Genomic DNA, 72,089 nt, shown 5'->3' with positions numbered 1-72,089 from the left:
ACAAAGCCTATGTTCTCTGTACTAAACGTTTAAAGGAAATTTATATATGTAAAACAAATTATGAAAAGTTCAAGTTAAAATATTTAAAGAAAAAAGTTTTTAAATTTCCATTTATGTTTGAAAGTATGTTGAAAGTACACAAACTTGTCTTCTACTGTCATTTCTGATTTTGAATAACCTGAATTTTAAACTATATTCTTTTGTCCTTAAATTTTAAAAAATTATGCGTGAGCATAAGAAGAGTTATACTGGAAAGCAGCTGTTTCAGTAATGCCCATATATCAATTCAGGCTTGCACTCAACTTCTATGGGTATGTAAGAATGAAACTTTACAAACTTGGTTGCTGGGCAGTTACTCTTAATAAATAATGTAAGTTTCCTGGTATCCTGAAACTAAACAGCTTTAGTTAAAATCATTTAAGGGTGTGTCTCGGTGCTATTACTGAGTAATAGTTGCTCTTCACACCTCTACTTCCTTCTCACTGCCAAAAGCATTGATGAGTAAATGTATTTATATCTATATTTACATATATTAATATGGATAAAATATTAGAATCTATTAGGTTAAATTTTTAAAGTAGAAACATCCAAATCTCACATCCAATGAAACCAACTTTTCCTTTCCCCAAACACCATACATTGAGTAGGTTGTTGAAGTTCTATCTTCAAAAGAGACTCTTGGTGATCATTGGAGCATAAATCTGTTAAGGTCTTGAGTTCAGAAGGATAGATATTAAAAAACCTCAATATTAAAATAATTATCTTTAAACATAAGTTTGTTGGAATGCCATCACCCTATTTGACCTGTAACTGATCAAACATAACTTAGTGGATGAGGGTAATCCTTGGAGAACGAGAAGCTCACTCTACACAAGATAAATCAGAATCTCTGCAGAAATGAACTGCAGATAGAAAAGAGCATTCATTGTCAAGTGTGTAATTTATTATTGTTATTATTATTATTAATGTTTTAAAAACTGGGTAAAGAAAAATTTATATTAGTGAACCAAAGGAAATTGAGCTCAGTATTTAATAAAGCTTGCTACATTAAGTAATGCCAGTAAAGGAAGGGAAGGATGAACTAAAAATGAAAATCCCCTACACTTTCAAAAGTGTCTGCCCTTTGACTGAGGTTATATAGGTGTGAGATCATCTACTCAACTTCCTTGTTTCTCCCTAGAGGAAATGGAGAGATGCAGTGAATTGCCCAAGGAAACATAGTGTTGAGATGCTGCTTCTCTTCTTTTTCACCAGGGCAAGACTCTGAAAGTGAAGAATTTTTTTTACTTGAGGTTTTTGAAAGATTTTTATTGCTGTACTATGTTAAATGCAGAGGCTCTTCTTTACATGCTTCAGGAACTCTCTCCTCCCTCTCTCACTTCCTTACAGAATGATTCTGGCAAAAGGAGATGGATTACAAGTGGGAAAACTTAGTGTACTTCCCACAGAGGTTGACTGAAGAATTTGGCACTCTGTGCTATGGGCTCAAGGTTCTCAGCTGGACTTAATGTAAAAATGTAAATATAATGTAAACTTCAAGGAGTTTGTAGTTTAGCACAAGAATCCTCAAACTTAACAGTGCTTAAGAATCGCTGAGCACCTTGCTAAAAATGTTGATTTGGGGCCTCTTTAGAGATTTGGATTCTGAGGTGGGACCTAGGAATATGCATTTTTAATAAGCACCCACCAAACCTCCTACCCCCTTACAAACACACCAAGTGATTCTGATTCAGAAACCCCACTGAAGCAGATACAACTGGATAGGTAGAATGGAATCTAATTCAGAAAATCTTTAACAACCTTAAGATTTTAAACTAGGGCAGTCCTGAGGAAGCTTGCAATGAATTCAGTTTCGTTTCATTTCACCTCATTTTCCTCCTTTCCCAATTGGTACACACTAAGACTTAATTTTTAATTTTTTTTTCTTTTGGTTTAAGCACAGATTCTTTTTCTTTCTTTCTATATCAGCAAGCTTCTAGGAAGAAAACTCCTTGAGAGATCACTTTTTAATTTTTCTCAGCCCAGTGTAAAGAGTCTCTGCCCAAACTGTGCCCTAGATCAATCCTAGGTGTTAACTCCCCAATATTCTTCTTTCATCTTGTGCTAACCATGACTTGTGATAAAAATCTAGCAAGTCAGCTTAGCAGGCCAGGGCTACCAGTGTAAGAAGATGCCATGTTGTGCTTTTAATTACTTGTCTCCCCTGTGTTCACATTTGGTTTCTCAGAGTCAAAGGTTTCCATATTTTGGGTTTGACTTTGCTTGTAAGAACTGAAGTGGTTGGCAAGTACATGGGGGATTATGGTAAAGTGGAAGTATTCAGAAGGAGGTACTTGGCAGGGTGAATGAGGCACCTAGACCTTGATCTTCCTATTTATGAGGGTGCACCCAGAAGTTCTTCTTCCTCAGAGCTCAGTATTTGTAGGGCATGGTTCTTCATGAAGCACCACTAGTGAGAATATCTTCCTAGGACTGAACCAGACCCCTGGCTGCTCCATATTTAACCTGACTTGAGCCAGCAGAGCTTCAGAGGAAATTTACTTTTGCACCCAGCAAAGGTAGATAAAACACCCCAGTGTAGACAGCCTTAGATTACCCCAGTCTCCTGAGGAATCACTAGAGATGTGGGCCAAAATGTAGGCTCCACAAAAGCAGTGATCTTATCCATCTTATACTTTAATGTGCTCCTATTCCATATGTGTGGACAAACATCATAGTTTGTAAATCTTGTTGGATGAATGAATGAGTACGACTTGCTCTACTGTTTCCCAACTTCAGTAATTTGTGTATTACCTTTATGATTTTTACTACTGCCATGAAATATGTGCTGTAATTTGCTTAATAATTTTTGATTCACTAAATTTTTAATTTTAGTTTCATGTAAGACAACAATATGTGTGAAATTCTGGGTTGTAGCTAATACACATTAAAACAAAAACAAATAACTAATAAAAAGAAAATATTTTCATCTTGTACCACCTGAAGCTATTTTGCATATCAGCAATGGTATGTGTCTCTCACTTTAGAAGGTGTAGTCATACTCTATCTGCTGTTATCATGACAATATTAAACTAGAAATCCCTGGAAGTTATTTTGCTTTGCTTCATTTCCTCTTTGGCTTTGGAATGACTATTAGAGTGCAAGTTTAGCTAATCCCACATGCAGAATGATGCATGAATTAAATACCACTGCACAAAGAGGAATCATCCTATTCAACTACAATTAGAACCCTACCTACTCTAAATTTTTTTTCAATTGCTACATCTGGGAAATCTGTAATTATGGTTTTCCGCTACTCTGACCTTGACCAGCACAGGGACTTTTCAAAATCTATCTTAAGAATCTATCCATTTCCATGTACTCAGTCCTATGTGACACTTCACATTATTCCTTCTTGGCTAATTATACTGTCTGCAACTAGACCAGAGGTGACAATTTCATTTCAACACTTACATATTTCAAACAATAAAAAGTTTACTAAACAGGTGTGTTTCCATTAAGATGAAGAAAAAGGAAAAATAAAGCACATATGTGCACTTAAATATGTCATTAGATACTTGGTAATAGTCAGCAAAAGAATAGGCACCAAAGGCTAATTGAATAAATCTCAGGGACTACGTTTTTTTCTGCTGAAGAATTTCCCGTACCTATTAACTTAATGAAGCATGCCTCTGAGTTTTCTAAAGAGGAATGCTGTCTCCTTTTTCACTTATTGAAGTGGAGCCACACTACTTCAATAACTATGTTCCAGAAGAGCTATGCTTCTCTGAAGACTTAATAATTGCTGAATTACCAACTCTTGATGGGTTTAAGTGACACCCTCTTAATTTTGAAGCATTCATCCTTAAAACTCTGTTTGAAGTAGGATTTGAATATACTGTGTCTTGATCTCCATATAGAAACCTCAGTATGTAGTTCCTCCCAAACATGAAATCCCTGTGATTCTTTCAATGAGGGTTGTGTCTTACTCCTCAGGGGCAAATCTCATCAAGCCTGTGACACTGGAGTTTTTGATTGCTCAAAGTAGAAAATGTGTAACATCTTCATTCCTTTCCAGACTAGAACCAAGGAAAACCCATATATAACCACACTGTTAAATTCTAAAGAGTAAGAATAATTTCAAGTAAATATTTAAATTAAAAATGGCTGCAGGTTAATTCTACTTCAAGTCACCCAGAAGAAAGTAATGAACAATATTCTTCAAATGTTTCATTGGAAATGTTACTATCAGCTACTTATGAAGAGCCAACTTTTTATTTTTAGCAATATTTAGGGTACTTTGGGCAATGTTAAACCTCATTACCAGTTTAGAATTTATAATTCAAGATAACTTGAATTACCTTGGAAATACTTGTGTTACCTCTAAAAAATAATTTGATAAGAATATCACTCTAAATAAGATATAAGGACTTCAAAGAGGTTTTATTCAAAATATATAGAGGATATACCTTCTCCAATAATTTTAGAATCAACATTTAAAAATATTTTCTATGCTCACTTTATTTATTCACTAAAGTAAATACATTTCTGTAGCTTAATCCAAACTAATGCAAGTTTTTGAAAGCAGTAAAAAGGCATTTATTTTATTTTATTTTTTAAAAATTTATTTTATTTACTTATTTTGGCTGCATTGGGTCTTTGTTGCTGTGCACGGGCTTTCTCTAGTAGTGGCGAGCTGGGGCTACTCTTCCTTGCGGTGCATGGGCTTCTCATTGCGGTGGCTTCTCTTGTTGCGGAGCACAGGCTCTAGGCGCGCGGGCTTCAGTAGTTGTGGCACGCAGGCTCCGTAGTTGTGGCTCACGGGCTCTAGAGCGCAGGCTCAATAGTTGTGGTGCCTGGGCCTTGCTGCTCCGTGGCATGTGGGATCTTCCCTGACCAGGGCTCGAACCCGTATCCCCTGCATTGGCAGGTGGATTCTTAACCACTGAGCCACCAGGGGAGTCCCTATTTTTTTAAATTAATTAATTTATTTTTGGCTGTGTTGGGTCTTCGTTGCTGTGTGCGGAACTTTCTCTAGTTGTGGCGAGTGGGGGCTACTCTTCGTTGTGGTGCGTGGGCTTCCCATTGCGGTGGCTTCTCTTGTTGCAGAGCACAGGCTCTGGTCCCGCAAACTTCAGTAATTGTGGCTCGTGGCCTCCAGAGTGCAGGCTCAGTAGTTGTGGCGCACGGGCTTAGTTGCTCCTTCCCGGACCAGGGCTCAAACCCGTGTCCCCTGTATTGGCAGGCGGATTCTCAACCACTTCGCCACCAGGGAAGTCCCAAGGCATTTATTTTAAAATGTTCTATGCTTGATATTTTTTTGCTGACCTTCCTTTTACATAGTTTGATCTACTGACTAAGCTGTAGTTTTGTCCACTGTCATTAAAAAGTGTGTAAATTGCAGTCTGGCCAATGATGAAGGAATGAGAAATTATGTTTAGAATTAATCTGCCAAGTTAATTTAATCACGTTATGATTGGGTTTATATTGGGCAGATAATCAGTGCTAACATTCCATCCCATCTCTCAAATTCACTGAGGTCTGGGCAGTCTCATGAGGTAAGAGTAACATATCAGTGCATTTTGTGTAGTAAGTTTTTATCTTCCCAAGTCCGATCACATTCAGAATTTTTATTCTGCTTTTTTCAAAAATAATCAGGAACAGTCTATGAAAGAGGCATCATAGGTGATGAGAGAGTTGAGAATTTGACCCATCACAGTTAAAATTCCTGGTGTGTCATTTTAATGACTTATTTGAAAACTTTGTTATTGGATGATATTCTCCCTGAAGAGAAGACACCAAGACTATTTTATGAACATCCTGACTGTAATTTTATCACATGGTTACTACAGATTTCTTTGAAAAGTTAAATGACTTCACATAACACTTAAGAAAAAACATGAATTGCTAGCAACTCAGGGAATCCAGTATCTTTTTTAAAAAAGTAGACAACAGAGATTTATTTTTTAGTTTACTTTCCAAATAAATATTTTTAGGACACTTAGTCAACATTATGGTAATCTGACACTAGAATGAAAGAACTAATGTTTAAATTCTGGGAGAAGAAAAAGAGATGAAAAACTAATACTTAAATTCTGAGCGAGAGTAAGGAAGGTAAGAAGGACTGGCTGACTTTTTGATCCACGGAGGAATCTTTGATTGTAAATATACATTGCCATCAAAATCTTGGAACATATTATTTAAAGATCAACTGACAGTGAAGTTGCAAATACATTATTTTGCAAAGTTTGATTTGGGATTATTTACACAAAAGATATCAGCCAGAATATTTTGCCTATGAAACTGGTCAAAATCTAAGAGTAGATGCAGTTGTTGTTACAGAACAAATTTTAATCCTTAATGTCTCCTTTCTTGAGATTAGATCACAATGTTTTGGGTAATCAATATATTTTAAAACATTAAATATAAACATTTATACAATAGAAAATTTAAGTATAAAATTAATTAAAATTCTTCTAACCAAACCAGAGGAGAAAATCATTTTGGTGATTAGTAAATTTAATGCTGTAGATGAAACAAAGCAGAATATAGGAATTCAAAACAAAGACTGCTACTTTAAAGTGAAACTGACCCTCAGTGAATTCAGAATGAATTTCAATTATGTTTAGCAGCCTAGCTTCTCAGTAACATTTTCCTTGCTTTCCAAATGTATAATTTATCTCAAATAACCAAATTAGGATATGCATGGTGACTATTCAAATGTGCACATGATGTCTTTCTTACCATGAATCAAAGAGGCCTAAGCATACTGACTATTTAGAATTTTTTTCAGGGGGGCGGGTGTATCCATCCTATTTGGTAACAAAGCAAGTTACAAACAGCTGTTAGATTTTTTATGACTGGAAAGAAATATGTTGTTAAATTATCTTCATATATAACATTCAAATAATTTTCCCTTTGCTAAGCTACTAATTTAGTATAGCAAGAATTAACATAGGGAATACTTCGTGCAAAATGGCAAAAAAAGTAAAAAGTACAAGGAACATATAATTAGCTCACCTGGGTAAAGCCTTCATAAGTTCTTCAGCTCTAAAGAAGACATGGATAAAATGCAAATATGTATTTTGAAAGGCAAGCAAATGAAGTAAAGGTTTGAGTACCTTGTCCTGTTCTACTTGGGATTTATCGGGTTTTCTAAATCCAAAATCTGATTAGCATACTTAATCTTATGCAGTGTCAGGAATGAGCTACCATCCTTTAATCATTCTATTATTATCTGTATTAACCATTCCTGACAGTCTGCTTATTTTCAGATACACATTTAGTGAACAGTGCTGCACTGTGTGCTTTTGTGGCTTAAGTGCTTGAATGGGGCATAGAAGAAACACAGCTATCATGTTCATGTGGTGCAAATGAAGTGGAAGAAACCCAGACAAAAATGAAAACTTAAATGCTCTAGTTGGGCTCTCTACATGGATGGGGTTAATTATAAAGTCATTCATTTATCTTTGTATGGTAGATTCAGGGGCAGAAGCAGTATGGTGTATGGTATGGTAGAGGTTGTAGACTTTGATTAAGAAGATTTAAATGTGAGTCCCATTTTCATATCCTATGTTGACCTTGGGGAAGTCACCTGACTTCTCCTAGACTCATTTGTAAAACTGTATTCTTTTGTAAAACTGGGATAAATAATACAAGCCCTGATTTAGAATTTTTGAAGTCCTATGAATATATCAATGAAAACATAGTTTAGAATCTTTAAGTAAATGAAACGTTTCTATTTAAACTAGTAGCACATGATATTGATCATAATTATTCAGGTGATCCTTAATGAATGTTATTAATGCATAATAAAAATTTAGAAGGTTTGTCTTGTGCCTTTTTGCAAGAACATCAATTATGGTACATAAGGGGCTAGAAGAAAGGGAAGTGATGAGCGTTGAAACTGCAGAGGTAAATTGCTCTGCTAAGAAAATAGGACTTTATCCTTTGTCCAAAGAGGAGTCTTTTTTCAAGAATTTTAAGTAAGGGAAAGCCTAGAAAAGATTGCCCCTTAAGATTTCCTTTGGCTGTAGTGTGAAGAATAGATTGGGAATAAAATCTGAAGTAGGAAGAGAAGAAAAAGGGATAGGGTTTGGAGATTGTTTGGCTGTGGGGTAGGGTAGGGTGAGAGATAAATTAGATAAATTAAGGATAACAATATCCAAAGTTCCATGCTGAGTAATTGCAAGACTATTAAAATAGGGATACAGAAGCAGGGATATGCTTGGAAGAAAAGATAATTTTATACATGTAGTATTTGGAAGGCTCTGAGATATCCAAGTAGGCATGTCTGATAGGCAGTTGGAGATACAATTTGGGAACCAAGTAAGCAGTGAAGATCCTGCAGAAATGTGCAGAGTAACAAGAGTAGAAGACCCAACCTGAATTTGACCAAATTTTAAAGGATTGAAGGAGGAAATTAAGACTAGATGTGCTTTTGTCAATGCAGCATTATTAAGAAAATTCTGTAAGATAGCTCTGGTAAGTGGAAAAATGAAAGGTTTGGAGTGAAATACTTGGATTCAAACTTGGGCTCTTCTACTTGGGCTCCTCTAATTATTCTCAATGTGACTTTGAGAAATTTAATCCCTTTTAGCCAACTGTAAAATGAGGATAATGATATTAATATGCATTTCATAGGATTAAGGATAAAATGAAATAATAATTGCTAATATTCTATATATAAAGTCCTGTGTAAACATTATTAGTATTATGAGAATAAGCTAACTAGAGTTGTTTTCTTAGGAACTTGTTGTAAATAGGGATCCATAGTTATTAGAAATACATTGGAAAGAACAGGCAAAAAATAACTTTTACAAAGTCCAGAAAACTTAATTTAAATTGAATTTATAATTTATTAGTATTGATGTTAGATATACTGAACAAGGAGAATTATGTGCCCTTTTCATGGTGTAAAACAAAACAAAGCATTTATAAGGTAAATATATCATCAGAATGAAAAAATATGCTTATTACTCATGAAGATGTGTAAAATGGCTGGGAAATAAAGAAAAATGTCAGTATGAGAAACCTAGTAATTTGTATAATATGAGTATTCTCCAAAAATAATCATTATTAGATAGCTCTACGGCCATGAAAACTTTGAGGTTCACACAGATATGTCTGTATTTTCTCCTGTCATCCCAGAACACACGGAGTTCCTACTGGCTTCCCGCTCATGGCTAGATTCCCACTGAAGCCCTCACTATGACAGTGCAGAGCAGATGATGGTCAGCACCAACACAGCCCCGGAGATTTGAATTTGCACACATTGTTGGGGCATCTTTTCTTTGGAGTTCCAAATCCTCCAAACTATTTGGCACTAGAGTATTCAAACTTGTTTCATAAACACAAGTAAACCCAGCAAAAAAGCAAAGTAACTCTTAGCAGCAAAGCTGTTGGATAAATGGCATTTTAAAACATTTTTACCCCCACTGATGGAGATGACTTCAGCTTACTGCTGTCTGAAAGCAGTAATAAATATTTATAAGGTACTTGTACTGAGGTGTTCAAAACATCACACTCCTCCAAACAGTACAATTTCGGTCTAGAGTAAAATGGGCAGGATAAAAAGTAAACAAAAATAAACTTCAGACTAGATCACTTGTCCACTTACTCTGTTCTAAAATAGATATGAGTACCATTTTCAATTTCTACTGCTGGGTGAAACTTCCACATTACTAAAAATGAAACTACCTCACAAGTTAAGTGGTTAGAAGAATGTTCTTAATCCATCAGGGGTGAGACAAGGAGTTGGTCTGGTATAGTTCCCATGAGCCCAGGAATGGAAAGCCAGGATATTTTTTCATTCTTTATACTGCAGTTTGTCTCTTATCAGACTTCTAGTTAGGAAGAAAAATGTATCCATTAGGAAATACTTAAGGTCTGTTTTAAAATTCCAAAGCCACGCCACTATTCTGTAGAGCATCATTATAATGGGAATTGTGAAAAGGAGAAATATCTGTTGTCCAGTGTATGATGCTGTCTGCTTAGCAATAAAAGAAATGTATCCTTGAAGGAATAAAGGTAAGTTAAAAGTGCTACTTCCACCAATTAGTACAATTATATGTGGATATCCTTCAGTGAAAATAGTATTTGCCTGTTAGCCCAATCAACATTACCAAGTGTTTATTTTACAGTTGAAAAGATTTTCCCATATAAAAGAATTCAGGCTGCTGACTACCCATTTTTCTCATGCCATCTTATTACTCAAATAACTTTCCTTTTGACCATTTCTACTTTGGGCAAATAAATGGAATTATTTGAAAAATCTATTGTATATAATAATAAACTGCACACCCCCTTTCAGAAGCTGTTTTGAATTCTAACTAAGTGTCCTGGGAAGAAAAAGGACAAGGTATAGTGTAGGAAAAAAAATCATTTTCAGTACTAAGTTTATTTTCACGAGCAAGTCCTTTCCAGTTCTCTCCTGACCGATGAGATTCTTTTTGAAGATGCAGGCTCTTGGCAACAGTATTATTCCTGTCTCCTCAAAATACACCGTCTCTGTCCCTCTCCTCCGTCCCTGTGGTGTCAAAGCTCCCAAGCATTTGGCCCCCTTATCAAGCACCCCTCTCATCTGCACTGAAGTCAACATCTTCTGCCTTCCCTTTCTAACCCCTTTGCAAGTGCTTCTGGTTTGCCCCAAGACCCAGATCTTTTACATTTGGAGACAGACATTCCTAATTTTGCACTTTGGATTACTTTGTCGTAGACATTCTTCTGCTAAGAGAAAATTGGCCCTTTTAAGTGCAGCACATAAATTTTACTCATCACCCATCACTCCCAGTTCACGAGCTCGCACATGCGTGTACACACACACACACACTCAGAACCTAGTAACTGGTTCTCATCCCTAGTAAAATTTGCATTGTAGACATTTTATTGTAAATAATTAATAGATTTGTTTTATAGAACAGTCTCACCTAGTATTTTGCTATATTCACATTAGTAACACAGTTCTAGGACTAGATGTCTACTGTTGTTTACGAGATTTAATCAAGTTTATTTGGCTTATTAACAAACTTATCTTTTCTCCTTCTATCTCATGGTCTCACCCTCTGTTGCTCCATTCTTTTCTGTCTTCATCTATGTCCCTAACCTTATCTATGAAAAAGTTACTTAATCATTTTTCCAACAAAATGAAAAATTAAAAATGCAAAGACTGGTAATATTAGACAAGTAATAAAAATAGATGTTAGGCTAGATATATAACTTTAAATCTGAAGATAAAAAATTATTGAACTATATCATATATGTTTGTGTATATATTAAGTCTGTGTGTGTATTTATATAAAACATGTGTGTGTATGTATGTACACAAATATATGTGACCCCAAACTATAAGATTAGAAAGATTTAAAAGATTTAAATAAAAAATTTAAGGCTTCCAAATATGGCAACTTTTAAATAGGTTTTTGTATTTTTTGTTTACACATCTTTAATTCTAAACAGGAGGATGACTGAAATTTGGCTTTTTCCATTTTTCAGAAAACATTTTTTAAACATATGGTTACACATAACACACAAAGCAGAAAATAAATAAATATTTTAATGTATTGTTACCTTCATTTTCACTAGAATACAATCATTGCACTTAAACCTCTAACATTTCTTGGCTATTCCTTCTATCTGCAAGTGGTTATCCACCTCTCAGAGGTTAGCAGTTTAATAATTATTAAAACAATAATTTACTTAGATGCTGATTTTCCCTGAGTACAGGATTAAATATCCAAAACTAAATTTATAATCACTTTCTGTTGATACTTTATGTTTTACTTGGCTATCCTAACACTATGAAAACCTGGAATTTTATGATGTAATCTTAGAATCTGTAAGTATTAAAAGTACATTTGGGGGCTTCCCTGGTGGCGCAGTGGTTGAGAGTCCGCCTGCCAATGCAGGGGACACGGGTTCGTGCCCTGGTCTGGGAAGATCCCACATGCCGCGGAGCGGCTAGGCCCGTGAGCCATGGCCGCTGAGCCTGTGCGTCCGGAGCCTGTGCTCCGCAATGGGAGAGGCCACAATGAGAGGCCCGCGTACTGAAAAAAAAAAAAAAAAAAAAGTACATTTGGTGTAAAACTGAACCTTGAGTCATTATACTTTGTAATAATCAAGGCACATCATTTTCTGTATACTTATGTAGTTCAAATTTTTTTTTAACTGTTGCATAGTTACTTTATGTTTTAAACTTTTTTTATATAGGAGTATAGTTGGTTAACAATGTTGTATAGTTTCAGGTGTACAGCAAAGTGATTCAGTTATACATACACATGTATCTATTTTTCAAATTCTTTTCCCATTTAGGTTGTTATATGATATTGAGCAGAGTTCCCTGTGCTATGCAGTAGGTCCTTGTGTCATAGTACAAATTACATAGAAAATTCAGGTGCAAAGAAATTTAGCTGTCACATGTTAATATACCATATGTCTAAGATTGTTCCTATCACAGGCTGTCTTTGAGCTATAAAAGATCAGACCCCGTTCAGTATAACCACCAGTTGTAGTTCAGAAACCTTTGAAGGGCATTAGACTATTTCCTTTCCGTTAATGGTTCCATATATCCAAGAAATGTGTATTAACTCTTCCCTAAAATTTCAGTGTAAGGAACTTTCGGATTACCTATATCTGGGATAATGCTCCCTGAATTAAAACTAAGGCTTTATATTCTTCATGTTAAATATTTTCTGGCGTTTCAGTACTTTAGTCTCAAAAATGCACTCAGAAGATATTTAAATAATACAACCAAAAGATGAATATGGCGAAATTCTAGATCTAAATTGGAATGCCAAAAATTCTTCTATTTGCAGCAATCCTATTTACTGTCTGATATGTGTTTTTCTGGTTTACATACCTAACGATCTGAACTTCAGTCAGTTTCTCCCAGAAGCCTTTCTGTTTTCCTCCTTAAGGCCTTTTGTCCCTTCAGATCTTCTTCTTTTTTTTTTTTTTAATTTTTGGCTGCGTTGGGTCTTCATTGTTGTGCATGGGCTTTCTCTAGTTGCGGCGAGCGGGAGCTACCCTTTGTTGCGCTGCACAGGCTTCTCATTGTGGTGGCTCCTCTTGTTGCAGAGCATGGGCTCTAGGCACGTGGGCTTCAGTAGTTGTGGCATGTGGGCTCAATAGTTGTGGCTCGCGGGCTCTAGAGTTCAGGCTCAGTAGTTGTGGCGCACAGGCTTAGTTACTCCGCAAATTTTATTATGTACCTAAATGTCTTATGTAAGTCTTAATTTTGTCTAAAGTCCTGATATCAATATTTTCATAAATTACTAAGAAAATCATTGTTCATTAGTAAAATAAAGTTTTGTTTAAGAAAGGTATTATTTAAATGAATTTTAGTACCTAAATTTTAATTAACAGGATTTGGTAAATTAAATTTATTCTTCTTATCACCCCACATATACTTTGAGTAATAGTTTTTACTTCCTATTAGAGGGAGAATCCTGCACTGGGTTATACAGTACAGACTGTTGTAATTAAGTTAATTATAATTAATTGTATTAATAATTGTAAGTGGTTGTAATTGTGTGACTTTCACCAATTAATTAATCGATTCACCTTTAAAGGATATATTAATTAAATTCACCTTTCAGGATTTCCTTTTCCTTATCTATAAAAAAAGGCAGTGAGCTACAAATATTGTCTTTAAGTTCTTTTCCAGTTCCAACATAGAATAGTAAAGAGCCAAATTATATAAATTTATACATTTATAAAGTACCTTTTAAAACAATTTCAAAACATCCTTATAAAATATGAGTTTTATGTTGCAAAATTGTGAAATGCTACAGTTCACTTTCTCTAAAATCTTATTGATTCAGTTCTAAGATATGCTTATTAAATAAACGTTTCTTAGAATGTGTTGAAATAAGGCCAAAACCAAGATGTTGTATTTGAGTTTAATAAATGTTATTAGTAATGATTATATAATTTTCCCCTAATGAAGATACATTCCCTTATCACAAAATGACATAAGCCAGTGTTTTTATTAAATATGTAAATCTATCTGGGATTTTATTTAATATTTGACCTTGAAAAGAATTCCTTGCAGATATGTTTAATTTCACTGAAAAAGCAGAGACTCCTGATTTGTCTTAAGAACAACTTTGAGTAGAGCTAGCAAATAGATACGTTAATTAATTTTATGTTTAAGAAGGGGGTCCCAGACACAATGGTATTCTCTCACTTAAGTTCTCTTTCCCTGAGGGCGTGGTATAGTGCTCACTAATAGAGTTGTTAAAATAGAAAATTCTTAACACTGATCAAAACAGACTAGTAGTAACACTGTAACAGTGCCACTGTTAGAACAATGGAACCAGGAGAAAAAGTGGACTACAATGGGAAGATGAGCAAAAATCAGCTACTGACAACCAAAAGGACCTTCATGATAACGAAAGTATTAAAAATCAAGCTGAAAATTCATTAAAAATATTTCTCAAAAAAGACCTTTAGTGAATGGTCTAATGCTTACAAGAGGTGATGAAATTTAGGTTTATTTACATTTTCAGCACATACTTCTTTACAACATGATTTCTCTTATTAGAAATGTGGTTTTGTGAGATAAAACTGGAGCACAACTCCCCCTCCCCCAGAAAGTTCAGAGAAGGCTGACTCAGATTTAACAAAATCTGAGGCAATGTTATAATTTTTAAAAATATGAATTTTATCGTTAAGATGGAAGGTACATTTCGAAAATATTTCGAAAACCCAGTATATTTGTGTTGTGACGTTCTAAAGCGCATTAAACATTTCTAATCTCACTTGAGGAACAAATGGGATTAGAAATCAATTAGGGCGGGGTCGGAGGGCGGGCGGCGCCGCGTGGGCGCGCACGCGCCTGAGCGCGCGCCTGTGCGCGGGCGGGACGCGGCGCTCGCACCGCCTTTCGCTTCGGACGCGCGGTGGGTCGAGCAGGTGTCTGTGCTGCAATAACACGTCTGCCCCGCTACCCGCCATCGTGCCCGCCTTCCGGAAGGCCACCGCTGCGGTGATTTTCCTTCATGGGTTGAGAGACACAGGACCGGTTATGTCTGTAACATTAAATATGAACGTGGCCATGCCTACTTGGTTTGACATTTATTGGGCTTTCACCAGATTCACAGGAAGATGAAACTGGAATTAAGCAGCAGAAAGTGTAAAATCTTTGATAGAACAAGAGGTGAAGAATGGCATTCCTTCTAACAGAATTATTTTGGGAGGATTTTCTCAAGGAGCAGCTTTATCTCTGTACATGGCACTGACCACACAGCAGAAGCTGGGCAGCGTCACCGCTCTCAGCTGCTGGCTTCCGCCGCGAGCTTCCTTTCCACAGGGTCCTATCAGTGGCGTGAATAGAGACATTTCTATTCTTCAGTGCCATGGAGATTTGGATCCTTTAGTTCCCCTAGTGTTTGGTTCTCCACTGCTGAAAGGCTGAAAACCTTGGTAAATCCAGCCAATGTAACCATCAAAACCTCTGGAGGCATGATGCACAGTTCATGTCAACAGGAAACGATGGATATCAAGCAGTTCATTGATAAACTCCTACCTTCCATTAATTGACGTCACTAAGAGGCCTTGTGGAGAAGTGCACACCAGCATCATCATCGTAGAGTATAAGCTTTTTCCTGTGCCCGATCTTGAAACCTCTGATGTTCACAGTGTGAAAATGTTTTGCAAATACACACCAATGACACAGACTAAATGAATCTCGTGGGAAATTTATGATCTGTTAAGTTTCTATGTATAATATGATCCAGAATATACTAGTATTAAAATAGGTGAAGAAGCTAGCTTCTTTCTCCCAAATGTAATTCAGCAAAAAAATAAAATACTGCAACCAGATTTTTTCTTACATCACTTGAAAATTATTAGTATGCTTAATGAAAACTTGTTCAGGTATAAATGAGCAGTTAAGACAGTTTATGCATGCTGTGACTTAGACTCTGGACTTATTCCCAAATTAGTCACCATGCAGTATCTGCATTTTTATATGTGTTCATATGTGCTTAATGATTATAATACATAGTAAGAATGTGTTATTACATTATTCCTAATTATAGGGATAATGCTTCTAAGTGTCAGTAAAGAGTAATAAAGCTGTCTTCAATTAATGGCCCTTTTATTTTGGGGACCAGGTTTTTCTTTCCTGAATATAATTTCTATTTAATATTCTTTTTCCTCTCTAGAAATGAAATACATTCTTTCTTCTTTTTTATCCTTCATAACAGACCAAATATTGCCTACTTGCCATAAACATCTGCTGTCAATACATGCTGTAATTTGACATTCTGAATCACAGACATGATGGCATTGAAAATGTATTTATACTTGTAGAAAGAAACCAGACATCCCTTCAAAGTTTCTGCACTACCTCTTAAACTGGACCTTTGTTTGCAGCTTAGGCCTGCAGAGTTACTAGAATCTTCAGTCCAGGTAATGAGAATAATTCTGTGGTTGTATTTTTCTGTAATTTTCTGGAAGAATAATTAGGTCATATTCTAGTATGTTTTGAAATATTTAAGACTGATCTTGCAAACTGTCATTTCTAAGATGATTTGCTCTAAGATGATTCTCCTCATAGCACAGTTTTAGTCTACTTATTTTGCACATAGGTTTGAAACCAACTGCTGTAGGAAATGAACAATTCCATTCAAAGAATCTGCTTTACTTTTATCTGCCAATGGACTTATCTGAAATTTTCACTGTAGTCAGAGAGGATCTTTTTAAGTTAGTTTTTGTGCAAACATAAAAGTAGCAATTATTTGATTTTAAATAGATTTTTATGGTGTAGTTACCACCCAGGTTAATATGTAGCAAAAATGTATGCTTGATATTTCTGAACTGTTGTTAATTTTTCTGCTGTATCCCAACTGACTAGAATACCGTTAGGAATGCTTTATAAATGGGTGCTACTTGATGATGGAAACGATTTCGTATGGACAGTATAGGATGTTAATAATGAAGCCATATGTTTATGTCTGGATTTACAGTTTTTAAACAATCATTTACTAAGTCATTTTGCTTTTATCTTGAAGAATATAAACTATTGTTTCACACATATCAGCAAGATCTAATTTATGGCAAGAAATATTCCATTGAAATGTTGTGCTGTAATGTGGGAAAATGTAAATCTTTTTCATGGTTTCTATCAGTGTGAAATAAAATTTAATTTTGACTTAAAAAAATAAATCAATTAGACATAGTCAAAGTTTAGTTTTTTTTTTTTTTTTTTGCGGTACGCGGGCCTCTCACTGTTGTAGCCTCTCCCATTGCGGAGCACAGGCTCTGGACGCGCAGGCTCAGCGGCCATGGCTCACGGGCCCAGCCGCTCCGCGGCATGTGGGATCTTCCCGGACCGGGGCACGAACCTGCATCCCCTGCATCGGCAGGCGGACTCTCAACCACTGCGCCACCAGGGAAGCCCAAAGTTTAGTTTTTTGATTTAGAGATTGGGGTTCATTCCAATCCAGTGTTTGATTAGTTGATGTGCAATAGCTCGGCTTGGTGGCACAAAGAATGCCTGCTGCTTCCCTTTGGTCACAACATCCACAACCTAAAATACACCACAATAAAATGTATTAGGATTTTAAAACTGTCTGTCATACTTAAATACTATTTCTATGCTTATACAATTCAACTAAAATGTAATGACTTTTACAGTGAATAACAACAGGAGAAAGTAATAACATCCATATTCAACATGCAAAATTTAGTACACTATTTTTAGTTGCTTCATTGAGTCAGTGATTCAATTTTTAAAATATTCCAGAAAGACATTTTTCCTGATGAAAATAAGGTTATGAAAAAGCAAAGTATATGCTACACGTTTATTTTCAAAGTGAAAATCAACTTTTGGAAAAAATTCCCTTTTATCCTTTTATAAAATTCTGGAAAAAATCTAATTTCTACTTTTTTTGAGGTTGAGCATAAAATAAAATTAATTTTGTGTAAGCGAAGTCACTAAGGATTTCAGGTTTTCACTACTGTAGAGTATCCATCTGTTTTCTATACAAAGACATTGGGTTATACAAAACACAGACAAGTAATTTATCTTTCATTATATTACTTAAGGATGAGTTTTAAAAAGTTCTGTGAGTGTATCTGTTATACAGTTTCGTCAGTCTTGTCAAGTACATTTAAAATGAACAAGAACTTTTCAAAACTTATATGCATTTTTACTGATATTTTTTGAGTTACTTGCTTTAATGCTACAAACTAAAATATGTCTAATAATAATATTCCTGCTTCTCATCTCTGAAATAATGTTCACCCATTTTAAGGCCACTGAAAGGTATCATTAATCTCAAGGAACGGCATTTGAAATGAGAAAACGGCATAGAATCATCATTACTAGAAGAATCTCACAGAAGGAGTTAACAGTGGACACATCAATTACATTGTAATCCATGAATGATGAGGGGGGCCATAGCCATTCATTCAACTTGTTGAAAACATGTATCCTTGCTACATGCCCAAACTAATAGAGTCAGAGAATCAATAGAAGAAGGAAATTAAATTGAACTTCACCTGTTCTCTAGTGAACCAGCGGGCATCCTCTATTTCATTCTTGTCAACTTTAATTTCTGTAGACACTGCCACAGCTAAGCAACCAATCATTAAGGAGGAGGGCATAGGCCATGGCTGACAAGAGACATACTGAACATGGCCAACTTTGACTCCACTTTCTTCTTCTACTTCTCTCCGAACAGCATCTTCTATTGTCTCCCCTAATCAAATGGGGCAAAAGAACAAGTAGCTGATGAACATACCCTGGACATTTTGTGCTCCAAATGGTTCAAACATTTGGAAAACACTTTGGACAGAAACCCAATTCAAAGAATCAGAAAGCAGAAGCCTAAAACGAGATTGGAATTCAAGAAACATTATTTCTTTTCTTTTTTTTTTTTTTGTGCGGTACGCGGGCCTCTCACTGTTGTGGCCTCTCCCGTTGTGCAGCACAGGCTCCAGACGCGCAGGCTCAGTGGACATGGCTCACGGGCCCAGCCGCTCCACGGCATGTGGGATCCTCCTGGACCGGGGCACAAACCCATGTCCCCTGCACCGGCAGGCGGACTCTCAACCACTGCGCCACCAGGGAAGCCCAAGAAACATTATTTCTTAAAGTATATGACTACCTACAGAATCCAAATGCCAAGAAACTTTTCATTTCTTAAAGGTCTAAATTTGTTATATTTTAAAAATTATAACATCTATGACTATCCAGTACCTACTTACTGTTGGCTAAACACTATGCCAACACTTTATATATTATCTTGTTTATGTAGCTAACCTTTTCCTCACTAAAATCTTGAAACATTTTTTTATGTTGTCAAACAATTATTGCAGATAACTCTTTTCCAAAGAGTTAAAAACTAAAATTTTAAAAACAGCATACAATGAAACTCATTATTTTTCTCTTACCAAATGATTATTTTTCTCTATATAATTGTTGACCCAGCTATAATAAAGTAATGCCTATAAATGTAATTTATATTTCTGATTTGTTGAAACTGAGAATTAGAATAAAGGGAATAGTTTCTAAGTTAAATTTATCTGAAAGTTTAGAAATAGTCTGCTATTTAAATACAGCTTTCTATTTCAAATAGATTGGTAAATTTCCTATATTAAAATTAATTTATATTCATAAAATTAGTGAAAAGATAATTCATAGACTAGCATAAGATATTTGTAAGACCAAACTAAATGAAGATTAGCATACAATACATATTTAAAAACCCCTAAAATCAATAAGAAAAAAAGATCAACAATCAAAACAAAAATAGGCAAAGAATATAAAAATGTAAAATTCAGGGAAAAAGAAACTGGATGCCCAAGACATATCTGAAAAAGATGCTCCATCAGCAGGGAAATAAAAATTAAAATGACAATGACATAACTATTTCATAACTATCAGAATGGCAAATAAAAATCTTGATATTCCTAACTTGGTGAAGATGAGGAATAACAGACATTTCATGTACTTCCAGAGGGAGTGTAAATTGGTAGGACACTTCAGAAAACAACTTGGCAACATGTAGAAAAGATTAAGATGCTCATATTCTATGAGCTAGCAGTTCTACTCTCAGATATACACCCTATGGAGGCTTGTACCACTCCTTGCAAATGTGTACAAGGAGTAGTTCAAGAATATTCACTGCAGTGTTGTTTGTAATAGTAAAAGCTTTGAAATAAACTAAATGTCCAACAGCCGAATTGGATAAATGAATTGCAGAATATTCATAAATGGAAGGCTATACAGCAGTTTTTAAAAAATGACCTAGAGCTACTAAGAGGCAGCATAGAAATTAACAGCATGGACTCAGAGCCAAACTGCCCAGGTTTGAATCCCTGCCCTATCATTTACTAGCTGTTTGATCTTGGGCAAGTTATTCAGCCCCTGTACCTTAGGGTCCCATCTGTAAAACTGCTTTATAAGCTTGTATGAGGATCACATGATTTAATACAAAGAAAGCCTTCGGGAAAGTGTGGCACTACATATGTTTAGTACTATTATTATCTGTCAATGTAGATTAATATTGGAAGTTGAGATTAAACGTGTTAATTAGATATATTCATTTATTCCGCAAATATTTACTGAACTCCTACAACATATCAGGCATATGCTCTAAAGATTTAGGATAGAGCAATAAATAAAACAAAGTCCTTGCCTTTATGGAACTTACATTCTGGTACTAGCAAATAATAAATAAATAGGTAGATAAATAGATAAATACATACATATATATCATGTTAGGTGCCGATCAGTGCTGTAGGGAAAAATCAGACTGGATGACGGGGATTGTAAATGCAGGGTATAGGGCTAACTAATGTATTTAGGGCTATCAGGGAAGGCCTCTCTGAAACGGTGACAGTTGAGCCTAGTACAGAAGGAAGTGAGGTGTAAATCATGCAGATACCTTGGGTAAGGGCAATATATGAAAGATATATGAAAGAGCAAATAATGAATTTTTAAAACACAAAACTATTCCACTGGTAAAAATAAAAAATATATCATCTAAAATACACAGAAAAATTAAAATATCCCAGTTTTATAACATGATAATTTATCAGAGATTATTTCTCAAATGCTGTCCAAACTTTTTATTTAGAAACTATAAGTTAAATGAAAATTACTATAAAAATTATTAAGAAAAGGCTTACCAGGTTCAATAAATCCAGCAAGGCAGGTAAACATGCCTGGAGGAAATCTTTTCTGCCTGCCTAAAAGACATTTGGTCCCATCTGGATGAATAACTTGCATGATTACTACTGGATCTGTTTAAAAAAAAAAAAAAATCAGATGTATGAATGACAGGAAAAAATAATTTAGACTCATTGTGTAAAGTCACTGTCTAGTAGGATATTAAAAACATGTATCTCCTGTAAGAACAAGACTTTTGTCTAGTTACAAGAGACTTTCTTTCTGTCGGGAGACAGAGTATTTCAGGAAAATTGCATGGAATATTGTCAGTAAGCTAAAGAAAGATCATTTTTGTCTTCTTTCTCATCTTAATAGCAACATTCATTGTGTATTTATGGTATGCTAGGCTTATTTTTATTTTTTAATTAGAAAGAAGTTTGAGTAGGTAATACCTGGCACGGAGAAAATTCAAATTTTACCATAGCAAATGTAGTGAATTTCCCTATTCCTTCCATCGCAGTCCTTAACAAAATGTTTTTAAAAGCTAATGTGGTTCTATGATTGAGTTTAATCCATTAAAAAATTACTTTAAATAATAGTTCATCTCTCCAGAAGTCACTAATTCAGTAAATTCGCCTCACTAGATCACAACTGAGAACCGGTAATCAAATGTAAAAGGCTCCTGAGCAGCAAACACATATGTCACTAAGCCATGCACTTTACTCCCAGGAGACCTCCTCAGGTGTTGCTGAGTCTATCCTTTTTTCATACAACTTTAAAGGGCTGGGTTATCAGATTTCTAATTCCACAGCCAACTCAAAGCACCAATTAGGAGGAGAGAAAGTACAGGCAGACACCAGCAGTAATGAGAAGCTAGCTCCAGGCTCTACTGCTTTGGTGATGCCACAAGCAGGTACTTTGAAATCATGTATCTCAACACATCAAATTCATGCTGATTAACCCAGGGTTAAGAAGAGTAGTATAAGTCATCAAAGTATGTAATACTTTAATAATTATAGTCTTAATAGTTAAATTAAACATAAAGATATATGAAAGAGCTTTCAATAAAAAGGTAAGCCCCTCAGCAACTCAAAATCTTGTCTTTCCAGAATGCCTTATTACCTAAGATTTCCAGATGGCTGAGGTTTCACTGTAAAAGAAAAGGCTTACCAACTCTTGGGTATGATGTATTGTGAACACCATGGAGGCTAGGACAGTCTTCTTTTAAGCATACTCTTTTATAGCCACCTTCTTCAATTTTAGTTGCACTTCCACAGGTTGGGCAGAACTTATATCGACTGTGCCAGGCGAGGACAGATCTTGCTTGAGCTACAACCCCTACGAGAGAAGCAAGAGAAGTTTTACTTCTGTGACAAATTGTAAACAAATTAATACAGAAGTAAAATGTTCTTAGGTCATAATAAAGATGTACACTATATTTTCTGAATAGCTGTGCAATCAAGGGTTTTATTATTCCTATTTTTATGATCTGTATCTTTCTTTAAAAGATTTAATTCTACAAATGACAAATGAAAATTAGATTTACCTTTAATTTGGACTAATAAAATATTGTCTCTCATATAACTCTCATATAAGATAGATATACTGGGACTTCCCTGGTGGCTCAGTTGTTAAGAATCCGCCTGCCAATGCAGGGGACATGGGTTCGATCCCTGGTCCAGGAAGGTCCCACATGTTGCAGAGAAACTAAGCCTGTGCACCACAACCACTGAGCCTGCGCTCTAGAGCCCGCAAGCCACAATTACTGAGCCCGCGTGCCACAACTACTGCGACTCGTGCACCTAGAGCCCATGCTCTCCAGCAAGAAAAGCCACTGCAATAAGAATCACGTGCACCGCAATGAAGAGTAGCCCCCGCCTGCCGCAACTAGAGAAGGTCCGCGTGCTGCAACAAAGACCCAATGCAGCCAAAAATAAGTAAATAAAATAAATAAATTTATATATAAAAAAGATAGAGGTACTAACATCTGTATACACTGTATTAGTTTCGGCATTTACTATAGGTGATTTGTAAGTTTTGGATATGCATGACTCTAGCGTATAGTGACTTTACAATAGTGACTTTTATATAAATACACTACAAAGACAGTTCTTAACTTAGATTTGGGCCATAAACATAATAGTACTAGGAAACTGTAGGAACCCATCTCTACTTTCCTTGGGACTAAGACAATACTGGTCTGTGTCACTGTGGAACATATTCTGTTTACAACTAGAAACTACATAGAATAATTTAAAAAAATATTGTATTTACAACTTTTGTGATTAACTTTGTTTATGACAAAAATGCCTAATAGAATAAATCTTAGAATATGTACACTTTGGCTACAGCCTTTACCCTGATACTTCAAAAAAGAATTAATATGGCCTGACCAAAAATACTAGAATTGGGGCAATAAGCGTAGAAATGCTACATTTCAAATGCCTGACAAAACCTCTCTCTCCTAAAATAGATTATTCAGTCTAAGGATTTTGGAATAAACAAAATAATCAGAAACAGTAATAACAACATTTTAAACTAGGAAAAATGCAACTAATAAACCATAAATAAAAACAAATGTAACACTGAAATTCAGTGAACCACAGGCAACATTAAATATCTGCCTGCTCTGTTACTGTGTATTATGTAATTTACCTCAAGGTATCGCCATTATTTCAGTATCATCACAATACAAAAAGCTAACATTTATTGAGTACTTACTATGTGTCAAGCACCTGGCAAAGATCTTTACGTACATTATCTTATTTAATGTTTAGAGCAACACTGTAATGTAGGTACTATTATTATCCTCATTTTTGGGAGGAGGAAACTGAGGCAGACAGAGGTTAAGTATCTATGTAAGGTTACACAGCAGCTGAGTAAAACAGCCTCAGTTTCCTTACTAGCTTTTTTTTAAAGATCCTTTTGATCTTAAAATTATATATACAGCTTCAAAGAAAGGATATTTTCTTTTTAAAAGTGTTGTTTTTTTTTCCTCAGATGGGGGGAATAAAACATACCACCCCAGGTTTTGGGATGAGTGCTAAGAAGTCTCTGGAAGAGCCTACCAGATCACCTAAGAGAATGTGGACACTGAGAAGTGACCCCTTCCTCACCTCTCATTAACTCTTCAGTCTACTGTAATATACCTTCTATTCCACTGACACTCCTCTCATCAAATTCATCAACAGCTTCATATTATCAAACCAAAGATTCTTTAAAAAAAAAATCTTTGTCATCTTACTCAAATTCTCAGCAGCATTCAATATATTTGACTACTAATGCCAAGAAATACTTTGCTCTCTTGGTTTCCATGAGCACATTCTCCTGTTTTCTTCTTACCTTACGGCCGCACTGTCAACATCATCTTTGATGGCTCCTCTCCTATCTGACCTCTAAATTTAGGGGGATTCAGGTTCTTTTTTTTTGCTTGCTCTCAACTCTCTAAGTAATCTCAGAAATTTCCTGGGATTTAAATACCACCTTTGTGTTGATGACTGCCATACAGGTATATTCCAGTTCCTCTCCTTAGTTCCAGATTCTATTTCCCTTCTCTGAAAGTTAACATGCCCAAAGTGAAAATCTTGATTTACTTCAAGTCTGTCCTGCTTCCCTTGCTCTACCCATCATTCTATATTATTTTATCAAGAAAGAGTATTACTATCTACCAAATTACTAAAGTCTCACACTTAGCAGTCATTCTTGATCTTTTCTTTCATTATTATATACCCCATACCCACTCCATTAGCAAGTATCGCTGATTTGCTCTCCAAAATGTATCTTGAATATACCACTTTTCCTCCATCTCCCCTATTATCATCTTAACAACTCAGACGCAGTCTAGGTTACCAGCATCTCTTTCTCACTTATAAGTCTCAACCTACTGTTCAAGCCCTATCAGTTCTACCTCCTGAATATCGCAAACTCTCCCTTTCTCTCTACTCCACTAATTCAAGCCACTGCAATCTCTTACCTGGGCTACTGTAATCTCCAGGCCCCTCTTAATAGGACTCCTGACTTCCACACTTAATTATCTACAGTTCATGATCTACAAAGCAGCCAGAGTGAGGTTTTTTTTTTTTTTTTTTTTAAAAACCTAGGCCAGGTTATAACATTTAAATGGAATTGAGAAAAAAATCCCTCATTCTTACCATGATATATATGACCCCACATGAACTGGCATAGCAAGCAACAGACAGCAAAGCAAAACAGTCAAGGTCTTTGCCATTATGCTCAGTGTACAGCAGGCACTCAATAATCATTCACTAAAAAATCAAGTGAAACTAGTATGCATTAGGGTTAATTCTGGGGAAACTAATCCTGGCTGATTAAAACTGCTGTAACCACCCAGGAGAGTAGTCCTCTAGCGTGAGAACTTTAGGAAGTTTCTAGTGAAGACAGCCTAATTTCATTGCTTCCTAGAAAGAGTGTGCTTCCTAGAAATTGTGGATACATGCAATTTCAATCCAGTACCAAAAATCAGATTATTACCAATACAAGTAAACAGTGTTCACTTCTTACCAGCTTCTTTTTCTTTCAATTGCAGAAGAGCTGGCATTGGAGGATGAAGAAAATAGCAATTTTCATGTCTTTGCTTAAATTCTTCAGCAGCAACAGGATCTATACCTAAAGCAAACCAGGCAACCAACCCATCTTTTTCTTGTGAGACTTCCCCAGCATAATTAAATAACTCTTTTTTCATTTCAAGTTCTACTCCAAGGAAAATCAAGGTGATCTTCTCAGGCTGAGCCAAATAATCCTTTATATCTGTGTAGTTCAGCTGACAAAGCCTGACTTCCGGCTGTTGGAAACTTTCTTTATTGCCACCTAGAGTAACCAAGGGATTTAAATCTGAGAAAAGGATATAAACTGTGGCTGGATGGCTTTCTTTTGCTAACAGCCAGTCAGAATTATTTCTTTTTTCACTTTTCCGGTCCAGTAGTGTCTTGCTAAAATAATTTTCACATTCTTCCATTTCACTGGTTAGGAACCAAGGCTTCTTCCCACCTTTAGCATTAGCTAGTAAGTTAGCTATATGCTTATAACCCCAAAATTTAGCAATATCCAGTGCAGTCTGCCTTGATTTATTGATAATGGATCTGTCGCACCTATGGATGGAAGCAAAAAATAAAATAGTAAAGAAACATTTTCTTCAGTATTTATTGCAGTAATATATTTCCAGATGTATGTGATAGCCCCTCTATTTAATAATTGCATATATTTCTTTTTGTTTTAGCACATAATATACTAATGGAAAGGTTAAAAGAAATAATCATAAATGATTAAAAGTTAGAGACAGCAGATATTTTAAATTTCTGGAAGATTATTTATAAAATAAAAAAGCATACGTTTTATGTGCTATAATGAGATATTAAATTTTTACAAGGAGTTTTCTGTAGTCATAGTGGGTAGATTTACACATTCTATTTGGGAGAAAAAAATTAATTTAACTCAATTTCTTTGCTGTTAAGTATGAAGAGTTAATTTCCCAATTAAAAAAAGTTAAAAATTTTTAATTAGAAATTATGCTATTATATAACAAGACTGTTCAATGAGTTATTTACAAGCCCAATGTTATAAATATGGCTATAAGAAAAATTTAAAAGAAAATACGTAATCCAGAAATTAAACCAGACACTCCTTCAGGTGGTACAGCCTAAAATGTTTACCCTTTCTCAAGTAGAAACTGGACAACATCTGGGTGCCCATTCCTTGCAGCATACATTAAAGCAGTCCAGCCATTTTCAGAAGTTTCATTGAGAAGAGATGGAGAATGACTGAGCATTACTGTTAACCTGGCAATATCTCCTTCTGCAGCTGAATAGTGAAATTGGGATATAATTTCTTGGTTTGGACTTCTTTTTACAGAAGACATTTCTTCCTTAAAATAGGAAAATAGGAAAAAAAACTCATTTGCAATTGCTTTCTTGTATCAATGATTGAACATTATCAGGGTGCTGATATAATTAGAATATTAGTTATGGTTTCTAAAACAATATACTCTTAAAAAGGTAACTAGTAGTCAACTGTCATCACAGCATACATTTCAAAACTGTTATCAGTTGAGAATTTTAAATATAATTCAACATGGGGGATGTATAAAATAATGTATAAAGAACTCTGGTGGAATACAGTTGAAGGGGGTGACATCATTGGGAGGGGGAATAAGGTAACACATTACAAAGAGGAAAGTGTATTTCAGGCAAACCAGAGGGACTTCAATATGGATCAGGGCATAAGGGGGGTTAAAGCAAGCAGACAGAAATAAAGACATGTTTTCAGCAGATGCCAAGTAGTATTCTTAGAATCTGTGGTACTAGAAACAGATCTGTCCTCTCAGGGAAATTATGATCCTATTCAAAAAGCTACGTTTCACATGAAAAAAATTTATTGCTTTACCTCGCATAGTTAATTCTGCTAATCCATCAGGGAATGATTTTTTTTTTTTTTTTTTTTTTGCGGTATGTGGGCCTCTCACTGTTGTGGCCTCTCCCGTTGCGGAGCACAGGCTCCGGACGCGCAGGCTCAGCAGCCACGGCTCACGGGCCCAGCCACTCCGCGGCATGTGGGATCTTCCCGGACCGGGGCACGAACCCGTGTCCCCTGCATCGGCAGGCGGACTCTCAACCACTGCGCCACCTGGGAAGCCCCAGGGAATGATTTTTGCTCATGGTGTGAGGTAGGGGTCACAATACATTTTATCCCACTAGATAATCCATTTGACTCAGCATCATTCTTGAATTCACTATATTTGTCCCATTACATTGCAGTATTATCCTTTTCACAAATGAGGCGACCATATATTTTGGACCTATTATTGGACACTGTTCTATTGGTCACTTTGTCTATCCTTGAATCACAGAAGCTTTTAAAACCATTAACTTTGTCTGCTTTGTTACTCTGTTATTTCAGTAAGAAAGAAAATAATTGTTCCATACCTTTTAATAAATGTTGCCTAATTGTGGACTGAATGTGATAGGGCACAAACTGAGCTTTTTTGTGTGTGTGGGTGGAAATGGTTCATATTTCAGTTGTCTATAAACTTCTCAAAGTACTTTTTTTAAGGTATGATTTTTTTTTGCTATGAAATTCTATTAAGAAAAGATTTGGGATTCTAACTAGGTTTCTACCATTCTGAGCATAAGGTATTGAGGCTAAAGAGAAAGAAAGGTTATAATCCATAATTTTTGACAGCAGTTGTCTCTAGGGTTCTGACACTGCAATTTTGTTGATCAGTCATGTAGTAGGAATAGCATGACAATATAAAAAGAAAAAAGAAAAAGAAAAAAGTGGGCTTTGTCACTGTTCACCTTACCTGTTTATATCTTTCTGCTACCTATAAATAGGTCAAAACTACTCATAGGAATAGAAACAAAATATTGAAATTCTGTATACAACTTAAAGTAGGGGAGTGACTTCTAGATTAGAAAACAATTTTTTATTTCTTTTGATTTACTCTAGAATTTACTTCACCATTCTCTTCATATTAAGATTCCTAAATGCTTTAAAAATATTATGAATAACAAAAGCTACAACTTTTCAGGACTTTATTTTTCAATGCTGTATACTGACTCATGAATGGTCTCCCTTTAAAGTTGCCTTTTCCTTAAAATCATATCATACAGGTTCTTCAGTTAGGTTTACTTAAGGCAATATTTAAGTCATGGTCACTTCCTTACCTTCTCCACAGCCCACTCACTGCAGGTTGACTGCAAAACTGGCCTCCAAAAATATAGTTCCATTCACTACCCCCAGCGCAGTGCTTATGCATACACTATTCTCAGGTGAAAAGAAGTGGAAAATGCACACTTTCTCCCTTAGCTTTCTCAGCAGAAAAGCCATCTAGAAATAGAACCATTACTCATTCCAGAAAAGCACACAAAGTCTAAAGTCCACCTCTACTGTTTGATTTACTTTTTCATTTCTCATTGTCAGGTTCTCCTGAAGGTAAGGATTTGAAGGCAGGATGAGGTGATTCAGTTGGCTAAATGCTGCCCTTGCTGTCCAAGAACACGGACTATCCTGAGAAGTCATTTTAAAGAATCTTGAGTTTAAAGAGTCTTAGATTTAGCCAAACCAACATCCACTTTTACGGATGTGTACCCCGGTGCCCCTGACTGGTCCAAGGTCACATGGCTCAAGAGACAGGGCAGACCTCAAATACAGCTTTGTCACTTAAGTCACCGACCATTATTTCTTGGGCGTTCAAGAGGGCCATCTAACCGACCAAGCGCCACCCATTGCACGGTCTCTCCAATGTCTCCAAACAGTCAAATACCTTGAGAGTTTATTCCCTTGTCAGTACTGTGAGATTACTTTTATTTAAAAACGTGAAAGCACACATGAAGCAGCACTTCTTTTTCCCCACCTCAAAGACTGCGCTGGATCGGCTGAGTCCCCAGCCCCGTCCCCGGCGCCCGGGCTGCAAGTCCAAGCGCGAGGCTGCGCCACACCACCCAGCAGGGCAGGGCCCGACAGCGCGGAGACCCGAGAGCAGAAAGAACTGGTTACCAGCTCCAGAAGCGGCACTGGGCCGACTAACTCGCCGCTGCTGCTACTAACCCACAGGTGACCAGAATAGAAGAAAGCAGGTGGTAGTCGAAGAACCAGGAAATCCCCACGCTCGCTCTTCCCGGCGCCGGATGGAGCCTCTCAAACTTCCGGCGAAGGGCCGGTGTCCTCCCACGGCTTTATGGGTGATGTAGTTTGAAGGTCACGGACTGAGAGATTCGAGAAGGCTCGGGGCTTGGCGGAGAGAGGCTTTGGGGAGCTGGGGCAGGAGGTCCCAGCTGAGAGGACCGGCTTCCTAATGGTGAGTGAAAGGCTGTTTGGTTTGGTTTTGTTTTTTTCCCGGTGAGACCGAGATGTGTAGAGCGATGAAAAATTGTAGGTCTGTGGAAACGGTTTTAAGTTCTCCAGAATTTCACATCTAGCCCCCACAAGCTTCCCTCGGATATAGTTCAGTGCGTTGGAGTGTTCAAAGCATTCTTTCTTGTTAGATAAACCGGGAATATTGTTTGGACCAAGTCGTTCCAGTATATGACCTTAAACAGGTTATTGGCCTCGAACCTCAATCACCTCATATGAGAAATGGGACCATGTGTTGATGCTTACCTCATTAAGTAGTCCTCTAAAAAGTTTATGTCAATCGCCCACAACACCTCCTTGGGTTGTTGTGAAGTTTAAATAGAATAACATATGTACACACAACGCAATTATTATTGTTACTGTTATTTTTAATTTAATTTCCCGTGTTTTCGTACTCCAAAACCTACACAAGTTAAGTGAGTTCGAAATTACAAAGCTCGGCGTTGTTAGTCGTCTAACTCCCAGATCAGGTATTTTTTCTTTATTAAATTGCCCCCTTGGCATTCACTAACAGTTAAGGAGTCTCAAGGTTGACCATTGCTTCGTACCCCGATTTTAGGCACTGGAAGTTCTTTCTTTTCTCGGTGAAGTTTTTACATGCCCGCCGACATTGTACTTCCATAACTACTTTTTTCTAACTTTGTTCTAGGTTTCTTTCTGTGAGTAGTTGTCTTCAGTCTTTAATGATTTCAGTGATGAGGCAGGAGGTCAGAAATACTTTTCAGTTAACTCACTTGGAATACCCAATCTCTGTATTCAAACATATCTTAAATAAGTTGGTTAACGAACGCACCTATATAAATCAGCTAAACAATGATTAATATATAGCCCTCTTTCCAGCCCTTTGGATTCTTTTGAAGTAAATTCCAGAGATCATATTATTTTATTGATAAGTATATAAGATTAAGCTTTCTGGAATTATGAATATATATCTAAAATATAAAAGGGCTTTTAAAAAGAACATAACTGCAATATGATTAGTACACTTAAAATTTTAACAGTACTGTAATATCATAAAAGAGACATTCAATGTCAAATTTAATTGTCTTAAATTTTATTCCATATTTTACAATTGATTTACTGAAATCAAGACCTAAACAAAGTCTCCACATTACTTTTGATGTATTTCAATCTATAGGTTCCCGTTTAATTTTTTTATTGCAATCTATTTGTTAAAAAATAATGATGCTGTAGAATTTCGTGCATTCTGAATTTTGCAAATTGTATGGATACCTATGATGTCCTTTCTCCTGTCTTTTTTTAAACTGGTAGTTAAATCTACAGCATTATTAAGATTGAGGGTTTTTTGTTTTTTCCCCTGAAAAGACTTCATAGGTGTTACTTCCTATTGCATTACTTTAAGAGACATACGCTATCTGGTTATCTTTCTGTCATGTTATGGTTGGTTATTGGGTTCAGATGTTGTCAACCAGATAAAGTTTATGATAAACAGCATAAATTCTCCTTCGCCTTTTTAGCTAATAGTTTTAGCAACCATTGATGACTGCTATGTCCGTGATTTCATTAGGAGGTGTAAAATGGCAATATTCTTATTTGATCATTAATTCTACCTTTACTAACAGAAATTCTTTTATAATAAAGAACTTTACATTTTAAAGTATTTGTACAGTTTTTATAGGAAGAGTAAGATAAATGTGTGATTTTTCTCCTTTATTTCCTAGTTTTCAGCATGAGTTAGTTCCCTTGTCACCTTCAGGTTTTTAAGTATATTTATGAACTCATGGATGTTAAAAATTTTAATATATTTCTATAATATTTATTACTTTAATGCTCAAATTGTTTCTTCTTTGGCCATTGGGAACTCCCTCAGGTGGGCTCCTGAATTCTTTTGACCAGGCCACTGTAGTGTTTGATAGCTTACTTCCTTTCTGGCATAACAAAATGTTTTTAGACTGATTTTGTAAATATTCTGCACATCCCTGGATTCAGCCCTTTCTCCAAGGAGCATTGGTTCCTTTTAGTAAGAAATGGTATTTAGATACCACAGCCTTTGTACTTGGGGTGCTCATTGCTAATGGGGTACTAAATACTTCTCTGCATGTAATCCTCTTTTAGGGAAGTTGAATAGATACAGATCCTATCCAGTAGGAGTCTATATTCCAGGGGCAGTAATGCTGCCAACATAGATATTAATGCCGTAATGTTTTCATTTTATTACTTTCCCATTTAGAAACTTAAAGGTTCCTCAGTACCTAGGACAAAAAGTTGAAATTCTTTAGCTTAGCATTAGGTACCTTCCTTAATATGGACCCAGTGTATATTTTTAGCTATATTTTCCCAAGAATATTCTGTATAAATTGTCTCTCTGATCCTGCCAAACTGGCTTATAACTGACCTAGGATACGTCTTATTCTTCCTTTCCTCAATACTTTTGCTCAGGCCACTTTTCCTAACTTAAATGTTTTCCCTTAACTAAATCCAACCCATTTCTCAAAGCCATCTCAAGTCCCTCTTCTCTTTGTTCTTCTAGATCATTCCTGACCATATGATTATCAGTTTACCACCAGCATTCCCTTTCTCTTGCCACTTCAGTGTATGCTAGCCTTTCTTCCAGCTGCCAGCAATGGTATTATTATTATTATTATTTTTTGGCCTGAGGGCCTTTTCTTGTCACCAAAGCCCACTTTGTCTTCCTGCTCAGTAGATCAGCAATGCCAGATAAGTAATAATGCCTGGGAGCAGCCCTAAGCTGATGACTGACATGAGTGAGTATATAAATTCCTCAGCCTTTCTCACTCTTTCACTACACTGGCTACACTGTTCTAGACTGGCTACCAGATTCCCCCAGTGGGATTAGGTTCTTTTTATCTACAGTGGGCACTTGATTAATAACCAACCCTTTATTGCTTGCTTTCCCTTCCCTGTCTCACTTCCTCCCTCCCTTACTATTGTTTCCTCCTGGTTAACCAATTGCATGTGAATCCTTGTCTCAGGGTTTGATTCTGGGAAAAACTAAACTAAGACAAGGATTTTTCCTTCTTTGAATTCATAACCTCTATTATATAGTAGTTAGCTTCCTCTGCATAACTTGAGAGAATCATTAACCATCATTAAATAAACAAATCACTATTACCACTCATCCTGGAACACATTCCTTTTTGTTTTGTATATTAGAGTCAGTGTTATTGCAAATCAATGCATGGAATTTGGATTGATTGCCTTTGAGTCAAATAGTTTGGAGTTCAAATTTGAAATCACTGTTTTCTCTGCTCATCCATTGCATCAATTTCCAAAATGGTTTATCCCTCCCTATTAGCAGACCTCATGGACCCTTTGTTGCAGTTTTTAGTTTTAGCTGCTTTTAGCTGCTTAAACTTTTTCATTTAGTTTTGGCACCCTGCTAGTGAATGTTGTGTGTAATACATAGACTATTTCTTAAAGACAGAAATATGCCAGCCGTTTCCTGCAAATTTAGTGAAAATCTGTCTAGTCAATTTTCCTTCAACTAGATAGAAACTTTATTTTATGGACAACATATAAATAAATGTTTATCTAGGTAATTTTACTTGGTGATTAATCTTATATTACCTGGAGATATGTCTCATTCTTGCCACATATTGCTTTTAAATTTTTGTATTAATACTTCTTTTTTTTTTTTTTTTGCGGTACGCGGGCCTCTCACTGTTGTGGCCTCTCCCGTTGCGGAGCACAGGCTCCGGACGCTCAGGCTCAGCGGCCATGGCTCACGGGCCCAGCTGCTCCGCGGCATGTGGGATCTTCCCGGACGAGGCACAAACCCGTGTCCCCTGCATCGGCAGGCAGACTCTCAACCACTGCGCCACCAGGGAAGCCCAATACTTCATATATTTTTGCCTTTTCCTCTAATAGAGTTTATTTTTTAAGTGAAAAGAGTCTAATTTAAAAAAATTTTTCTACAGTGATAGCTGCTTTTCTTTCACGTATAAGGACACAATAAAAGTTGGTGGTTGATAATGAGATATGCTGGGAACTGTGCTTTAAACAATTTAGAGGTGAATTCAAAAAAAGTGAAGGTACCTTGAACTCTACATAGGGTCTTTGATATAAAATAACGTCACATGTAATTACAGATAGGGATCTAATTTGCATACATCATACACATATTCTACATTCTTGAATACACCAAGTTTGCTCTGGACTTTGGGATAGCTGGTCCCTCTTTTAAAAATACTCCTCTCTGGGCTTCCCTGGTGGCCCACGTACCGCAAAAGAGAGGCCCGCGTACCCCAAAACAAACAAACAAACAAACTCCTCTCTTAGATTTTCTAATTGTAGGCTCCTTTTTGCTATTCATGGGTTGTTCAAATGTCACCTTTGTAGAGGGCTTCCCTGATGACCTAGTTTACAATAGCTCTCCCACTGATATTTTCTTGTTTCTGGTATTCTTGTTTTTGATATTTCTTGTTTCTGTTCTTTATTTATTGTTTGTCCCTCTTAGAATGTAAACTACTACATGAGAAGGTCCTCATTTATCTCATTTACTTCTGTTTTCCCAGGACCTGTAATTTTGATTGACATATAGGAAACATTCAGTTAATATTTGTTGATGTTAAGTAAATGGTTGCTCTCTTATTAAGTCAAATGTATTTTTGATGTTGCTACCATACCTTGGAAATTAGAACTTCTCAAATGGCATGCATCTGACTTCCTATGGTTATGTTTGTGTGTTTACGGAATTTAGTCAGGAAAATAATATCTGGTTGTTCCTTTCAAGGAGTTCATTGCCTAATGAAGTAAAACAGATGATAAACTATTACATGTTCTATGATAGAGTGAAGACAAAGTAGAGAGCACATAATGGGTACCCAATCTACACTTACATGGCAGGGTTAGAAAAGGTACACTGGAGACCTAAAGTTCTTACCTATGTCTATTCTCCTCTTCTTCTAGATCTTCTGGGAAGAGGATATGGCCCATGTTCCTTAAAGCTAGTCATGGCCTTGTGATTAGTTATAGCCAATGCACTGTGGATAGAAGTGGTGCTCTTCTGGGCCAAAGTAGTTACGAAACGGTACATTGTGCTCCAGATCTTTTTTGCCCTATTATGGTAATCTGGGTGTGGCATGTTAAGATGACCAAGTCACAAGGAGATAGGACTGGCATTTACCCTAGGGAGGGAGCTACTTTGGAGAGCTACCAGACTTACAGTGGACTTTGCATAAGTAAGAAATAAATTTTTGTGGTGTGAGCCTCTGAAATTTCAGGGTTAAGCTGCTACCTGGCCATAACAAGTCTATTCTGAGTAATACAGAAAACAGTGAGGAGGTAACCTCTGAACTGAGTTTTGAAGGGCCAGGAAATGAAAGAACAGAATCTGTTTGTCAGGGATTCTTCCTTTCCTCCTTGCCTGGGAAGAACCTGAACTCTTAAAAGAGTAGGAGCAAACTTAGAGATAAAAGTTGGTTAGTAGTCCAGATTTTAAGAAAGTATTAGAGTCCACTAAGTGTCAGATATGTCAGAAAAACACACCATAAAATCCTGATATTCTAGGGCCTTGGTAGGCAGATTGTGGACAGCGCTCTATCAGCAGTCCTCAACTTGTCCGATTTAAAGCCTATTGTGTTCACTCTGCTTTTGCAAATGCATTTCTTCTTACTAAGAATGACAGCATGTAATAGCAGTTGACAGAGATGACCAAAATAAAACACTTTACCCTTTGTAATGTGTACATCACAAAGAAATGCTTTTAATCTTTAAATGTGCTCATTTTTTAATGATTTTTATGGGTACCAAGTCACTCTTGTTGAGTTTAATGGTAATTTCATGTCTTATGATTTTCAAAAACAATTTTCAGAGTTTTTCACTGTTAGAAGTATATGGAAATGACTAGTTTTTACACAAACATCAATTTAGTTTATGTATTTTATAAAGAATTCTCAAACAGCAGTTTGTTCTTATTTACAAATGGTCTCTCCCTTTTTGCTGTATGAGTTGTGTTTTATGAAGCAACAACCATGATGTGAGAAAGAGTCTTGTCTGATCAGAAGCAGAATTAACATTACTTGAAAGAGCAGCCTTCTTTCTGTGTACTCAAGTTAATTGATACAGTAATTTAATCATTGAGCCGCTGCTCACATTTCATGTTTAAGTTACTTACACTTGATTTTATTTTATTTTTTTAGAATGTCTAGGCTGATGAGGATTTAAATGGATTTGTAGCATTTAAAAATGTCCTCAAAACTGATTGCAGCATGACATTCATCAGATTCTGTATTCAGTTTTAGTTTAGCTATTTTGAAGCTATCAGATGAAAAAAAATCTAAATTTAATATTCTGCAACAGATTTTTTCCATCATCATACTAAAGCCCAGAGGAACACAATATTTTTTTTTTTCGTTTTAGTCTTCTATTTTTCCTTAGGATATTTTTGACCTCAGATACTTTTTCCTTTAAATTTGACTGAGCTGTGATCATGGCTCTGACCTCTAGCCTTGAAAGAAGAGGAGTTATGCCTCTCAGGAGCGATGCCTCAGGCACTTTGCAAATCGGCTGGCAGGGATTATTTCCCAGGCTGTGAAACGATGACCTTCTACAGAGAGTGAATGTCTGCAGTGCACGTAAATTCCTTCAGCCATGATTGAGAGCCTTAGGCTTGTTACCTGCTCTATGAATCAGAGTCCATTCTATCTTTATGGAAGATGGGTAATTTAGTGCTATATTTAAAGCCACATGTTATGTGCTCACATGTCAGTTAATTTATTGCTGGAGGTGAATATATTCTTTTTTTTTGAGCCCTATATAGGGTTAGTTCAGAAGTAAATCTGGAGTTTTGGGATGAAAAACTGGGATAATTTTACTATGATTAGAGGGCACCTATCCCGTTATTTCTAAACAAAGTGCCCCAGCAGTGCTCTGTCCGCTGTCTCCAACATGTCTGATTTCAGTCTCTCAAAGAGGATTTCTGTTGCCTCCTAAGCTGTCATTACAACAATAATATAATGCTGTTTGCTTCAATATTCTCAGAATACGTTAAAAAGAGGAATGAAATTTAAAATGATTAATAAATCCTTTTTGAATCTGTGGGATGGCATTTTGTTTTTATTCTCTGAACTGTCAGTCTTAATACAGTAAATTTCCAGAGTTTATATATTTTTAGGATGGAAAACTGATTTTCAATATTGGTAATTTTAACATTAATGCTTAATACATTAATGTTAAAAATACATTCTGTATTTTAAGTTCTTGTGAAAAATCCTGAGAATCCACTTATTGCCACTATACAGTCTAGCCAGTTCCAATATAATATGACCAACAGAATTGTGGGAAAGCTTCAGTAATTTAAGAGAGAAGCTATGCCACTGAAGGCCATGTGAAATACTTAGAAAGCAGGATAAGAAACTATTACAAAATGCCACTAGGGATAGCTCTTATAATATCCCATTTTGTCCTAGTTAAAAAGTTATCTGCTATGGGTGAAAATATCTCCAGTTTAAATCACAGGGAACTTTACTGGTGACAGGACCATCAATGTGATACATCTTAGGTAAGACCAGGCACTTTGATCTGAAATAAAATTTGAACATTAATTCATTCGTTCAAAAATAAGGAGTTCTTGGGGCTTCCCTGGTGGCGCAGTGGTTGAGAGTCTGCCTGCCGATGCAGGGGACGCGGGTTCGTGCCCCGGTCCGGGAGGATCCCACATGCCGCAGAGCGGCTGGGCCCGTGAGCCATGGCCGCTGAGCCTGTGCGTCCGGAGCCTGTGCTCTGCAATGGGAGAGGCCACAACACTGAGAGGCCCGCGTACCGCAAAAAAAAAAAAAAAAAAAAAAAAAAAAAAAAAAAAAAAAAAAAAAATAAGGAGTTCTTAAAATGTTGATGAAGAATAGTACTTAATGAAGATCAGTTATGCAAAATTTAGCTAATTTTGTTAAATCCAACTTTAAACACCCAATGGATAAAGCTTAACTTATTTAAGTTATATCTCATCATTCATTCTCTTTTGCATGGTTTCTGGTTTTCTTAGCAAACTAAATTTGTGATATATTTGGATGCGGATTTATTTAAAAGTCCCTGGCCTATGGAATCTGGTAAAGCTGAAAGGGAAAACAGAAACACAATACTATCTTTGTTCCATCACTATGGGATGGCATGGGATAATCAGATACTGATCTAAACATCTTAGTTTAATATCGGGCAGTATCTTTCACCCTCACCTTTGCCACCCTTTCCTTCCTCCCCTTTCTCCCATCTTCTGTGATCAAGATTTTAATTTAGCATACGTGAGAAAAAATTGTAGTGAAATAACTAGGACAGTGATTATATTGCTTTTCAAATGTTGGTCCTAGTCCTGAAATCAGAATATAATTTCATCTTTGAGTTTTAATGACCTCAAATAGGATAGGAGTACATTATACCTTGATTTGTAAGCCTACTTTTGGAAGAATGTATAAATTGTCTTTATGGAATTGTGTAGCACCGAAATGTAATGAATGATGTAAGTCAATCTGATTTATACTTTACAATCTTTTTTCTTATAAGCAGCCTCTGCCTCCTCCTTGGCATTCCCACTGTGCCACCATCCTTGTTTAAGATCTTCTCACTGGGATTACTACAGAGGCTTCACAAGTGCTCTTCTTGTCTCATATCTCTTCTTCTAATTTATCTCCTAGAATACAGCGAAAAGAGTGATCTTTTAAATGCAGTTGTTCATTTGCTTTAAGTACTTTATTACTATGCATCACCTTCAGGACAATATAGATTATGAGGTTCTTTCATTTTATTTAATTGCAATACCATCAATTACATTTTTTGGAGGACATATATCTAGAATATGTTTATTTATAAATTATACACATGTACAAGGTTTACCATTCTAAAATATTGTATACAGTATATAATATGTACAAAAACAGAATTTTGGAAAAAGGAGGTGGTAAGAATAATTGTAAAAGAAGCTCTCATTTTTTCTTCTTGTACTCTTGTATTTGTCTTGTGTACCCAACTTTGGAGAACTCCACTACTCCCTTACTTTCTACCTACCCTAGATCCATAAGTAAATAATTACAGGAGCTGTGGCATGTCACCTCCTTCTATTTCTTCTGTTAGAAACACCTGCCTCACCCTACCTCCTCACTCATACAGCCTGTTCTTGAGTAGTTACTACTTGATTTTCAGAACTAAGTTCATGTGTCACTGTCTCATGGCAACCAAATTATATCCCCTTGTCTGGTTCCAGAGCACTCTGAATAAACCTTTTTCATAATATTTTATAGTATAGGTATTTCTTTTTTTCTAACGTTCAAAAGATTAGGGGCTCCTTTGGGGAACAACTGTCTTGTCCATCTTTTCATACTTAGAGGCAACCATAATGCCTGGCACGTGTTATACCCATAATGCCTGGCACGAAGTTAAATGAATTCATGAATGAACCAGGAAGGAAGGAAAGAAGAAAGGAATGAAGAGACAGAGAGGGCAGGAGGGAGGGAGGGAAGAATTAACAGGTGTGTTTGAGATAAAGCAGTCTATTACTGGTAGAAGGAGAATTTTAACCGATTTCTTCATTGTTTCCTGATGGTCATTGGTAAATATTTAGGGAAGGTAATTTTGCATTATTTAAGGTGAGAAATTCTGTTTATTATATTTAAATATTGCTATGTAAATGCTCTCACTTTTCTCTAGGTCCGGAATAGTCACCTGGTAACTTTTTTCTACTGAAAGCTTCGTTTTTATCCTTTAAAAAAAAGTCCTGTTTTATATAATGCCATAGGACTAGCACAGGTATGTAAAATATTGAAGTGCTTAAAATTCCTTTTGAAATGAGTGTGGGGATAGAGTGGATCATAGGAAACAGGTTATGGATAAGGATAATGTATTTTGATGATATTCAAATTCATTCAGCAAAGACCAAATAAGTCAGAGCAGATTTGCTGGTTCATCAGTTGTGCTCCTTCTGCATCCTTATTAGTAAACTGTAACACATTTTACAAAGACCCATCATTTCCTACAGGGCACAGCTCTAGGTTAAGCCTAAAAAGCAACTTTCATTATAGATCGTTCATTGAAAGCAGAGTGAAGCAATTACAGTATCTCTTTGAAGAGGTATACTGGCCAAAGACTATTTGGGATAGTGCATTATACTGGATTAGTTATTTAATACTTTGACTATTATTGAAACTTGGAAATGTGTGTAGATGCCCTCTTGGGCTTATTGATATTGTTAGAAAAGCAACATATATTCTGGAAAAAGAAGGTATATGATCCTGAGCAGCCTTCTTGAAAGCTAAAATGTAGTAATTTCCCAGTTGGTGTATGTTTTATGAAGTTTACAGTACCAAGGAAAGTTGTTTTGAGTAATCATTTTTCTGTGACACATTGATAAAACCAAATTTCTATTCTCTTGATAACTTGTCTTTGAGCAAATTTAGATGTAAAAATATAGGGGTTCTTCTTTTATATTTAATCTGTCTGAATTTTCTCATTTGAAAAATTGGAATAAAATGCATAAGATCTTTTTCATAATGGACCAATCATAAAAATTCTGTTTCATTTAGGCAAATTAGTTCTTCTAAAGAGTCAAATAGTCTCCTTGGAAATGGTTGACTCTTTTCTCCTGAAAGTAATGGATTTTTGTCACCTTTCTCTGATATTGAGGACAGGGTTATGTTTTTAAATTCTTTAAATTTAAAGGCTCTGAGTTATTGGAATATGTCAAATCTGAGTTATTTAAATTAAACTGAATCTTACGATTCTTACTTGAAGGTTTCGAATATAATTTAAAATTTGGAAAAACAGTTTCTTGCAACTAGGGAATGATTTCTCAAATCACGAGTTCAAATTTCTCTGTTTAAATGGCATATCTCCTTTATACAAGTAATAGCTTGCAAGAAATTGTCATTAGCATTCGAATCTAAGTCTAAGGTGTGTTTCTTTCACTGGTATTTGCAGAGTTGTTATACATTTACACAGGTCATTCCATGGGACTTTTTCTTTTACATTGCCATCTTTACAGATTCATTCTCAAAAAGATACAATAAGTGTATGCTATAAATACAATCTGGGGTGTTTTCTTGTGGACTACTGTGCTGTATCAAAGATCTGTTCTAGATGCAATAGCTGTTATTTTTAGTGTTACAGCTACTATACATTTATTTGTTCTTGATCTTAACTTTTCCAGTTTACCTTTCCATTACCAAGGACACAATCTAGTTCACAGGTTAAAATTTCTCAGCCCCATTAATGAAACAAAAGTGGATTTTTCCAAGTTGATTCATCAGTAATGATGGAAGAAATAAATTGTAGCAATGGAAGTAATGGATTTAGATGAACACATTTATATTAGTTGATGAATCACATGATTTCTGCCAATATGAAACTTCAATAATTCAAGTGAATGGGGTTATTTAAAAGACATTCCTAATGTGTACTAATGAAAAAATAGTTTATTATTTTCTTGGCACTACTACATTTCATTTCTTTCCCAAATTCTTTTTACTTCACTTGTATAAGTATGATAATACTTGGTTGAAGTGGAGGTTAATTTAATACTACCTGCCTAGGTTCAAAACCTGACTCTGTTACTTTGAGCTGTGCCTTTGGGCCAGTTGCTTAATCTGTGCCTCAGTTACCTTATCTGAATAATGGATTGATTAATAGTAACTTCCTCATAAAATTTTTATAAGAATTAAATGAGTAAATGTGGAAAAGCTTAAGAAATATTGGCATATGTAACTTAAAACACATTGGGGTTATTCCTTAATCTCTTTTTTGTTAAGACATTACAGTATTTTTGTACTTGGAATGGAGAGTGTTTATCAAATGACCACCTAGAATAAAAAAGTGAATTGTATGAGAAAGCTCTCTCATTAATACAGCTTATTGTGGTTAAATGGTGGGGTTAGTGGAGAAGTAGAAGGAGTCTCCAACACTACTTGATTCTTCAACAATTTAATCTTCATATTAAGGTTTATGGAAACTATATGTAACTATTCTGCTTCTTTTATTGTGACCATGTGGCCTTTCTTTTAGTTTAAGCAAAGAGTTACAGCATCATTTGGTTCCTACTCTATGCAGTTCGCGTAGATTATTCTCCTTGTTTTTCTAAGCCTTTCTACTGGCTTAGAGGGGTTGAATGACTTCCCTAAGGTCACACAGCTAATCTTAGTGGCAGAATGTGTAGAATTAGCTTCATATTTAATTTTATATTTATTTGATAACTATTTCCAGTTATCAAAACTATATTGAATAAGGTATACTTTTTTTCAGAAAAAGATACTTAAAGCAGAATTAATTCCTGGATCATATAAGACCTAAGGTATTATAAAATTACCAGTAAAATAAGAGTGCTGTTAACAATGCTTTTGGTCTGTACTATTTGGAAGAATCAGAATCCTTGGTATCAAGGCTTCATAATTATGGAAGGAGAATATAAAATTTTGTTAAAACTTTTTCTCAAATGATATATTGTTTTGAAAAGTCTTAGGATAGTCACAGTTTTTAGTAAAGTATATATGCTAAAATTAGAATATCTGAAATATATTTTAAGAAGAAATATATCTTTTTGATAAATCTGTTGGCAATTCTTAGAAACATGGATAAAGTAATAAATCTATTCTTTGGTAAGTATTATGTATAAAGAGGCTTAAAATCATCAACACTTTGGTAGCTTGAAAACTAAAAGGACTTATTTTAAATACGAGCTTTTAGCAATATTTAAATGAACTTCAGAATTAAATATTTACCTTCTTACCCATTGGCTTTATTTATAATGAGAGTCTGTTTGACACGTACACCAGCAGCTTTTGCCAGGTAATACTGTGGTACCAGTCAACTCCTAAATTTCAGTGACTAGCAACAGTATAGATTTATTTCTTGTTTGTGTTACATGTCTATTGCAGGTTGACATGTAGTACATCCTCACATTATTGTAATACAGCCTCACATTGTTGTTTTTTCCTGTTTGGTCAGAGAGAAAGGAAAGCTTGAAACTGCAAGATGGCATTCAGGTTTCTGCTTGGCAATGGCACAAGTTCCTTAGGCTTACTTTGGATTGGCCAAAGCAAGTTCCATGGCCAGGCCTGAGATTGTGGTGGCAGGAATTATATTTCTTACATAAGTAGAGTCATAAGAGAGGGAACTTATAAGGAGGAGTGAATACTTTGAATAAATAATATAATCGACCACAGGAACCATTGTAATTCCTATGTGTGGACTCTGCTCAAGGTAAATATCAATATTAAAGTTTGCTATAGAGAGTGATTATGTCTACAATTGTACTTCATGGGCAGCATCTACATCTTTCAGTTTTTAAAATTTTTGGCTGGGTTCTAATTTTTGTTGTTGTATCAAAAATATCCAAGAATCTTCTGTATTAACGACTTGTTGGAGTCAAGGCTTTTGGCTTCAAGAAACAGAATCCCATAGCAAACTAGTGTGAGTTCAGTGGGGGAAGGGGGTTATATGGGTACAGGAGAGGTCACGGAACCTATAGGCAGGAAGTACTCCTGGGCTCATGTGGGACTAGAAAGCTGTCAGGCATTACTCCCTTTCTCTCTTTCTGTGTTTTCTTCTCCCCCCCACCCTTTTTAAAATTTGTACTTGCCTTTTCTCATTTTCTCTTTTCACATGGGCATTTCTCTCTGCTTTTCCATGCGTTTTGTACTCAATGGCAGCCCCATAGCTGTTAAATTTACATGTTGCCACGTTACAAAACATCAGAGACTGAACTATCCTTTCTGAATCCCACTTCTGAACTTCAAGAAGAGAGAAGCACTCTCCTATAGTCTATGACCATCTAGGATCATGGATTTTAAAATTCTATGGATGAGGGAATTGAGTGGGGAAATTCAGAGAAAGAGAGTTCAACAGACAACCCAAAAGCTGTCTATTATGCAAATGTTAGATTTCTTGGTAAAAAAATAAGCAGCTTTAAAATGAATTTTCTTTAGTTTTAATAATAAAATCCTCATGCATATGTTTTAAAGAAGTTCTCAGTTTTGGTTTTTTTACTGTTTGATAGACAGGGAAAATGGAAGCACACTGATAAAGCTTTAAAGTAACAGTTTTGAAGCTGTTAAATTGTAAAAGAAAAAAGTATTGGGTATACTTATGTTTTATACACTTTGTTCCTGTTTTACCCAAGAGACTGTGTTAGGTCACTGCTCCAGTTGTATGACTAACCATCTCCCACAAGACCAAGGTTGCTCTAAATCAAGTTTCTCTAGAATGAGGAAAAAAAACCCGAAAGCCTCAGTATTCTTTAACAAAAAGTATCAGCCTTTCTCAGACTTTAAAATATGTGTTAAATTTGTCTAATATAAGTTCAGTGTTCTCTTAAATTCCATGAAATTTAGCTGCACTGGTAAGGCAGATTAAGAATATCAACACATTATATTTTTTTCTCCAACTTTTTATTTAGAAAGTTTGTAAACCTAAGAAAGGTAGAAAGGATAGAAAAATGATATCTCGTATATCCTTCAACTGGATTCACCAATTTTTGCTTATATCTTTGTACATGTATGCTTATTTCTTCATTTATTAGACATATCTACTCAATTAAAAAATCACTTAATTCTTCCTGGAAAAACTTTAATACTTTCACTTTTTTTGGTACTGCATCCCCTCTTTTTTTTCACATAATTAATGGTCTTGTAAAAAATATACTTCCATCTGACAGATGATTACTAGACTTATCATGGTGATCAGTTTGTAGTATATATAAATGTCGCATCACTATGTTGTACACCTGAAACTAACATTATATTGTATGACAAGTATACTTCAATAAAATGAATTAAAAATGTACCTCAATCAAATGTGACTAAAAAGGCTCAAGGGTCTTTTCAGTCATATACTATGTTCCTCTTTCATAGTAAGAGGCTTATTACAGTGTAGATATAACTTTATTGTCAGAAAAAACTTTATTGGTGGATTGCACACAAATTGTCTTTAAAATCTGTTTCAATGCTTGTTTTCCAGACCAATTTGTCCATGCTATTCCATTTATTTTTATTTCAATTTATATATGTTGGAAAATGATTTAGAGTCAACAGCAGGTGGCAGTACTAGCAAAGGTTGTGACTTTTTTGTATATGATCAGCTTGGAAAGGAATGTATCTTTCAAATCTACATGAGTAATACAATTAGTAAGGAAGCTTTAAATAGAGACTTAAATTTATTGCCAATTAATTTTATTTCAAGAATTATTTTAGGCATCGGTTAAAAATTGTAAGATGAATATGTTTAAAAATAATTGTTTAGAAACTAAATTTTGTTTTAATTTTGGGACCAAATAAGTCAGAAAATCCAGCTTATTTTTTCCTTGATTTTTTGCTTATAGAAACAAGAAAAAAAATACTTACAATAGAAAGATTAGCTAGTCTGAATCCTGTTAAAGTTTTCAGGAAAAATGTCACAGCAACATCACTTATTTCTGTTGAAGAAAAGGTAGTTGTTTTGAAATTTTGTGGCAAACTTCAAGAAAGCTTTTTATAAAGCTAAAGTACTCTGGTTCAACAGGGTAACAAATTTTAGAAGGCCCAAATTGCTTTGGGCATTTGTGGAAATAGTTTATTTATTATTATTTATTTATTTTTAAATTAATTAATTTTTGGCTGCATTGGGTCTTCTTTGCTGTGCTCAGGCTTTCTCTAGTTGCAGCGAGCAGGGGCTACTCTTCATTGTGGTGTGTGGGCTTCTCATTGCAGTGGCTTCTCTTGGTGCAGAGCACGGGCTCTAGGCGCCCGGGCTTCAGTATTTGTGGCATGCGGGCTCAGTAGTTGTGGCGCACAGGCTTAGTTGCTCCGCAGAATGTGAGATCTTCCCGGACCAGGGCTCGAACCCATGTCCCCTGCTTTGGCAGGCGGATTCTTAACCACTGCACCACCAGGGAAGTCCTGTGGAAATAATTTAAAATATCCTCTTTAGTTGTGGTTTTTTTCATAGACCATAATTTTGTTTCATTTCTCTTCTTTTATTTTAAAGAAAAGGAACCTGGAAAAGAAAATAATTTGTTTTCACTGAGGTACCCTGTTTGGTTTTTCACAGTTTTTGTGTTATAATAGTAGGAACAAAGAAGACTTTTGAGGATGATATATCAAAAACTGTTTACTGTTTCTTGGATTTTAAAAGATCTGTAACATGTGTTTGAATAACTTACATATTGCTTACTTAAACATTCATGTCTTTATATGTACGTGTGTCATCTAGGCATTAGCTAACAGCAATTTCGTTGATTTCTGTTAATCTAATTTAACATAATAAGAACTTAAAACACTTAGAATAGAATTGAGAAATCATGTAGTTGATGGGATCATTGCTCAGATGAAGAAACTGAGGCCCAAGAGAGATTTCATTGAAGGAGACTTAAGGGTATGCAAAGACTTTGTTACATTGGTTCTTGCGTCTTAGGCAGACTCCAGAATGATTCAGTTGCAACTTATTATTTTATTTACTTATGCCCTCCAGATTCCTGTAGTTTTTTTTGGGGGGGGGGCAGGGGCATGTGTGTGTGTGTGTGTGTGTGTGTGTGTGTGTGTGTGTGTGTGTATGAGAGAGAGAGATTCACTAGGTCCTATATTTTATTGTGAAGAAAATGATTTTAACAAATATTCTATCCCGTCCAAGAAGCACTTATTTTAGCCACTTAATTAACTGCATAGTCAACTTCATGCCCCCATTTGCTTGATGTGTAATTAAATGACTGTAATTAGATGAGTCTTTCTGAAGCTTAGTTTCAGTGCGTTTTGAGCTATACCCTGTATAGTGACAGCTATTATTATCACTGCATTTTAAGACAGATAAGGAGCAAAAAAATACCAAAATATTTAAGTTGCATTAAGATAAAAGGTAAGTCTTCAGGAGATTTGAGTAGGACAAAAAGACTCTTAAGCATAATCACTAGTTTCCCAAGGAGCAGCTTTCTCTATGATAAAAAAAAGAACCAAACTTAAAATTTTTCTTCCAGCATTACATTAGAACTAGGAGATGAGATGGAAACATTCTAGACATTATATGTGGGATAAATCATTTTGAAATGGAAACACATTGCCTGTTCTCAATAAAACATTAATGATTTATTGAAGTTATTAGTTAATTCAAACGTAATTTTTTGTACTTTTGAAATTTCGTTATGATTAAATTCTTAAGCATTACCCCTTTAAAAACTAGTATTTACATACAGTAGCTTTTTTTTTTTAACATCTTTATTGGAGTATAATTGCTTTACAATGGTGTGTTAGTTTCTGCTTTATAACAAAGTGAATCAGCTCTACATATACATATATCCCCATATCTCCTTGCTCTTGTGTCTCCCTCCCACCCTCCCTATCCCACCCCTCCAGGTGGTCACAAAGCATCGAGCTGATCTCCCTGTGCTGTGTGGCTGCTTCCCACTAGCTATCTATTTTATATTTGGTAGTGTATATACATCAATGCTACTCTCTCACTTCGTCCCAGCTTACATTTCTCCCTCCCCGTGTCCTCAAGTCCATTCTCTATGTGTGCTGCTTTATTCCTGTCTTGCTCCTAGGTTCATCAGAACCTTTTTTTTTTTTTTTTAAGATTCCATATATATGTGTTAGCATACAATATTTGTTTTTCTCTTTCTGACTTACTTCACTCTGTATGACAGACTCTAGTTCCATCCACCTCACTACAAATAACTCGATTTTGTTTCTTTTTATGGCTGAGTAGTATTCCATTGTATATATGTGCCACATCTTCTTTATCCATTTCATCTGTTGATGGACACTTAGGTTGCTTCCATGTCCTGGCTATTGTAAATAGTGCAATGGCTTTTTTTTTAAGGTTAGGCAAATTGTTGTTTCTTGTAAATTCTGCGGTCAAGTGCATAGCCAAGGTAAAGTGCCTTAAAAATGGAACTTAATCAAGTTTGGCCTGTGGTAATCTATGTTTTAAATTACAGCACATCTCATTCCAAATCAGTATAATGAATTGATTTGTAAATGTTTCAGGCAGGACTGCTTTCTTTGGATTTTATCTACTGAATGTGCACTGCAGTTAAAGCATCTTTTGTTTTTTTTAATGAATAGTCTGTGTTCTAGGCCTTTCATCGAGTTTAAACTGGGCTTAAAAGGCAGAAATGTATGGCTTTTTTTTTTGATTTTCCAAGTCATTTTATTAATCCAACCGTACAAAATTTTCCCCACCACATCTCTGCCACCCCCACTTCCTTCCAAAAAGCAGTGGAGCGAGAGGGAGAGAGGGACTGAGCAGACACGCCCCCCTGCAAGAGCCATCTTACCAAATGCAGAGATGGGGGAGACCACAAAAATAGCAACAGATAAGAGAGGGGCACACAGAACCACAAACACAACACAAAGCTCAGCACTGGGGGGTCTGCCATCTCTGCTGTTCCGCGGCAGGGAACACTGGAGGAGAGAGGCCCAGAGGCCCCTCCGTTCTTTCTCACAGCCTCAAAGGCTGCATGCTACACCTGGGCAGGCGAAAGAGTTCTGCAGTATACCTTTGTCTTCTCTTCACACGCTAGGGTCCCAGGAGGAGCGGGGGCAGGGGACCACCAGCCCTCTCGGGGCCACACCCCAAGCCTGCCTTCCCCACCCCACTGAGGAATGTGTGCACGAGCTGCAAGGAAGAGACAGCAGCTGTGAGGGGCTCCGATCAGGCCCCTGGCCCATCTCTGGCAGGCAGTGCTTAAAAAATAAAATAGAAACAAAGCCCAGTGCAGGACCCTGGCTGAGAGGAATGAGAACAGTTAGATCACCAGGCCAGAGAAGATATAAAGAATAGCAGGGAAAGAGAGAAACAAAAAACATTCAGGTTCTGGATTGCATTTTAGTACCATGGCAATGAAGGTCCTGCCGCCTCCCCACCCACAGGCTGTGACAGGGATCCTTTCATCAGGAGAAAAAATGAGGTGTAAGGGCTCTGCACCTTTTCAAGCTTTCCTTCAATCAAACCAGGGAAGCAGGGAAGGGCACGAAAAGTTGAAGACCAGCGCTGCGACTAATGTGCAACAGATGGGGGGGTGTACAGCCAGAGTCCAGGCTTCCAGCACAGTCCAAACATCTAATATTCTGCTCTGTCAGACCACATATCCCAATTTTTAGCAAAAATATTGTCATTAGGGAAAAAGCACAAGAGAGTCTGAGAAAGGACCAGTGACTTTGGTATGAGGGAGATATGTCCTGACAGCATCTCTTACTTACTGTCTTGAAGCCCCAAATCACCAAGCCACGTGGCCATAGCCACGTACTCTCCTGCTTCTTCAAGCTATTTGGTTCTCTGAGGGGGGAGGAGTTCGGTAGGTCTTGGAGGAGGCAAGGGGAAGGTAAGAAAAGGGGAAAATCTCCATTTATTCCCTAAAGCTGTTTCCCAGCACCCATGAAAGGGCTACTGCAGAGATGGGAAGAGACCCCCAACTCCTCTGGCCAGAAACCTTTAATACTGGACTCCAAAAACTAAGGCTGGGGCTGGGGGGCTAGATAGGAGTGTTAGGCACAGGTGTTGGGGGCATCCATCATCTGTAGAGGGGCACCTCTGCCCTTCAGATCTTCCTCTAGCCTCTTTTCTCTTGCAGCCTCACAGGGCCTGGCATCATCTGCCCACCAGGCGGGCTGAAGTTTTGACCCAGAGGCTGGTTGAAGGGTTGGCTGGGAAAGTTCATGTTGCCTGGGGGAGGGTAGCCAGGGCCCTGGGGGGGCATGTTGAAAGCAGGGCCCATGGGGTTGGGAGGGAAACGGGGTGCTGTTGAGGAAGAAGCTGGGGGCCTCCTCCACCCCCAGTGCCACAGCCTGGGGGTACCTGGCCTGCCATGCACCCCTGTACACGGAAGCCCCCAAAGGGGACAGGACTGCCCAGGAATGGAGGGGCTGCGCCCCCCACCTTAGGGGCTCCGAAGTCATCCTCAGAAGGGTCGGATGCAACCAGGTGATCCACCATGGGAGTCGGGGGTGGCGCAACCACAGTCATGCTGGGTGGCTCAGGGGGCGGTGCCGGGCCGCCACCTCCCTCCAGCTTGTCCAGTGGGGGCGGCGCCGAGGCGGCCATGGAGTGGGGGACTGGGGCCAGCGGCGGCAGGGGACGGATGCGCCCTGGGGTTGCACCCTGGCCCGGAACAGGAGACAGGGGCGGCGCAGGCCCCCGCACGGCAGCAAGCCGGAGGTGCGGCGAGGCGGGGGCGGCGAGCCCGGGCGTCAACTGCACGCTCGTCCAGCCTCGACGCCCGACCAGCGTCGCGGCCCGCAGAAATGTATGTTAAGGCAGAATTATGTGCATCCCTTCTTAGTCTTATAAATATTGAAGCTTTTTTGTTTTTCTCTTTTGGTGAGAAATAGAAGAGACAGTAAAGCTGAATGCCCTGTACTTTAGTTCCCATTTCTTAGGATATTTTATTTCTGGAAAAAAAATTGAACTTACTGCCCTCAAATGCATTAATTGCCTGAATGCACAGTAAAATCCTTTATTTTTATAGCTGTGGTTATATTTAAATTCTGGTATATAGGAAAGAGTAAAAAGGAACAAGGTAGTGGTTTAAATTTTGAGAAGTCTGGAAATATTTTGAGTATATATATAAGTGGAAAGAGCTGTAGGGAAAGATCAATTCAACTAACATTTACTGAGCGCATATTACAGTGCCTTCTATGTGCCAGGCACTGGGTTAGTCACTTTATGGGTATCTTTCAGTTTCCCAACAATCCTGCAAGGTGTTTATCCCTCATTTACATATAAGGAAACTGCAAAATTAAGTGATTGAGCCTAGGATTAAAACACAGTTTTCCATAATGATGTTTTGGACTCCAAAAACATCATGTTGCTTCAGCACCTACTATTTTTCAGGTACTGGGCATGTAAAAATGAATCAAGGGAATTCCCTGGTGGTCCAGCGGTTGGCACTCCGTGCTTTCCCTGCCGAGGGCCTGGGTTCAGTCCCTGGTTGGTGAGCTAGGAACCCACAGGCTGCAAGGTGTGGCCAAAAAAAAAAAAGAAAAAAAATGAATCAAGTCAGTTCCTGCCTTCAAGGAATTCATATGGCAGTCAGTTGGGAGAGAGAGCCATTCAAACAAATATTTTATACTACCATATGATAAATCCCAGTGTATAATGATGTTCTACAGTAAGAGAGGGAATTATTTCTTATTTATTTATTTTATTGAAGTATAGTTGACTTACAATGTTATTAGCTTCTGGTGTACAGCAAAGTGATTCAGTTACATATGTATATTCTTTTTCATATTCTTTTCCATTATAGGTTATTACAAGATATTGAATATAGTTCCCTGTGCTATACAGTAGGACCTTGTTTTTTATCTATTTTGTATGCAGTAGTTTTTATCTGCGAATTCCAAACTCCTAATTTATCCCTCCCCTCCTTTTCCCCTTTGGTAACCATAAGTTTTTTTCTATGTCTGTGCCTCTATTTCTGTTTTGTAAATAAGTTCATTAGTATCATATTTTAGATTCCACATATAAGCGATACCATATGATATTTGTCATTCTCTCTCTGACTTAACTTCACTTGGTGTGCTAATCTCTAGGTCCATCCTTGTTGCTGTAAGTGGCATTGTTTCATTCTTTTTTTGTGGCTGATATATTCCATTGTATATATGTACCACATCTTCTTTATTCATTCATCTGTTGATGCACATTTAGGTTGCTTTCATGTCTTGGCTGTTGTAAATATTGCTGCTATGAACATTAGGGTGTGTGTATCTTTTCGAATTAGAATTTTAAGAGAGGGAATTATTTCTGATAAAAGGAGCTAAATGTGTAATCACTGAAATGTGAAAAGGTATAAGGCTGAAGAAGAGTAGTGTCCTGTGGCTGATTTTGAAGGGCCTGGAATTTTATGTTAAGTAGTTTAGGACATCTGGGTCACTCTGCTTTCAAACAACCCTTATTATTGGTTTTCTAAATGGTTGTTGATGCTAGTGGATTTAATTGTTTTATATCTTTGAATATACAATTAAATTATCAGACTTTTGTAGGACAGGATACATTTGAACACAAGTATTTGCAATACCCATTAACAAAGTATATCATTTTTAAATTTTTTTATTTTTAAAAATTAAAAATAAATATATTTATTTTTTTATTTTTAAAAATTAAAAATAAATATATTTATTTATTTATTTTTGGCTGAGTTGGGTCTTCACTGCTGCGCACGGGCTTTCTCTTGTTGCGGCGAGTGGGGGGCTACTCTTCGTTGCAGTGTGCGGGCTTCTCATTGCAGTGGCTTCTCGTTGCAGAGCACGGGCTCTAGGTGTGCGGGCTTCAGTAGTTGTGACACTCAGGCTCAGTAGTTGTGGCTCTCTGGGTCTAGAGCGCAGGCTCAGTAGTTGTGGCACATGGGCTTAGTTGCTCCATGGCATGTGGAATCTTCCCGGAGCAGGGCTCGAATCCCTGTCCCCTGCGTTGGCAGGTGGATTCTTAACCACTGTGCGATCAGGGAAGTCCAACAAAGCATATTGTTTTTTAAAAAAGATAGACATACCTGTAAAGTAGATTCCAGTTGTCAATGACTGTCATTGTGAAAGAGTGCATACAAGAGGAGGTATTGATAGTGTTCACTTGGCAATTTCATATTTTGCAGTATTTATGAAATATGGACAGTGTATTTTAGACAACATACATGGTTTCATTGTCAGAGAGATGATGTGGGTTTTTTAATTCTTTGAAAGTATATTTGTAGATAAAGAATATTTTTACAATTGGCAATAACTTTAATGTTTTGAAGTATATATTTGCTGTCAGCACATCTGATACAGTGATTGAATTACATAGGAAACCTACAGATTGATATCTTGCAGGCATTGGTGATCTTTGTAAGTGCTATTATTTACTGTGAGAGATAAGTGCATTTTTCAGATGGACCACCCCAAACTGTATTTTTAAACTTCATTTGTAATTTGGGAATTGATAGAAGCTTTACATATTTGGAGCATCATCCTATATGATATCTGACTTTAGCTTGGTGAAATTGTATTTTCTGTCCCCTCAACTGTTATTCAGTTATGGGATTTCTTGCACTTTGGGTTAGTACTCGTCTGTGCCCTTAATAACAGTAGTTGTATTTTGAAACCAAAATTATTGATTTATAGATACATGTATAGGTTCTGACGTATTTTTCTGATAAAAACATGAATGTATTATAAGTTAGGAATTTAAAACCTATAGTCCTCAAGTTATACTTCAAGTTGAAAGTATCTTAAAATGTGTTGCTGTCACCCTGGAAAGAAAACAATATATGGTAATGCAACAGTTCTTCTCATAAACACTTTAAAGAGTAGTTCCTCTGCCATATGTACAGTTTGAACAGTTGTTTCTTTTTTTTTTTTTTTACCACAAAGCAGGTATCCTTATCATTGGCAGCAGCATGAATTCAGAAGTAAAGCTTGCCGTTAAAGCTTTACACATTTTTCCTAAATGTTTTCTAAACATGAAACTATAACTAACAGAAAGAAGGAGATTTTAAGTCAGGAAAGGAACAAGCGGTCTTTGTTTTTATTATGTTTATCAAATTAAATATAATAGAATGGTAACATTTGATCCTTAGGTTTTTTTAAAGATCTCTAGGTTAAAGGAATTTAATGTTTCCAAGACAACACGAGCCAAATGAGTTATAAAGTGTATGTGTGTGCGTGCGTGTGTGTGTTCTGTGTGTTTATGTGTGTGTGTATGTGTGTGTTACGTGTGTTTATCTTGCTATTGCAACTTCTTAATGAAGGACAGCCACATTTATGCTGTTATTTTTAGGATATTGTACTAAGTTAGAAGTCATATCCATGCTTTATATAAACAGGCCCAAACAGATTCTAAGTTGATTTCATCATGTCAGTGTCAGAAAATAAGAACTGTGATACCTAATGATGGCATTACTGTTGAATTGCTTTGTGCCTAGGAGGCAGAATCTTAAATTCTTATTAGCTTTTTAATATGTCAGACATAATTGGAAAGTATGGAGTGTTTCTAATTATTATCCTAGTAACCTCAACTCTGTATACTTCTGTTTTCTCCACAGTGTGAAGAAGTGTGAGCTTCAATTAATATTTGGGATTATGAAATTACAGATTTAAAGGTGGAAAGTGTGTAAATGTCATTATTCTAATAAAAATTCAAATTTACAAGATAAAGAAACCATTGAATAGCCTTGAATAAATTGCTCCCAATAAAGCAAATCCTAAAATGACCATAAGAGGGTGCAAAGGCATTGTAGAAATGAACAAACCCAGTTCCTAGAATGAGAAGCCACTGAGAGAAGTGTATCTTTGTGACCACAAAATATGTAACGTTTCAGAAGATATCCAAAGCTTCGAGAGCATTTCAATGAACATGACATGAGTTTATGTTCATTTGAATATAATCTTTTCTTGATTTCTTCTGAATGAACAAGTTGTCACTATGTTGGTTCTTGAAAAGCTTAAATAGGATCAAATCAGTAAAGCAGTGTTAAAAGTGGGATGTAATTATAGTTGCTGCTGTTTAAACTGAATCTAGGGTTTTTTAAGTCATAAATTACCATTTTAGACAAATCTAGATCCTAAGTTTTATACTGTATCTGTAAAAATGGACTTCTGATTGGAGAGAGGTATCTGTAAAGATGGACTTCTGATTGGAGAGAGGAAATTAATTCGTAGAATAAGAGGCTTTGGAAAAATTTGAGAAAGAAAGACAAAAATGCCATGAAATGTCTTCTAAATACAAAACACAAAGTTTCTGTTTGTTAACTTGGGTCTTAGAATTATTTTGTTTTAGATGATGTAATTTCATGAAACATCTGTAGGCAGACTCTAATGAATCATTTGGTCTTTTGCACACTTCTTTCTTTTAATATTATGTATTTATTTATTTACTTATTTATTTATTTATTTTTATGGCTGCGTCGGGTTTTAGTTGTGGCATGGGGGATCTTTGTTTAGCCATGCGGGATCTGTTTGTTGCGGCATTGGGGCTTCTCTCTAGTTGTGGTGTGTGAGTTTTCTCTTCTCTGGTTGTGGTGCGCAGGCCCCAGAGCACGTGGGCCCTCTAGTTGAGGCACGTGAGCTCAGTAGTTGTGGCGCGTGGGTTTAGTTGCCCTGCAGCATGTGGGATCTTAGTTCCCCGACCAGGGATCAAACCTGCATCCCCTGCATTCGAAGGCGGATTCTTTACCACTGGACCACCAGGGAAGTCCCTGCTCCTTTGCACATTTTAAGAAATAAACTCAACAAAACAAAACAACTTACCTAAAAGTAACTTTAAATATTAATAGATTAATTGAGACAGGAACAAGGAAGGTGCCTCTTACAGAGCAGTTGTTTTCATTAAGTTTCCTTGCATGGTCTTAGTTGGACATTTAGATGAGATCAAAAGTTTTTCAAAATAATCTTTTATTTTGTGACAGCCTTAGAAGAAATTGAGAACTGTATTCCCTATTAGTTGTAAGTGAGAGGAAATAAAAATAAATGATTTGTACATTTAGTTTTAAGGTTCTATCTGAAAGAACTGCTTTAGAAGTAATCTCTTTGGTGATTTCATGTTAGCTTTTCAAAATAAAATCAACTTTTTTTTTTAAACATCTTTATTGGAGTATAATTGCTTTACAATGGTGTGTTAGTTTCTGCTTTATAACAAAGTGAATCAGCTATACATATACATATATCCCCATATCTCCTCCCTCTTGCGTCTTCCTCCGTCCCACCCTCCCTATCCCACCCCTCTCGGTGGTCACAAAGCACCGAGCTGATCTCCCTGTGCTATGCGACTGCTTCCCACTCACTATCTGTTTTATGTTGGGTAGTGTATATATGTCCATGCCATTCTCTCACTTTGTCACAGCTTACCCTTCCCCCTCCCCATATCCTCAAGTCCATTCTCTACTAGGTCTGTGTCTTTATTCCCATCTTACCCTTGGTTCTTCATGACATTTTTTTTTCTTAGATTCCATATATATGTGTTAGCATACGGTATTTGTCTTTCTCTTTCTGACTTACTTCACTCTGTATGACAGACTCTAGGTCCATCCACCTCACTACAAATAACTCAATTTCATTTCTTTTTATAGCTGAGTAATATTCCATTGTATATATGTGCCACAACTTCTTTATCCATTCATCTGATGATAGACACTTGGGTTGCTTCCATCTCCTGGCTATTGTAAATAGAGCTACAATGAACATTTTGGTACATGACTCTTTTTGAATTATGGTTTTCTCAGGGTATATGCCCAGTAGTGGGATTGCTGGGTCATATGGTAGTTCTATTTGTAGTTTTTTAAGGAACCTCCATACTGTTCTCCATAGTGGCTATACCAATTCACATTCCCACCAGCAGTGCAAGAGTGTTCCCTTTTCTCCACACCCTCTCCAGCATTTATTGTTTCTAGATTTTTTGATGATGGCCATTCTGACCAGTGTGAGATGATATCTCATTGTAGTTTTGATTTGCATTTCTCTAATGATTAATGATGTTGAGCATTCTTTCATGTGTTTGTTGGCAATCTGTATATCTTCTTTGGAGAAATGTCTATTTAGGTCTTCTGCCCATTTTTGGATTGGGTTGTTTTTTTTCTTATTGAGCTGCATGAGCTGCTTGTACATTTTGGAGATTAATTCCTTGTCAGTTGCTTCATTTGCAAATATTTTCTCCCATTCGGAGGGTTGTCTTTTGGTCTTGTTTATGGTTTCCTTTGCTGTGCAAAAGCTTTTAAGTTTCATTAGATCCCATTTGTTTATTTTTGTTTTTATTTCCATTTCTCTAGGAGGTGGGTCAAAAAGGATCTTGCTGTGATTTATGTCATACAGTGTTCTGCCTATGTTTTCCTCTAAGAATTTGATAGTTTCTGGCCTTACATTTAGGTCTTTAATCCATTCTGAGCTTATTTTTGTGTATGGTGTTAGGGAGTGTTCTAATTCATACTTTTACATGTACCTGTCCAGTTTTCCCAGCACCATTTATTGAAGAGGCTGTCCTTTCTCCACTGTACATTCCTGCCTCCTTTATCAAAGGTAAGGTGACCATTTGTGAGTGGGTTTATCTCTGGGCTTTCTATCCTGTTCCATTCATCTATATTTCTATTTTTGTCTCAGTACCATACTGTCTTGATTACTGTAACTTTGTAGTATAGCCTGAAGTCAGGGAGCATGATTCCTCCAGCTCCATTTTTCGTTCTCAAGATTGCTTTGGCTTTTCGGGGTATTTTTGTGTTTCCATACAAATTGTGAAAATTTTGTTCTAATTCTGTGAAAAATGCCAATGGTAGTTTGATATGGATTGCATTGAATCTGTAGATTGCTTTGGGTAGTAGAGTCATTTTCACACTGCTGATTCCCAATCCAAGAACATGGTATATCTCTCCATCTATTTGTATCATCTTTAATTTCTTTCATCAGTGTCTTATAATTTTCTGCATACACGTCTTTTGTCTCCTTAGGTAGGTTTATTCCTAGATATTTTATTCTTTTTGTTGCAATGGTAAATGGGAGTGTTTTCTTGATTTCGCTTTCAGATTTTTCATCATTAGTGTACAGGAATGCCAGAGATTTCTGTGCATTAATTTTGTATCCTGCTACTTCACCAAATTCATTGATTAGCTCTAGTAGTTTTGTGGTAGCATCTTTAGGATTCTCTATGTATAGTATCATGTCATCTGCAAACAGTGACAGCTTTACTTCTTCTTTTCCAATTTGGATTCCTTTTATTTCCTTTTCTTCTCTGATTGCTGTGCCTAAAACTTCAAAAACTATGTTGAATAAGAGGTGAGGGTGGGCAACCTTGTCTTGTTCCTGATCTTAGTGGAAATGCTTTCAGTTTTTCACCATTGAGGACATGTTGGCTATGGGTTTGTCATATATGGCCTTTATTATGTTGAGGAAAGTTCCCTCTATGCCTACTTTCTGCAGGGTTTTTGTCATAAATGGGTGTTGAATTTTGTCGAAAGCTCTCTCTGCATCTATTGAGATGATCATATGGTTTTTCTCCTTCAGTTTGTTAATATGGTGTATCACATTGATTGATTTGCATATATTGAAGAATCCTTGCATTCCTGGAATAAACCCCACTTGATCATGGTGTATGATGCTTTTAATGTGCTGTTGGATTCTGTTTGCTAGTATTTTGTTGAGGATTTTTGCATTTATGTTCATCAGTGATATTGGCCTGTAGTTTTCTTTCTTTGTGACATCTTTGTCTGGTTTTGGTTTCAGGGTGATGGTGGCCTCGTAGAATGAGTTTGGGAGTGTTCCTCCCTTTGCTATATTTTGGAAGAGTTTGAGAAGGATAGGTGTTAGCTCTTCTCTAAATGATTGATAGAATTCGCCTGTGAAGCCATCTGGTCCTGGGCTTTTGTTTGTTGGAAGATTTTTAATCACAGTCTCAATTTCAGTGCTTGTGATTGGTCTGTTCATATTTTCTATTTCTTCCTGGTTCAGTCTTGGCAGGTTGTGCATTTCTAAGAATTTGTCCATTTCTTCCAGGTTGTCCATTTTATTGGCATAGAGTTTCTTGTAGTAATCTCTCATGATCCTTTGTATTTCTGCAGTGTCAGTTGTTACTTCTCCTTTTTCATTTCTAATTCTGTTGATTTGAGTCTTCTCCCTTTTTTTCTTGATGAGTCTGGCTAATGGTTTATCAATTTTGTTTATCTTCTCCAAGAGCCAGCTTTTAGTTTTATTGATCTTTGCTATCATTTCCTTCATTTCTTTTTCATTTATTTCTGATCTGATCTTTATGATTTCTTTCCTTCTGCTAACTTTGGGGTTTTTTTGTTCTTCTTTCTCTAATTGCTTTAGGTGCAAGGAGGTTAGGTTGTTTATTCAAGATGCTTCCTGTTTCTTAAGGTGGGATTGTATTGCTATAAACTTCCCTCTTAGAACTGCTTTTGCTGCATCCCATAGGTTTTGGGTCATCGTGTCTCCATTGTCATTTGTGTCTAGGTATTTTTTGATTTCCTCTTTGATTTCTTCAGTGATCACTTCGTTATTAAGTAGTGTATTGTTTAGCCTCCATGTGTTTGTATTTTTTACAGCTCTTTTCCTGTAATTGATATCTAGTCTCATAGCATTGTGGTTGGAAAAGAAACTTGATACAATTTCAATTTTCTTAAATTTACCAAGGCTTGATTTGTGACCCAAGATATGATCTATCCTGGGGAATGTTCCATGAGCACTTGAGAAAAATGTGTATTCTGTTGTTTTTGGATGGAATGTCCTATAAATATCTATTAAGTCCATCTTGTTTAATGTATCATTTCAAGCTTGTGTTTCCTTATTTATTTTCATTTTAGATAATCTGTCCATTGGTGAAAGTGGGGTGTTAAAGTCCCCTACTATTAATGTGTTACTGTCGATTTCCCCTTTTATGGCTGTTAGTATTTCCCTTATGTATTGAGGTGCTCCTATGTTGGGTGCATAAATATTTACAATTGTTATATCTTCTTCTTGGATCGATCCCTTGATCTTTATGGAGTGTCCTTCTTTGTCTCTTACAATAGTCTTTATTTTAAAGTGTATTTTGTCTGATATGAGAAGTGCTACTCCAGCTTTCTTTTGATTTCCATTTGCATGGAATATCTTTTTCCATCCCCTCACTTTCAGTCTGTATGTGTCCCTAGGTCTGAAGTGTGTCTCTTGTAGACAGCATATAGATGGGTCTTGTTTTTGTATCCATTCAGCCAGTCTGTGTCTTTTGCTGGGAGCCTTTAATCCATTTACATTTAAGGTAATTATTGATATGTATGTTCCTATTCCCATTTTCTTAATTGTTTTGTTATTGTAGGTCTTTTCCTTCTCTTGTGTTTCTTGCCCTGAAAAGTTGCTTTAGCATTTGTTGTAAAGGTGGTTTGGTGGTGCTGAACTCTCTCAGCTTTTCCTTGTCTGTAAAGGTTTTAATTTCTCTGTCAAATCTGAATGAGATTCTTGCTGGGTAGAGTAATCTTGGTTGTAGGTTTTTCTCCTTCATCACTTTAAATATGTTCTGCCACTCCCTTCTGGCTTGCAGAGTTTCTGCTGAAAGATCAGCTGTTAACTTTATGGGGATTCCCTTGTGTGTTATTTGTTGTTTTTCCTTGCTGCTTTTAATATGATTTTTTGGGCTTCCCTGGTGGCGCAGTGGTTGATAGTCCTCCTGCCAATTCATGGGATGCGGGGTCGTGCCCCGGTCCGGGAAGATCCCACATGCCACGGAGCGGCTGGTCCCATGAGCCATGACCGCTGAGCCTGTGCATCCGGAGCCTGTGCTCCGCAACAGGAGAGGCTGCAATAGTGAGAGGCCCACATACCGCAAAAAAAAAAAGTTTCTTTGTATTAAATTTTTGATAGTTTGATTAATATGTGTCTTGGTGTGTTTCTCCTTGGGTTTATCCTGTATGGGACTCTTTGTGCTTCCTGGACTTGATTAACTATTTCCTTTCCCATATTAGGGAAGTTTTCAACTATAATCTCTTCAAATATTTTCTAAATCCCTTTCTTTTTCTCTTCGTCTTCCGGGACCCCTATAATTCGACTGTTGGTGCATTTAATGTTGTCCCAGAGGTCTCTGAGACTGTCCTCAGTTCTTTTAATTCTTCTTTCTTTATTTTGCTCTGCAGCAGTTATTTCCACTATTTTATCTTCCAGGTCACTTATCCGTTCTTCTGCCTCAGTTATTCTGCTATTGATCCCTTGTAGAGTTTTTTTTTTTTTTTTTTGGCGGTACTCGGGCCTCTCACCGCCGTGGCCTCTCCCACCACGGAGCACACGCTCTGGATGTGCAGGCCCAGCTGCCATGGCTCACAGGCCCAGCCTCTCCGCGGCACGTGGGATCCTCCCAGACTGGGGCACGAACCCGTGTCCCCTCTATCGGCAGGCGGACTCTTAACCACTGCGCCATCATGGAAGTCCCCCTCGTACTTTTAATATGCATTCTAATCACCTTGCAGTAATTTCCGGACACTCTAGGCTTGGGTATAACTCAGTTATGAAAGGCAGTTATGTCTTCTAATTTATTGTTGATATTGGGTCTTCTGTGCTTCATTACGCTAAATTGCTATTCTTCATAGTAGTCAATTAATTTTGTAGCTCAGCTGGACAGAATTGGTGCTACTTTGACATTTAATGTCAGGGTGGCAGAGAGTTATGTTTAAAAAAGAGAAATTACCACATTGGAAATAAAGAGTGTTTAAAAGGAGTTGTTCAAAGTGAGAGAGTGGCATGGACATATATACACTACCAAACGTAAAATAGATAGCTAGTGGGAATCAGCCACATGGCACAGGGAGATCAGCTCTGTGCTTTGTGACCACATAGAGGGGTGGGATAGGGAGGGTGGGAGGGAGGGAGATGCAAGAGGGAAGAGATATGGGAACATATGTATATATATAACTGATTCACTTTGTTATAAAGCAGAAGCTAACACACCGTTGTAAAGCAATTATACTCCAATAAAGATGTTAAAAAAAAAGAATTGTTTTATCAATATATTATTAGTATAGCTAATGTTTTTTGTTTTGTTTTTATTCCTCACTCACTAGGGACAGCAAAGGTTTTTTTTTTTTTTTTTTTTTTTTTATAAAGTTGTTTTATTTTTTTTTATTTTTTTTTATTTATTTATGGCTGTGTTGTGTCTTCGTTTCTGTGCAAGGGCTTTCTCCAGTTGTGGCAAGTGGGGGCCACTCCTCATCGCGGTGCGCGGGCCTCTCACTATCGCGGCCTCCCTTTTTGCGGAGCACAGGCTCCAGATGCACAGGCTCAGTAACTCACGGGGCCAGCTGCTCCCTGGCATGTGGGATCTTCCCAGACCAGGGCTTGAACCCGTGTGTCCTGCATTGGCAGGCAGATTCTCAACCACTGCGCCACCAGGGAAGCCCAGCAAAGGTTTTTTAATTCATTCCTCAATGTTAGGTAAGGCCTCCATGCCATCCTTCAAAGACAGTTTAATATTTATCTTCTTTAAAGGTCTCAAGGGAAGGAAAATCTATATGCTACCTTGATGTATCTTAGTGTGTAGAAACATGCATACATTTGTACAAGAAAGAATGAAGAAAATTCCAGTTTGACATAAAATTCATCATTTACAGTGGGTTACTCTGAGAATGAGGGGAGTGCACATTTCTTATGGAGAAGATGAGTGACCTCTCACAGCCTTAACTTTGCTCTGTGTTCTGAAATCATCTTGATCCTGTGTATGTTGAATGAAAAGAGATCAAGAATAGCTGTCAGGCAGTGTGTGTAATTTTGGGAAAATGAGAGGTTAAGGGAAACTCCTGAATATTCTCTTCTTCCACTTTTTTGTTTTTAATTCATAGCTTTCATTTTGACTTTTCTCTGGTTACATCTGTTTCTCCCAGCTCATTTTCTCACAAGTTCCTGTCAATGAACACAAGCTTAGGTCATGACAAGTCATGACATTCGGGTGAAGAACTCTCTGAGACTCTGTGACAGAAAGGAGAAGATTAAAAAAAAAGAAAAAAAGCTGACAAAGTGAATGAGGCTGGGTAGGCCTAAAATCGGAAGTGTTTATCTCAACTCTAACTTGGAAGCTGATGCCCTGGTGTCAGGATGGACAGGTAGTGGGTGAAGAGTTTCTATTTTGAAGAAGAAGCATAGAAAATATACTCCTGGCCCTGTGTGTAACATTAAGGGCCAGTTCTGTTTGATCTCAGGGATAGTCTATGTTTCCCTGGCCACACACCATAGTTTAGAACTTTAAAGAAAACAAGAAGAAGTAACCAAAGCAGAAGTTATATTTTAATAAGATGATAATTTTGGACTGTTCTCTGCAGAGATGGTCTATTCAAAAGTTTTGTGGATGTGATGCTATTTTAATGAAAGTAGCATGAGAAATGCGTCATATTACTACATAATCAAGCTGTGATAATGTTTCCATTGGATATTGCATCAGTGTTCTGTGATCTGGTCCAATTCCAGATGAAATTTAAGATGTTGACTACAGACTATAAAGTCCAAAATTACTTGGATCTTGGTTACTTTATTCTCCCCTAATGTGATACATAATAACTTAGACTTCTGGGCACTCTTGCTGAAGGTTTTCAGACTACATTGATGAGAATTGGAGAATAAAACTTGTTTTAGATGCATGAATCCTTGCTTTGGAAATTATCTTTTTTGGTTGAGGCAGGGACAGGGTGAACTTAAAAATACTGTAAACAACATCTATTGATATTGGACTTCCTTTGAGAAAGGAAGTTTTATTTCAAAATCTTAAATATTTAAATTATTTAAAATAACCGATTGCTTTTAAATCCCAAATATTGTTTTGCATGTATAATCTTATAAACGTACAAATGTACAAATCTTACATGTACACTTAAGTTAATTTTATGTTATAAAATAATGCAATTCTGGCTTAGCACTACAGGTGTGTTATAGATTAAATGTTTGTGTCCCCTCAAAATTCATGTGTTGATGCCCTAGTTCTGAATATGATTGTATTTGGAGGTGGGCCCTTTGGGAAGTAATTATGTTTAGATGAGGTCATGAAGGTGGGGTCCTCATGATGGCATTAGTGTCCTATAAGAGGAAGAGAGACCAGAGCTCTTTCTCTGTCTTTGCCATGTGAGAAATTAGTGAGAAGCCAGCCTTCTACAAGCCAGAAAAAGAGCTCTCACCAGGAATCAAATTTGTCAGCAACTTGATTTTTGACTTCTCAGCCTCCAGAACTTTAAGAAATAAATGTCTGTTATTTAAGCCACCCAATTTATGGTATTTTATTATAGCAACCTGAGTTGACTAAGACAGGATGGGAATATCAAAATGATTCTAAGATGTAAAATATTACTCCATTACCTTCTTTATGCAATGTACTGTTGAACCTTCTAGCTGTGTTTAATAAATCTCTTCCTGCTTTGGACCCATCCTGTTAGCTTCAAAAAGTATCCATCCCTCAAAATCTGTACTTTGGAATTTTGCCTATTTTCCATTACACAGCCCAAAATTTATAAGTCATTTATTGGTAAATCCCCCTCCCTTTTTACACATATTCAAATCATCACCAATTCTCATACCAATTTTAAAATATATATTGATTCTGACCTTTTAATTCATATCTACCCTAGTGCAATCTGCCACCGTCTCTTGACTTGATGATTGCAGAATTCTCCTAATTGGATCCCTACTTCCACTCTAGCTCTACTCCATTTTATTCACAGTGGTCAGCAGCATCTTTTTTTTTAAAAAATTGATGGGTTCATTTTTTAAAGCACTTTTAGGTTTATTAAAAAATGAGTGGAAATTACAGAGAGTTCCCATACAGTTTGCTGGCCTCAACAGTTTCCCCTATTATTGACATCCTGCTTTCTTGTGCTATACTTGTTATAATTGATGAGCCATAATTGATACATTATTGTTAACTAAAATCCATATTTCATATTAGGGTTCACTCTTTGTACTTTCATTGGTTTTTACCAATGTACAAAGACATGTATCCAACATTAGTGTATCATACAGAATAGTTTCACTGCCCTAAAAATCCTCTCTGCTATGATGATTTGTCCCTCTCTTCCCTTACCCTCTGGCAACCACTGATCTCACATCCTTCCCTATACTAATCTGAGAATGAAAGTCTAATATTTTAACACAGTGTTTTATAATTTATACTATTAATACCAGAATTAATTTGTTTTTATTATAAACTCCTAGAGAGTTGGTGTTTTTTTCTTTTTTTAAAAGATGAAACCATTTTGAGGATTTGAAGAAAACTAAGGACCCTCACCTTATATTCACTGCCATCCACCCTGTCACCTAAATAAAATTTCACTGGTTTATGGGCACTCTGAAGCTATGCTAAGGACTGCTGTCCTAAAGAGAGAACAATTTCTGTGTAGTTGTTTGTACCACATGGAAAAAAGTACTAACTACATTTCTTTCAATATTAACTAAAATTTTGTGCAAAACCTAAAAATTTACACCATCCTCCTGTCTGGGGAAAATGGTTGCAAAAACCAGAATTCACTTTTAGAACAAATTTGATGAATGTGTTTTTTCTCTAATGTGTTGGGATTTTTCTACTAGAGGTTTGAGATTTTAAGATTGCCCAAACACTCATAGGTTGTAAAAAGTAGTACTCATTCTGTGTTTGTGAAAGCCATTTCAATCTGTGCTCTTTCTCATTTACAGTTTTAAAAAAAATCTTTTTCAGTCTCACTGTTCTAATTCCTTTAACCTTTTCAGTTTTTCTTATAAATTATTTCTTCTCGGAATATGAGATTATGTTTCTAAAAAGAATAATATTTACTACTAAGATACCTGAATTCATGGAAATAATAGGACTGCGGACCTAAGAAAACCCTTCTATGATAATGCTGATTTCTTCTCTTGCTTGCCTCTCTCCTCACCATGACCCCAACTAGCTCCACAGCAGATTGGTGAGAGGTCTACAGTTCCACTGCCCCTCCCATAGCTATGGTCCACTTTCTGGAATTTGCAAAGGAGGACTGAGGGCTCCATGGACTTATGGATTTTGGCATAGCCTCCTAGTTCTGTGTGTTGCTGATGAGTCAATCCCCCCAAACAGACTTAAGAGAAGGAAGCCCAGGGAGCTCAGGTTCCTTGCTGGTAAGACAATTACTCTTCGATGCACCTCATCACTTCAACTACCCAAGACAGTAATTTCCCCAAAATGCTATATTTAGAACTGCTTACCCTTCTGGAGAAAAGCATCAGGACAAGTTACATTATGCTTTACACTCCTGTTTATCAAAGTCACCTTCAGAAGCCCCAGAATCTCAGTTCATAGGTTATCATCGGGCTTGTGCTCCATAGCCTGAAAAATCCCCTAATTTGACCACATCATTTGCTTCCACCCCATATTCTACACTCTTTCATTGTGCCCTTACAGTTTATCATCAAAATCTAAAATCCTTGGTATCTTCAACTCTCTCCTCATCATTACCTTCACTTCACTCTTTTTCTTTAACTGAATCCTGGTCATCTATGAGGATATTGATTCTCTTCTAGTTCTCTCTACTGGTGGCTATTTTTATATCTCATATTCCACACGTAATGGAGCTTGTGAATGAGTTAGGTGTCCTCATTCTGTTTCATTGTCCCTTCTAGACCACTCTATCTCCTTCTTCCCTCCAAAATACAAGACCCTCTGAAATACATCCCTTCTTGGTAATGTACAAACCTTCCCCCTCATTCACTGAAGATATGAGCATCCAGGTCATTTTCTTCATTCTTGGTGACTTCAGCATCCATGTGGGTGATCACACTCAACACCTCTGAGCTCCTTGACCTCACTTTCCCTGACCACACTATAATCCATGTCCTATTCTAATCTTTGTCATTACCAATGACTTCATGCGTTCCACTCTTTGAACAGCTGTATCAGTTTTCTTTTGCTGCCATAATGATCTTAGTGGTTTAAACAACACATGTTTTATCTTATAGTTCTGGAGATAAGAGGTCTAAAGTGGGTCTTACAGGGTAAAACCAAGGTATCAGCAGAACAGTATTCCTTATGGAGGCTCTAGGGGAGAATATGTTTTCTCATCTCTTTCAGTTTCTAGAGGCCACCTACTTTCCTTCCTTCCTCTTCAGAGCCAGAAACATAGCATCTTCATATCTCTTTCTGGCTTTGACCGTCTGTTTCTATCATGACATCTCCTTTCTCTGTCTCTGATTCTTCTGCCTTCCCCTTATAAGGGCCCTTGTGATCCCCACTTTAAGATCTTTAACTTAATCACATCTACAAAGTCCCTTTTGCCATATGAGATAACATATTCACAGGTTCAGGGGATTAGGATGTGGACATCTTTAATGGGCCATTGTTCTCTACTAAGTCATCTATCTTATATTTCTAAGTCACTTACTGATTCCCTGTCTCAAACATTATTTGATTATATTTGGATCTAATCCATTTACTGTACTACTTATTCATTGCCTATAACTGTCTTAATGGACTCAGTTTTCTCCTTATCCAATTTATATTCTATGATCCTTTTTTTTTTTTTTTTTTTTTTTACAATTAATCCCTTCCAGACACTCTCAACACTTCTCCTCCCATCCTCCTTCCCCACCCCTGCTCTCTGTAGTATTCATCAGGCTCTGCCCCTGGTTAAACCCAGCCAACTCTCTGCCTACCTACTTTGCACCTGCACCTGAGCAGCAGAATGTGACTGGAGAAAAACAAATGTTCAGGAAGATCTTTCTTATTCCTATCCTTCTGTTTCCTTCCATGTAGAGGGGCTTTAATAACATACCTGTCCTGTCTCTATCCTCTCATTCACTCTGAGCTAAAGGAGATGTGACTTTATTTACTTGGGTGATTGAAAAGGAAAATTGGGAGCATATACCTTGTCATCTGGCTGCCTGCAGGAAGTATGAGTTCCCTCTGCTCTGTGCTATGCTGCCATGAGAGGGGTCTGATGCTGTGGGGGATCCTGCAGTTTCCCAATACTGACTATAACTGGGCTACTGAGCTGGCAGGTCTGCCTAACTGTAGATTTTAATATTAGGTAGTCCTCTTTCCCACAGATATCAGACACATTTTCTAAATTCAGTGTTATCAACAAGAAAAGGGTGACATTTGGTTTCTTATTTGACTTTTCCTTATCTTTTTTCTCAAGTGAAATAGAACTTGAGCGTATTATTTACTGAGTGCCCCCAAACTCTGACCATCATACCAGAAGTAGCCCCCTTTCACTCTGTTTCTTTGCCCTGCTTTGTTTTCTTCATAATCATTATCAATACCTGATATAATGTATTTATTTATTTGCTCTCTGTTTCGTCTTCTAAATGAGGGTAAGCCATTTGTTTAAGCTATGTTCCCAGTGCTGGGAACAGCAGTGCTTGGCTCACAATGTATTTTTATTGAATGATTATTAAAGGAAAGGATGTAAGAACATTTTAAGTATCATATGAAGATTCAGTTTAGACACTTGTAATTTTATTTTGCTTTATTACAAATATGCCAACTCTCAGTTATCCAGGGTAGAGTTAATTGACTTGGAGATTAAACATGGTAAAAAAAATAATAATAGTTCATATGGTAAAAAATTAAAATAATTAAAAATTCTGGCATATAGCAAAAAAACTTCCGTTTATCAGAAAGAGTCTATTTTCAATGGAAGCATGTAATAACTTACATCGATCATATACATCAAACAAGTATCAAATTGTATCTACTTGGGAACATTTTTCCTTCTTGTCAGTCAGAAGTGTACAATAGAAATTTGGAATCCAAGCAAAAAAGCAGAATGGTTAAAGAAATCATAAAATAGAGAAAAGGGTAACATTTCTTCTTTACAGCATGTTACTGGGGAACAAACAAATTTTTGTTTGGAGAAAATTTCCACTTGCATTCTGAGTTCAAGTGGATCGAAAAAGTTAAAGCATGATAAGATATCCTCTTTTGAAAGCCAGGATGAAACTTGGTTCCATGAGCAATGGTTAGAGAAATGCTGCTAAATAAGAAAAAAAGTTTATTTGAAGCTGTGTAACAGATATTTCTATCCCTCTTTCCTGATAATAGACTCAGGTTTTTCTTTCAAGAGTTTTCCCTCTCCTACTTGCAGTCCACGTGATTCAGATGGGCCTGATTGCTCTTCTAGCTTCAGAGGGTGTCACAAGCATCAAGCTTGAATGATTGGTATATTCCATATCCCTGGCTACAGTCACTGGTTCAGGGATGAGCTTATAACCCAAGCTGTCTTGGTCAATATTAATTCTAGGACTTCAGTTGGAACTCTTGGAACAAAGTATACATTTTAGCTGGGGTTGATCGGCTTGGTAGAATATAAAACTGTGGTTGCCAGTGGCTTTCTTGCTAGAGGAAGCTTAACTCAATGAAAATCAATTCTACAAAAACTAATTTTCTGAAATTAAATTTCCCAAATGAAAATTCACTGTATGAAAAATCTACCAATTTATCAAAATCTTATATCTTTTAACTACTTACAAAGATTACTACGATTTATACTTGGGAATGCTTTTAAAAGCTTTTGAAGATTCTTCGTTTTTAATTTTCTTTATATGAACATTTTAAATGTTATAGTTAGTGAATTCTGAGGATCATAGGGTGACTCGTTTTTTGTAAAATATATATATTCATATTTAGAAAACAATATTTTATCATCAAAACCCAATAGCATTTCATGTGAATTTTTTCAATTTGTTTACTTAACATGTTTTTAATGTTATTTTTTGTATCAACATTTTAGCACTGTTAAGATTTTTCTGCCAATTTTCCATGTGGCATTTAAACTTTAGCTTATTTCTAAAAAATGGTAGTAAAATAATATTTGGTGTGATTTTCCTCTTGCTTTCTAGTTAATTTTATACTTTAATTGTATCATTTTTAGGATTTTTTAGCCAATTTCTATTTTAAAAAAAATTTTATTGAAATATAGTTGATTTCACAATGTTGTGTTTCAGCTGTACAGCACAGTGCTTCAGTTATACATATATATATATTCTTTTTTTACATTCTCTTCCATTATAGGTTATTACAAGATATTGAGTATAGTTCCCTGTGCTATACACTAGGTCCTTGTCAGTTATCCATTTTATATATAGTAGTGTGTATATTTTATTCTTTTATGTTTATTTTTATTTTATTTTTTTTTGTTTTTGCGGTACGCGGGCCTCTCACTGTTGTGGCCTCTCCCGTTGCAGAGCACAGGCTCTGGACGCGCAAGGCTCAGCGGCCATGGCTCATGGACCCAGCCACTCCATGGCATGTGGGATCTTCCCAGACCGGGACACGAACCCGTGTCCCCTGCATCGGCAGGCGGACTCTCAACCACTGCGCCACCAGGGAAACCCAGTAGTGTGTATATTTTAATCACAAACTCCTAGTTTATCCCTATCCGCCTTCCCCTTTGGTAACCATAAGTTTGTTTTCTATGTCTGTGAGTCCATTTCTGTTTTGTAAATAAGTTCATTAGTATAGTATATATATATTTTAGATTCCATGTGTAAGCGATATCATATATTTGTCTTTGTCTGGCTTACTTCACTTAGTATGATAATCTGTAGGTCCATCCATGTTGCTGTAAATGGCATTATTTCATTCTTTTTTATGGCTGAGTAATATTTCATTGTGTGTGTGTGTGTGTGTGTGTGTGTGTGTGTGTGTATGTGTGTATCACATTTCCTTTATCCATTCACCTGTCAATGGACATTTAGGTTGCTTCCATGTCTTGGCTATTGTAAGTGGTGCTGCTATGAACATTGGTTCAAATTATGGTTTTCTCCAGATATATGCCAAGGAGTGGGATTGCAGGGTAGCTGTATTTTTAGTTTTTTAAGGAACCTCCATACTGTTTTCCATAGTGGCTATACCAATTTACATTCCCACCAGCAGTGTAGGAGGGTTCCTTTTTCTCCACACCCTCTCCAGCATTTATTATTTGTAGACTGTTTGATGATGGCCATTCTGACCGGTGTGAGGTGATACCTCACTGTAGTTTTGATTTGCATTTTTCTATTAGCGATGTTGAGCATCTTTTCATGTGCCTTTTGGCCATCTGTATATGTCTTCTTTGGAGAAATGTCTAGACCTTCTGCCCATTTTTTGATTAAGTTGTTTTTTTTTTTGATATCCAGTATCTATGCTGATTCTTCAAATTTTTCTATTTTTATCTCATTTATGACAAATATGACATAGTAATCATATAGTATATTACAGTAATAATAGTAATTGCTTCTGTTCATCCTAATTTTGCTATAATTGCTTTGAATAATCTTATTTTTCTAAGTCAAATCTCTTAGCAAATTATTTCCAAGTTCATATATCTAATAGTTTATTGTGAGAAACCAGAGTTACTTTTCATTTTTTTTGGATGATTTTTTATGTCACATTCTCTCTACATTTTAGGCATTTTCAGCTTTCTTGTAACAACTCCTTAGATGACAAATAGCATACTTTACTTCTTACAATTTTTTTACACAATTGTCATTAGATAAGTTTATCGTTATAGAAATGATTTTGTGAAAAAAATTTGGTGAAATGACATAAAATTCTCTTTATACCACAGAGGAGTAACTTGTTAAAAAGAATTTTAATGCAGAGCTGAGAGATAGAGACAGATGGCTGGCATCATTTGAACACCTGGATTCTACTCTGCTTAAAGATAAGTTGGAGGTTGGGTTTCCAGGGATGCAAACTGTGAGCTAGAGATTAACATATAAGAAGTAAAGTATATTGGGATCAACACCTGGGGAAGAACAGTGAAGGAAGCTGACTGGGCAGAGGGAGAAACTGGGCTGTGATTCAGTCTCAACAAGGACTTCAGACAATCCAGCCCTTTGTGGTGACTGGAATGCTTGTTCTGGCTCAGCTGTCTTCTAGCATCAAGGTACCAAGGAAACTGTATTGTACTTAGAAGGTTGTGTGGGAAACAAGGAATGAGAACATGGGGAAGGAGAGACTTTATTCAGCCCATGATAAAGCCATAGGAATATCTTGTACAGTGGAGGACATCTCTCTGGTAACTGTTCATGTCTCTTAAATGTAGTTCTCTTTCCCTTGGAATGTGCTGGGCACATGATAGAGCCAGTTTTACCTCTGAAACCTCCACATTTCCAGTTCTATTATTTATCATAACTTTTTCAAAATAAAATTTAATTTCTCCTATTTTCTAGTTTTTCTTGGAAGGTCCTCATCAGAACCCTCGTTGACTTATAGTTTCCATGTAGCTCTTACTGCTTTTGACTATTACATGTAAACATACGTTACCTCATAAAGACAAATGAGTATATAAACGTTTTCATTGCACAGGAATTAACTATTTGGGGGTGGTGTGTCTTCAGATAGGCTTGTACTTCTATCCCATATAAAGTGGGACCCGTTTTCACTTGCCTTGAAGCCCAAGTCTGCATGGTATTAGATATCAAGACTTACATTCGTCTCTGCAAGTTTTGAAGAATATAGGTTTTATAATAAGTTTCTGAAGGAGATACAGAGAAATTTTACATAGTGTATCACTGAGAAAACTTCCAAAAGTTCTCTGAATACATCTCTCCACCTAAACTTTCTCATACACTTAACTATTATTTATTAAGTAGTCATTCAGTTCCAGAAACAATGCTAGGTGCTAGGAAACAGTATTAAACAAAACAGAAAAAATTATTGAGTATTTGGAGTTTATTAGAATTGAGGGAGAGAACAGACAGTACACAAGTAAATAAGATAAATAAGATGATTGAAAATAGTGCTAAGTGCTATGCAGAAAACATAATAGGGTAATGAATAGAGAGTGGAAAGAAGGGACCACTTCAGATAGTGTGAT

At 36.6% G+C, this 72,089-nt stretch overlaps 1 protein-coding gene and 1 pseudogene across 2 annotated transcripts; one reads left to right on the top strand and one right to left on the bottom strand.

Annotated features, from left to right (window-relative positions):
• Positions 1-14,652: 14,652 nt before the first annotated feature.
• Positions 14,653-15,519, top strand: LOC307051270 (acyl-protein thioesterase 1-like; annotated as a pseudogene). Its single transcript has 2 exons — positions 14,653-14,659; positions 14,745-15,519. The product of its transcript is annotated as an acyl-protein thioesterase 1-like (transcript).
• Positions 15,520-17,401: 1,882 nt separating this feature from the next.
• On the bottom strand, positions 17,402-29,621 carry NUDT12 (nudix hydrolase 12; the record flags this gene model as incomplete). Its single annotated transcript, XM_079702241.1, has 8 exons — positions 29,469-29,621; positions 27,500-27,739; positions 26,770-26,981; positions 25,622-26,208; positions 22,271-22,438; positions 21,121-21,234; positions 18,487-18,686; positions 17,402-17,512 (listed from the first exon to the last, which is right to left on the bottom strand). The coding sequence occupies exons 3-8, from the start codon at positions 26,973-26,975 to the stop codon at positions 17,402-17,404; spliced, it is 1,386 nt and encodes a 461-aa protein (XP_079558367.1). The 5' UTR covers positions 26,976-26,981; positions 27,500-27,739; positions 29,469-29,621.
• Positions 29,622-72,089: the final 42,468 nt, after the last annotated feature.

Source organism: Hyperoodon ampullatus, assembly GCF_949752795.1.
Source record: "Hyperoodon ampullatus genome assembly, chromosome: 4".
NCBI lineage: Eukaryota > Metazoa > Chordata > Mammalia > Artiodactyla > Ziphiidae > Hyperoodon > Hyperoodon ampullatus.
This window is presented reverse-complemented; position numbering and strand designations above follow the sequence as displayed.